Genomic DNA, 71,811 nt, shown 5'->3' with positions numbered 1-71,811 from the left:
TTCCCCATCGAACCAATATCAGACATACCCAGAAGCGCCCGTCTGTTTGAAAGATCTGAAAGATCAGACGTTATTCCCTCCATTTTTATTTGTTTGAGTTTTATTTGAATTCATTTTAATCTTCCTTAACTCCTCTAGTGTAGCTGTTGGGTAGCTGATAGTAAAAGACTGTGGTTTAATGGCATAAAAGAAATAGAGTAAGTGTTTGCCAGTGGATGAAAACAGTGGGTGTGAAAGCTACATACAAAGCTTCTTTACAGGATGTTGAGCATGGTGGGACTGAAAAGCAGAGCACTGGATCAAAGTGCACAAAAGGGAGAATACATACGTGTGTATGTGTGTGTGCTTAGGCAAATGTGCGCGTATTGGGTTGGCTCATATCCTGCTATAAAACCTTGCTGGCTTCATCAGCTAAGTGCTTATATATCTCCTGGATTGCAGCCACTGACAAGACATTTTAGTCACAACCTAAGGACAAGGACACGTCTGCCTCACCCACACACACACACAAGGGAGCACACATTTCACACACACTGATTTGTGTTTAGATATGTAAGGAAAGTAATGGGCAGAGACGGAGAGAGGGAGGATGAAGGAGCTGACATCTCTCTTTCTCTTTCTGTTCTTGACTAGCTCCCTCTCCCTTTCTGTCCGTCCCTCTCGTCTTTCTAATGAGATTCCCAGAGCCTAAGTCATTTAGCTAATGGATTTCCCTACCGCAAAATCCAACTTTCGTCTGAACACACACACACACACACACTAATAGAAACCCTGGTCATTCCTGTGAAGGGTAGTTCAATATGATATAAGAGCTCATGAACAGCAGCCTAAATTGTTGCTGTCTTTTGGCTTCAAAGTAAGAGCAGAAAATATCAGATTGAAGGAAGAATTGTCAGCATTCAGACTAGATTCATGCTGACACTAAATTAAATAGCAGACTTAACAAACAGCATATTTTTAAGGCTTTGACTCACCTGTGGAGATTGGCATATATTATTGCAGGCAAAGCCACATTTTGGAGTTTCCCTTAAAGCTTAATAAACAAATTAAATGTTTGCATAGTCAACCATCTTGGATATAGGTGTGTATTCTGAGATCAGAAAACCTTTTAATAAAGCAACACCTTTCTTTCTTTCATAAAGGAGTGCAGTTTAAAAACTGGTTTAGTTCATTGATATTGATATTCTTCTATTTGATACCAACAAAATAACTAAATCTCCAGATAGCTGTGCTGTAAAAACAGCGTAATATGTATTCCCACAGCTGGACATGTAGAGACAAGCCACAAAGGTGACTGAGAAACTGTACAGGAACGATCTTAAAAGCATTTGACACTCAGAGAATTTTTTGCTGATCTTAAATTGGCATTAACACTCCAGTTGCTGCAACAGCGGTCCTCAATGGCAGGTTGTGCAGTTTAGTAACAAGATGTTAATGTGCAGATCTGTACAGTACTGTATAGAGGGGGGTGGCAGAAAAACACGCACCCTCAGCCATTCCTCCCTGCACAAATAAATGGCAGCATTCAGAAAGAGCTGCAACTTGTGCCAAGACAGGCCAGCCTTCCCTACTGCTGCACATCCACACACACACGCACACACATACATCGCTTTGTCAAAAAAAGTGTCTATGTGTAACAGGCTACAAATGAGAAAGAGGGAAGAAAATATAAGTCGGGAAGACTGCAATGAATCTATTAACCACCTAATTTGTCAGTTTTTTTATTGTCGTTTTAATGGATAACTCCACCAATAAAAAGTTATATAAAGAAATTATGACATATTGTCCAAACTGTATTGCTTTACTGCAGTGAGACAAAGAGCAATACACCTAAGACTCACCCACAACCCTGTCTCCTGTCTGGACTCCCATCTTCCTCATGGCTGCAGCAAACAGCGCCACATCACGCCTCAGCTCCCCGTACGTCACCTTCACAATCTCGTCATTTGCCTCAGCTGGAAGAAGTAGACAAGAAATAGAAAGTGAGACACATATGCAAAAAAAATATTATTCTCAAAACAGATTATATTTGATTAGTATGGGATTAGTATAATATGTGAATGTTGTTTTTATTTATAGGTGGGTGGGGGGTTGAATGCAAAAGAAGCCCCTGAAATTCAAATTAAAAAAAGAAAGAAAAAGAAAAATATTAAAGCAGAAAGCAAGGAGGGGAAAAAAAGAAAAAGACTGAGATGGAGACATAAATAGAGAGAGATGGGATGGCAGGAAATAGCCAGAGACAGGAGCAGTCCTCTTATCTCTAAGTAATAGTTCACTGACATTCACAGAAGCTACACAGCATTGTGACCAATGGGCTTTCACAAAATTACATTATAGCTCCTGAAGGAGGGTGCATGTGTGTGCACATACACATACACACAGATGGGGCAATAAAGAAGAGCCTATCCATTAGTATGTGGCAGCCCTGAGAGGTAATCTAATAAAGTGACGTATGCAGCCTCACGCTCACCGCTGCATTGATCCTGTACTCAAATGCACCCTTAACTCTTCATGTCTTCCCAACTTTCTTCCTACTTATTTACTTTAAACATGAACATCTTGAAGATGAAATAGAACAGCATATAAATACAATCTGTAAAGTAAGTAAAACCTAATCAAAATGTACAAAAAGAAAGGTCAACTAAGTGAAATACCACTGAAACTCAGCCGGCCTGCTTTCTGAGGGAGAAACAAAAAATGTGCCCTGTGTAGTGTGTGTGTCTAAAAAGAAAAAACTAAATATAAATGGGTATAGACAAACTGTAGTCTTTAATAATCCCTCTGTAAAGCGTATATAACAAGGTATAAACACTGTCTTATTATTATATTTCTTGTAATCAGCATCATATACTGTACGTACTTGCAGCATAGAGGGCCACTTTATCCTGGTGTGGATGTTTGAGCAGGTTCTCTGCGTAGTTGAGCCGAGCCCCTTTAAACCACTCTGGGACATCTGAGATCCGTTTGGATACATCTACTACCTGGTGTACACCCATAAAACACACACACACACACACAGGAGAGAGACAAAGCAAGGCATTGTTCTTAATCAAGTACTCTTGCTGGCAAAGAATAAATACTTAAGTCAACAAACATTTTCATTCCTCTGTATGATATGATTTATGATTTAATATCATAAATCATATCATAAAGTCAGGGGAAAAATACTGTAGAGTAAAATAACATAAAATGAAAAAATAACGTGAAAGAGTTATTTTCTGAGTGGCTATCCTGGAGTTAAACAACTTTAAGTGGCTAGACCATAAATAATATGATGAACACAAACAATTAAGACAATTAAGACACTTTAAAACTCAATGAAGCATTCTTTATTCCTACTTGTTTATGTATATATGTAGCTAACATGAAACAGGGGTCATTTTAGTTTTCATAGCAGATTGTTCATCAACTGGAGATTTTCATTTATTCCAAAATATTTTTTGTTGACTGGAAAGTAGTTGATGAATTAACCAGTGAGCTCTGTGCCTGCTCATTTACAGTGAATCCTATCACATTACTACATTTGCTTTGAGGGTAATGTGTAAAAGGCAGGCTGTTCACCAAGTGGCAATACAACAATAAAGTTACCAAGGACACAACGGCCCTCATTCACACATTTATTGTCTGCACAATGGTGAAGTGCAGAAACTATTGATCTAAAATTAAAAACCAAAACATGGGACAGCCCTGGGGTTAAGGCTCTGACCATTAACATCAACCTCAAGTTTGGCTGTGGTCATTTGTTGCATGCTGTTCCTCATGTCCCTCTCTATCCCCTTTTCTTCTAATTATTCTACCTACTGCTATGTAACGTAAAGGCATAACATTCCCCCCAAAAAAATGTGTTGACTGTCAGGCTGTGAGAGCAGGACAACAGCATATAAAACATTCTTTTAAAAAGTGTGATGTATGGGCATAGTTGATATATACAGGAAAGACTCTCAGCTCTTGAGAACACCTCGTTCCAGACAGCTGTGAGGCATGAAGGACGGGTTTGTACATATGTTGCATGCACATGTCCAATGCTATCTGTGCTGGAAAAGCATGTTAGTCAAGTGTCCCAGGAAGAGTGGCAGAGGTTACGCCACATACCATTATCAAGTATGAATCATGGAAACATGATAAAAAATGTTGAAACTAGTTACTTGGGTATAATATCTTATATCTGGTATTTTAATAACAAGTTATATATTAAATCAGAACTCACAGACGTTAGATTATTTCTCTACAAACTACTTTTTTAGAAATAATAAAACATTAATGAATACCACAGTTTGTTTTGTTTTGTTTACACACATAAACATGATCTATTTTATTCATGAATGAGGCCCAATAATTAAACCGTATGGCCCCAATACATATCATGGTCATTTTACAGTGTCACATAGAGCTGTATGTTTTAATGTGCGACAATGTCCTTTCACACAAAGGAAGTTAATGTTTGACTTTATAAGCAGCAAAGATGAAACTTACCACCATAAAAAAGAAACTACCACAAATCATTCTACCAAACACTTTGAGAACTAAATGTGAGACATTTGATTTTGGGACACCTTACTCATTTCTAAAAGTCTTTTCTTTTTGTATTAGATGTTTTAATAAATATGGCTGTTGAATTCTGGGATGAAAGCAAAACGTTCCTCCTTTAGGCTACGAGGCACCTGAAGAACAATGCACTCACCTCTTCGAATGTTTTGGAGCTGACTACTCCACAGAAGCGCCACACCTCTGCCCAGAACTCTGCATAGCTGTCCACCGACCACTGGTACAGGTCATTGTAGTTAACTAGTGGACATAGAGGAAGAATCAGTGATTACTACAGATTTATAACTCATGTATTAATTTACTGCTGTGACCTAGTTACTACAGTTGGTTAAACTGACAAAACGATAAGGCATTTGTTAATAAAACACTATAATATTGTTCTGTATGCCTGACATTATATTCTCCAAACATAATTTCTTCATTCGACGTCTTGGGGCTTTTATTCTAATTAAATGAATCTCAGTTAAATACAATTAGTCTGTATTTAAATGACATTTTAAGATGATTCCAATATTTTGTTGGATTTACCTCTTCATTAACATCCAGTCACCAACAGATTTTCCTCTTCATAACCTAAACTTTTATGTCTGATTTTACTTCATCACATTTATTCTTAGTTGTTTTATTATTTTATTTTCCTCTTATCTTTTGTATATTTTAATACCCCTCCTAACATTTCTGGTTTTACCCACTTTATTCTATATTGACTTTATTTTATTATTTATTTATTATATTTTATTACATTTTTCATTGCCTTTTATTTTATTTGGGTATTCTTTCATTTTTGTCCTACCTCTGGTGTTTACTCACTGCAGATTCATGAGATCTATGATAATGTTTCCTCAGTTCCAGTTCCTGTTTTTATTGAGTCTTTTTTTTGTCTTGTTGTTTGTTTTTTGACTATGTAAAGCACTTTGTTGTTGTTGTTGTTACATTACAATGTATGAAATGCGCTATACATATAAGTTTGATTAATTGAAGAAAGCACCGTATACTTGCAATCACTCATCAGCTTGCATATACATGTATATATCTCTGAGCTGCGAGCAGATCAACCAAAGACTGATATTCCCCTCTCAGATTGTTTTATTTCAATACTTTCTATAGTTAATTAGTAAGTTATGAGAAAGATGCAGGGTGTGAGAAATGTTTAAAAAACTAATCAGAATTTACAAACCACAGGCCACTGACTTATTTAGCAACAAACCTAACCAACATGTACTGTTGAGAATCAATATGCTGTAATAATGCTGGGTGCGATTTGGGCGGGGGAGGGGGTTTATATATCACGCCCTCCGCTGAGTTATTTTTATCCTCCGGTGGACACAATAAATGTATCCACGTCCTAGTGGACAGGAAAGGGAGAAAAAAATCTAGGTAAAGGGCTGCAACATGAGAACTGACTATAGTGCAAACAACAATGGACTTGACAATTAAACTAGAGATGACACCAGTAAATGGGCCAGGGGTTTTGCATTCTTCACTGCTTGGAGATTTGCAGATTTGGGTAAAAGAGAAGCAACAAACCTCGGATGACCCCTCCACAGGAAAGCAGAGACTGTTGCATAGTCTGGCACATGGGAATATACTGTAGCTTATTTATATTTTAATGACAGCATGTTGTGCTATTGCATATTGTGATTATTTTCTATTCAATATTGAAGTTTTGCTGCACATAAAGCTGAATTAAATAGTGAGAGGAACATTAAGTATTTTGGCACATATGTCGCTGTCCACAGTACTGAAAGCAGCATTGGAGGATTTCATTCTGCATGTTAGATCAGCGTTAACCTTTGTTTCACTGTTTATGATCACATCTCCCATGAGAAAAGGACAAGGCATGAACTTGATCTCACATCACAGGAGTGAAAATGTCGTCGTACTTGATGAATTAAATTTCAAGTCAAGCTCAAGTTTTGTAATTTTTCATTAAAGTTCATAATTATTTTATAAATGTGACTGTAACATCTGCAAGAAATAGCATAATGAATAAAATCATTTCAAAATGATCCTCCTCTTTCACAAATCGTACCCTGGATGAATGTAAATAAAAAAGGGGAGAAAAGAGACAGGATTTTAGTTGAATGAGGACAGTTTGTGTAATACTTTTTCTGCCATTTTTTACATTTCTCATTTCGCACACATCTGTCATAGCTGCCTGCTCCCCATCCCTCCAATCCCTCCAATTACGTATCTCTCTCTCTCTCTCTCTCTCTCTCTCTCTCTCTCTCTCTCTCTCTTTTTTTTTTTTTTTTTTATACAATACCCGGATAATCAAGTTTTTCAGCATTCCTCAAAAACCCTGTAGGTCCAAACTGACACGGTATCTTAGAGACAATAAACAGGGCCCTCTCTTTCATTGCTTTGGCAGCTCTGCATGCAGACACTCTTCACTTATTGGAGCTGAGAGTTAAGCAGACATGGATGCAGAGCAGAGCTGCAGTGCTGCAAACACAGTTTAATTAAAAAGGCATCCTCATTCATTTTTCGTATATACCTACAGATGTGTATTCATGCTGACTCACTGTCTCTATAGTAACAAATGTCTAATGGGTGCACACCAAAGCTCTAGCTTCTGCATGGCAAATCAGCTTTAGACAGTGGTAAATTAGAGATAATAAGCTGTCTGTAAGGTAATTACACAACATACATTAACAGCAGGCTGCTGATTCTTTGCTACTGTTCATCTCGGTTATCAAGCCCAGACAAGCTTTGTAGAGACAATAAAATCCGACTTCTAACTTAACACATCTCCTCTCTCTATCTCTCTATCTCTCTCTTTCTCTGTGTCTGGCTCGCTATCTTGTCTTACTCCCTCCTCTCTACTCACCCAGATTAAGTCCATAGTCCCCGTTGACCTGTATCCTGAATTTATCCATCTGTGTGTTCTTCTTGGAGTCCGGGTACCACAACACCTTGCTCTCCAAATCCATGATTTTCTCGCTCTTCCCTTCCATGTCTTTAGACATCTTTGCTGCGTTTTTTTGTCGGCTGCTAAACTCCGGAGCGCCTCGCTAACACTAGCTGTCCTCTGAGGTGAGAGCTGGTGTTGAATTGTATGACCGGCTAGCTGCTTAGTTTGGGTATTACAGCGTGCGAGAGCTAGCAAAGCCCACTGTCAAAGGCAGGCGTGGGGCTGGTCGGGAAAAAGTGACAACCCACGCCCCGGCGTGACGTCATGACGCAGCCAGAGCGAGTAACATTCAAGAGCGCACTGTTGCAATCTGTTCAACACTGTTGTAGAGAAAACAAACCACCCTGAGGACACAACACTTTACTAAAGGGGCCCCAAGGAGCTCAAAGTCTATGAATATTGTATGACATTGTGTTCATATTCTATTATTCATTTAATTCAGTAGACTGTAAAAAGAAAGAAAAAACGCCTTGTAGGGCTCGACAGATACTGGATTTTTGGGGCCGATACCGATACTAATTTTAAGGATTAAAAAACTTCCAATAACGATATGTCAGCCGATAATTTTACATATAAAGAATATTTATATATATATATATATATAACCATAAATGTTTTGCAGTGGTCTCTTAAATGTACACTTATGTCAAAGATGTGTAATGAGGGCATGAAATGTTATAGCTTGACAATAAACTTTATTGTATAAAATGACATCAGTGCACTGAAACTGAAACTTCACTTGGAATTTTATAATCATAAATAACTAAAACTAACTAAATAACAAAAGAAACACATGTGCATGTATATTTAACTTGAATTAAGAAACAGGATCAACGTCAGACGTGGTTTGTCACTAGAGCTGCTCTCAGTTGGCAGTATATCGATAGACTCCTTGGACTTCCTTCAGGAAAAACACTGAGATCCATAAAAACGTTCTTACCAGAAGCTGTACCCTACTAAATAGCTGATCTTTCCTGTTATCAAACTGGACTTTACATTTCACATCCCTTTTCCCCTCTCTTGTTTAATTATTAATTGATTTATTGTATTGAATGAATAGACTTTTTTCATTGAGTGGCTTGCCGAGCCCCTGAACTTGTTGGAGTATGTGCTAGTTTGTGTGTTGGTGTTACTGTTGCGTTGTCATGTCTTAAATATTGTCTTATGTTGTCAGCTGTGACCTGTCTGACCCGTTTTTCTTTGGTGTTTTTGTCACATGGCCAACCAAAGCACCTTCCTCTTTCGGAATAAAGTTATCCAGTCTAATCTACATATATTTGGAGACTTACTTTCATAAACTATAATGCACTGTTATAGAATAAACTAGTTAAAATCAATTCCACCTCCACCAACTACCACCCCATGCATCCATAACAATGATTTATGACTGTAAAGTGTAATAATACGAAACTGACTACGGATTCCCTTTTATGCTTTATTTAGTATACTTTTCTGATAATACTTCATACATAAAGAGGATTTTGAATGTATACCTTAAATATATTATATATTATATATATAACTTTACTCAATACATTACAGCTATTATGACAAAAGTGTTTGTAATAGTTTAAGTAGCCTAAGTGTGCAAGATATTCCAAAACCCCTTCATCTCTGTTTTTTAAATATGTCAGTTTTTTCAATGGCTGCAGACATAAGAGCATGTAAACCCTAATTGTTATACTGACTAGTAGTTTATTATCATATTTAAAACATACTGGCTGTTAGAAATAAGTATAAATAAGAAATGATTACTCATTTACCAATAGATATGTATTTTTTACTTTGTAAAAAACAAAAAAAATGTGCTTTTAGAGTTATTTAACATCTGTGCACAAAGGCTCAAAGCAATACGTAGAAGTCTTGAACCTCACACACACATGAACGCGCATGAGATTCGTGTAGTCGGGATCTGCGCGCAAACGGTAATCTTGCCTGTCAAGGGGAAGGATTCTGATTGGTCTTTAGGACACTGGCTCCACATCAGCCGACGGATGGGTCTATGTGGGCGTATCAACACTGTTGGACTGGCGTCTCATTTGATCAATTGTAAACTAGCCTTTGGGTCTTCAAAGTGCGCACACTGGCCAATTAGAGAGCAAGAAAATAGGAGCGTTTTAGAGGTGTGCCCAATCAGTGAGCAGGAGGAACGACCCTCCTCACTGAGCGATGGTGTCATCTCAACTTTCATTCAATGATTTGAGGAACCTTTCTACACTAGTTATGTCCTGTTTAGTCTAGTTTGCAGTATTATTTCTACCACAATCCACTGCTTTACAATTTGCAAAACTGTTAGAGATTTACACGACCTAAAAACAAAAGGACTGCCGAAGTAAACCATTTAGTCGCTAATCTACATTAGCTATTACACTACTACAAATTAGAAGTGAAGGGACTAGGGAGGCACAATTTCCTATTACCATTATTCAAATTAACTCTGCACTAAATGAATCATCCATGTCCCCCTTATTATCACAAATGCAACAAGTGAGTGAGTACCCATGCTTTGTGATTATATATTTAGCCTTTTCTATGCTGCTGTGTGGTCTGGCAGCAGCAGAAAGGCCACTATAAAGCAGGGGGGGGAATATAGACCAGGCTAACAGAAATGTTGTAACCTGTCTGATCATGTTTTGTAATGTGGTATCAGTGTTCTTAAAGGTTGCATAGAGACCCAGAGTCCAGATTGCAAAAATGAATGCCCCATATCTCAAAACTAAACTCTTGTACTCTGACACCTAAGCACATATGGGTCTGATATATACGTTGAGATCACATGAGAAACATTAAGTTACCACACTGTGTCTTCTGATTTGCAGAGTTATTAGATTACCCTGTTAACCACACCTTTCGTAATATTTGGACTGATGTCTTTATCAAATGGATTGTGGAAAGACCTTGATAAAGACATTAGCCAAAACATAGTAATCAGTGTAGGTAGAAAATGATAATACCACTACTATTTGTGTGATTAATTCCATGATGAGGTTGTTATCAAAGTTGAAGCTGTTTGCAGGACTGAATATATGTGTGACTAGAAAGTTCTCTCTCAAACCAATATTCATATATTAATACATGAATATGCAGCTTGAAAGTTTGTGAACTTTTAAATTAGCAGAAACATTTTGTTGAAGTTATTGCTGCAAAAGGGGGTCACACCAGTTACCTGAGAGCAGAGGTTCACATACTTATTCCTCACACAAATATATAAGCTGGACAATTTTCCCAAATAAATAAATGAATATATTTAATGTGTTTTCTAATTTCTTTAATTGGGTTTCCTTTATCTACTTTTAGAGCTTGTATACAAATCTGACCTAGCTTTAGGTCACATTGGCAGAAATAGAGTTCATTCAAAAGGGTTCACAAACTTTCAAGCAGCACTGTAGATATACTGTATATGCTCATTACATGCTGGCACAAACACCAATGGAAAATGTATGGGATTTACCAGCGAAGTGAGGCATGATACATCTTTAAATATTTAGGTCAAAAAACCATATTCTGTAACTATTAAGTTACTATTACATATATTCCTATTAAGTGGTTATGTCTGAGTCAAACTCCCATTGTTACAAATATATTATATATGCTTAAACTAGTACCATTAAGCTTTTGTGATCTTCTGAATGCAGTTCCAAGCTCAAGTGTGCATTAAAATATTTATTAAATGCCAAAAAAGTACAGTAATCCATGTAAGTAACTTTACAACAAGCCAATGCTCCACTATAATGGGGGAGAGGCTTTGGAGTCATTAGGTCTTGTTGTTTGAGATGTTTGAAAAGTACTGTCATCATACTAGATAGACAGCCTTAAACCCAAACTATAAATTTAGTAGTTCCAGGGCAGTGGCTTCAATCCCCAACTCCGCCTAGGTACATGACTCAGTGTCCTTGGTAAAGATACTGCACAGCAAATCCTGATGGTTGTGTCAGCACCCTACATGTTAGCATATCAGTGTGTGCGTGCATGTACGTGTGAATAGGTGAATGAGCAACAGAAATGTTGTAAAGTGCTTTGGACAAAAGTGCTATATATATACAGCCATTTGCCATAGTAGAAAATTACAGCACACCTTTTTTTTTTAAGACAAAGGCTATAAATATTCAACTTTATGTATTGTGCACTGCAACAGGCTTTTAATTTTCACTTATTCTCTTTATGTGATGTGTTTCCAAACTGTAATTTGTCTCTATAGTCACATTTTAGATCTGTTTGACATTTGGTTTTTTGTTAGCTTTTCAACAATCCAATAAATAAAACTTTAAACTTTGGGAAATATGATGTTTTCCCCCTCTAATTTATTAATTATTTAGTCCTTTTAAGTCTTGCTTTAAAATAAAAAAAAATCCACTGGATCACACTCTCTCTCCTAAAATATAATTTTACTTTCTCCTTCATCATAACATAATGTGACTTGATAAGTATGCCTGCTTTAAAAAACTGACAAAGCTGACATTGATCATTGTATGAACTGATTCAGACTGGTTCTGAAGTTGACCTGTAATGGCCCCTGACTCGCTCTACAACCAGTGTCTCTTTTATCTGTTTATCCTGGCTCCACATCCACATCAGCTCATGTCTCCTGTGGTCCAGCCAAAATGTTATTTTGTAACAAGCTGTAACTACTTCTAACATTTTCAGTTTCATCACTGTATTCTTTCATAATGACTGCTCTTTGGATCCTGTGATGCAAAATGTGTGATTAGTATGTGCACAGTGCGATTTCTGCCTTACATTTTACATGTAGCTCATAGTCTTATAGAGAACAAACCAACAATCAACCCAACAGGGAATCAAGACAAGCTGTGTTGTCTGACTTAAAGACATGTTTATTTGTTTTCTCTGGATCTCAGATTCACCCACAGTGACTCTGCCACCTCGGTGTCCAGCTGATAGTCTGCCAACTTTGCTTTTAAGATAGCACTATATATATTCTAAGTTTATGGTGATAAATTAAGTATTTAGACCTCAGTGATGTGTTTTTTGATGTTTTTTTTCTGTATCAGCATATGATGCATGTGTTCAAACTGTCAGCTATTAACTCTGCGTGTGTGTGTGTGTGTGTGTGTGTGTGTGTGTGTGTGTGTGTGTGTGTGTGTGTGTGTGTGTGTGTGTGTGTGTGTGTGTGTATGTGTGTGTAACATGGTCTGGCTAATTTACACATTATTTATACATCATTGTCCACAAAAAGGAGGAATTAATTTCCCCCTAAAGTCAAGTCACACTGCTTTATCAAGGTACAAAAGTTAAAACATGTATTACAGTGTCAACATAAAAATCAGACTTATGCATATTGACCACACACTGGTCTTGTTCAGGGTCAAGACAAAATAATTAAGTACAAGCTTCATTCACACATGTAAGAATTTCCATAGACACATCTGACTTCCTCATTACACCTGTACTCAAGTAAACAATATCTCTGATAAATACAAAATATATGAAGGACACATGATCATGTCAGGATAACTGCATCGGCACAGCTGTAAACCAAAGACTTGACATGCCCAGCAAAGATCACTGTTGCAACTCGCAAAGAAAAAAAATGACCGGAATAACACATCATACACACTATGAAGCATAAGAAAACAGAAATGTGGGTTTCATCAAGTAAAGAGCCAAACTCAGATGATGCTTGATTAGTTCAATGAGTTCAATGTTTACTGTCTCTTATGCCCTCTACAGGTCAGTGTAGAACCCTATTTGTATGTTTGTATGTTTGTATGTTTCTGTGTTTAAAAATAGGATCGCATACATGCACATAACTTACAGTTAAATGTCTAATGTAGTGACATTTAGGGGCGTAAATTGCAAAAACTGGTCTGTGTGCAAAGAGTAATGAGTAATATATGAATGGAACAAAAATATAAATTTTGCACAGTGCACAGAGCTGTGATCTAAATAGATCTTTGTCAGCTTGTTTTAGATAAGGCAATTACATATTTTGTCTGTATAACATGAGCACATTTTTTGTTGTGTTTTGCGAAGACTTCACACTGAGACCAACTTGAGGTTTACAGGCAATACTAACTTCCCTTACGTCTGACTACCTATCAGACTTTTCCAGTAGATGGCGTACTAGTACTTTTTATTTAGTGTACAAGGAGAGGTTTATCCTTAGATGAGAGAATATCTTAATAGAAATTTAGATTATAAATTCCACTGTCTTTTAATTTAAAAAAAAAAAAAAAAAAAAACAACAACTGAGGCACACCTGTGATAAGGTTTGATTACACATTATGGACCTGTATGTACTCAGCCTTTAGTCACCCACTTTAAATGCCTTTTTCTTGTCAGCAAGAATTTTGATCTTTCTGATGCATTGAACTTACTGTATTCAAGAAACCCATGAAATCAAATAATCACATTTATTGACTGATGAATTTGGGACTCACATAACAGACACAAAAAACTAAAAGTATTCATTGTACATATCAGGTACATATTATTTTAAACAGTAGTGAAAGAAGTATTCAGAGTATTTACTGAAGTAAAAGTACCAATACAGTAATGTAAAAATACTCCATTGCAAGTCCTGCTGTAATCATTCCCCCTGTCCATACTGACCATTAGAAGATCCCTTCATGGTGCACTCACAATGTAAGTGATGGAGGCAAAAATCCACTGTCCTCTTTCTGTGATAAAAGTATTTAAAAGTTTATCTGAAGTTAATATGAAGCTTCAGCTGTCCAAATAACTCAAATCAAGTGGATATCTTTCAATATTACAGTCTTTTTAGTGGCCGAGTCCTTCCTTTTGCTACTATACATCCACCGCAGCTCAAGAGTGAAACACAATCCGAGGAAACACAAAGAGGGAATTTGATGCTAAAAAGACTGTAAATGTGGCAGATATCCACTTGATTTGACTAAGTCAGACTGCTGAAGCCTCATATAAGCTTCAGATTAACTTTTAAATGACTGTGTGGAAACACTGTGGATTTTGGCCCACATCACTTACTTTGAAAGCACATTTGAAGGAGGTCTTTTGATAGCCTGTATGAACAGAAGGAATGATTACGGGATGAAAACCTCTTTCAATGTTCATATGGACACCTGATTATTGTTGTCCTGAGATGACTAATGGAAGAAGAAAGAAGAAAAAACAAAGCAATCTCAAACAATGGGTTTTCAATTTTTGGGAGTTTTCTCTAAACTTTTTTTGGTGAAATATTGGGTCATTTGAACATTTATTGAAATTAAACCATGTGAGAAGTTTAGAGCGAGAAATACTATTGGAGCTGATACAACTCATAGACATCTGAAATGTGACCCTTATTACACCAGGGTTTTTGAAATTTTCATTAGTTTTTATTCTTATTCAATTTTTCAGTTTGTTTGTTTTTTTCAGTTTAGTTTTAGTTAGTTTAACAAGTGATTAAGAAGGCCTAGTTTTGTTTTTATTTTGAGGAATTGACTAATTTTAGTTTAGTTTTTATTTAGTTTTAGTCTTAGTTTTGGTTTTTCAAGTATTCGGATGAAAGCCTTGATTTGTAGAAGCTGAAAAGGATGAAAGACTGCATGACACCAAATATGGTTTACCAAGTCATCCTTTATTAAAGGTACCATATTATGCAAAGCCATTTTATTGGTTTTTTCTATAACCATTAACGACAATGAAATAAACTGAGATAAACTGGTTTATCTGTAATTCTGTTTCGTTTTGGTTTGTTTTGCATTGTTCATTGTAGTTTTTATTCAGTTATCTTTTATTTTTATTTCAGATTATTGAATTATTTTTTTCATTGCTAGTTTTAGTTTGAGTCTTAGTTTGTGTTAACTATAATAACCCTGGAGTACACACTGCTTTATATTGCCTAAGATAAGATGTGAAAAGCCAAAAAGGCTGGAACACAATGTGTTGTACCTATTTTAAAAGCTTGTCACATTATCCATTGTGTCAAACTCATCTGACAAGTAAGTAAAGCTGTCATATACATGTTGAGGAGTAGAAAAGTACACCATGTCCCTCTGAGGTGTAGTGAAGCGTAGCATAAAATGGAAATATTCAAGTAAAGTACCTCAAAATTGTACTTCAAAGCACTTGCGTAAATGTGTTTATTTACTTCTCACCACTGCGTGTTTAAACATGCAAACTTTCTTTAAACAAAAAACAAAAAAACACAGCTTTTTTTTTTGTTTGGTTTTTTTTTTTTTTTTTTTACATCACATGACATGAATCGTGTCCTGACGTCACCGCCCGTCACGGAAGTCAGTGGCTGGTGATGGTGGCGGCCTCTCGTCAGACTAGCAGCAGCAGCAGGAAGAAGAAGAAGAAGAAGAAGGGATGTTTGCTTCCAGTGAAAGGATAACATCACTTGTGTACGAGCTTTTATAAATTGCAAAAAAAGAGATTAAAACCACCGAAGAATCTTATCTGGCTGCGTCCTCTGGGATTGAGCCGTCTCTGTGTGGAGCTGAAACAGGGGGAGAAGATGTCCCTCTTCCAGTCGGCGCTGGATTTCCTCGCCGGGCCCGGCTTGTCTGGAGCGGCCAGCCGGGACCAGAATGACTTCGTCGGACAACTAGTCGAGCTCGGTGACATGAAGCTAAGGATCAAGAGGGTGATCGCGGAAGGTGAGCGACGCTGCAAGGAGGAGACACTGTTGTTAAACAACTAAAACGCGGCTACACAGTGCTAACTAGCCCTGCTAACATGCTAACATTAGTGACAAGTGCAGCTATTTCCAGTGGTTGTCAATGACAGTAGCTTTAGCAAGTGCAGAGCTATGAGTCACCGAGTAAACACCACTTTATAATTTGATTTCCATGCCTTTAACAAGCAGGTTAATCAATTTCTAGATTATATTGCATGAAGGTGGATTCAACTTTAGTATCATTTATTCCTGGTTAAGCTGGTAAACTTAAACCACAGCAAAACTCACCAAAATACTCAAAGCTGCAATTGACTTCCCCACACAGCCAAATACCTTAAAGCATGTCATCTTCCTTGGCTGTAAGTCCTGTTCAATTTAAAGACTTATCATAATAGAGTAGATAGGAAGATATTAAGTGGCAGAGTTTAAATTGCTTTAAAGGACAGGTATACAGCTTTTAAAGTCTGTCTTGAGAAACCTGTTTTTAATGTTCATTTGGACACCTGGTTGTTGTTTTGAGACAGACTTGGGGAAAAAATGGTGTACTCATGCTTTAACGCTGGTTAAACTGACAGCCAAACCACTCTGTCTTGTAACACCAAGAGGGGAAATAGGTTCAGATCCAGTAGTCCTCCTCTCCTTTTAATGGTTTATTTAGATCATTCTGGCTTGAGCTGCATAAGAAACAAATGAACAATCTAAGATGGGAAGATAATAAAACAAGAGTGAGTCAACATCAAGACATGTAGTGTTTATATACAAAACACACTGAAGTTAAATCATGAAACAAACAAACACAAGAGAAGAACACAAGATCTCTTAAGGATTTTAAATTATGTAAACTAAATCCAATATAAAGTAATCAAACTCATTAAGCATATTTTCCACCCATATCCAATTCTCCAAAGTTCTTAAACCTCTGTTTCAGCAACATTGGTTTCCAGTCATGTGTTTGAATCCAAAAATCACAGCCAATATTTGTTTATACAGTATGCAACGATTCTGGTTACAGTACATGTATAAACCCAGAGATCAGGCCGATTCTCTGTGGCACCGAACAGAAATTCCTGCCCTCTTTGTAAAGTAGCAAGACCATTTTACTGCGCTATCATGTTGTATGTAACAGTAGCTGGTAAAGCGGACATGCTTAATGTAGAACTTTATTTTTATTACAGTCTATTTAAGAGAACCAGATCTTGGAGTTTTCAGCGCGGCCAGACACATAGGTCACAATTGACAACTCACCCATGGTACGGCTTCAGTGTTACAGCACTTTATTACTGTACAAGTCTGATCATTGACAACAACAGTATAACCCAAAAAAATAAATATCAAAAGGCAAAATAAGCTATATCTTATGTAAAACCAGACTGAAACTGAGAGGAGAGAGAAGTCTGCAAGGTTTGTTCATTTTGTCTGCTAGTAATTGTGCGTGCCTTTTGGAAAAAATGCGATCAATCTTTGTCCACCTTACTTGGAAATTGTTGACTATTTCTGCAGATTGTTTCATAACCGTGAATGCAAGGAAACAGATTTTCATATTAAGAGCCCTTTTTTTCTTCTCAGTAATTCACCACTTCCGTGTCCGGTTTATGCAACTCTCTGACTCATCTTGATGTAATCAATCCCATCTGCAATCCCAAAACTATGTTAATAACATTTCAGATGATTGAAAAAAATATTCACTTACACAACTGCAACTTATAATTGTTTTCAGTGTCAACTATAATGTGGATTTTTTTTTATTCTTTTAGTCTGAAAAATGCAGTCATAAGTTCAAGATATCTTTATTGTCCCTGAGGGGGCAATTTGTGGTGCAGCCAGCAGCAAAACAATAGAAATAACAATAGCAATTACAGTTACAGTAAACAATCCACAAAAAGTACAATACAGAATAACAATAAATAGTAAAAACAAAAAAGTTAAAGTGACCACAGTGCGTGCAATCCACCTTAAAATGGCAAGATTTATATTATTATATATAATTCGAAACATCTTACATTTGAGAAGCTGAAAACAGTCATGGTTGTAAAATTTCGCATCAATTGTTTTCCATAATTATTGCCAGTTAATTTTATATCAGTAAAGTATAAGTACAGTAATTAGTTGTTGAGCAATTAAAGGAGACAGAGTAGCAGATGGTTGGCCTTGAGATCATTTTACACTGAAACTTCACCCTTTTCAAACTTCCATCCTGCTTTTTAAAAAGGTCACTTTGTTGCTTCCCTCACCGAGATCTTTGGTAAGGGAGAACAATGGATGGCTGTAACCAGACGGCTAAGAGTAGTTTTTCAGTCTTCTGTGCCAGCCACTTGGGCAGAGAGCCAATCATCATGCAATGTTTGCTCCACTTAAAAAAAAAAATCTATCTGGTTAGTCAGATAGTTGAGTTCATAAAACAACTCTCCTCTGATACAGGTGAAAGGAAAAAGCCTAAACTTTAGTTGAGGTTCAATCACAATACTGTCAAGGTCTGTTTCACATCCACAGACTTGATCCTCTTCAGGTTATTGAGGCCGAGATTTTATCTTCAGGTTTTCAGATATAGTGACACCCTTTTGGCCTTTCTTCTCTTTCTGTTTTCATGTCTCCCTCTGAGGAGGTGAAAGGATAGACAAGATAGCTCTGTCTTTATTCAGAGCTGGAATGGATAAGTTGAGCTTCATTCATTTTATATTCCTGCAGTGAGGCAACACAAGCGCAAAGATTGTACCCTCGCAAATGTTTAATTAGTTTGAGTATAATGAAGAAAGATTTTCAATCCCATCTTCGGTATTTATTTTGGAACGACTCGGTAATTGGAGCAAAGGAAATGGAGACTTTCAGATTTCAGTCCCTCCACATGCCACAGCACAAAACAGAGGAAGACATGTGATCCCTGAAGGGAAGGGCGAGCATTCTCAAATCAAAGCCAGTGATACTGCACGTAGAAGTCGCAGTAATGGACAATAAAAGATGCTTTGGTTTGACAGCTTGCCGTTATGCTTCCCGGGTAAAGTATGCGTTTATTGCAGTGCAAGTATTAAAGCCAGTCTTTCATGTTAAAGATATGAGTGAGTGTGAGGGGGAGATTGTTTTTAACTCCAGAAGTTAGAAAGAAAAAAAAAATCACGACTGGCAAAAGGAGAGGCACTCTGCGGCAGTCTTCTCTGTGTAAATACTGCTTTAAAGATTAGAATCTGGAGTGTGTTCATTCAGGTTTTTACCGACCAAAGAGAAACTGGTAGTTGATTTACACGTCACTATGGTAACCACCTTACCCCAGTCTTGTTTGGACTGCGGCTTGCTGACTCCATCTTGAGAGTCTTTACGCTCACCTGACAAAAAAAAGTTCAGAAACCAGAAGTTCTTCTTCCTTGTCCAGTAGCCAGAGTGACTTTTAAAGTCTCAAAAACAGGAATTGAGCCATTGTAAGAGTAAATGTGATTGAAATTGAACTGAATCTTTTTTACATTTAATTATGTGGCAATGCACGGACTAATGGTTAATTAAACTACTGTTCACTTACTGCTAACTAGTGATAATTTACTCATTATAAGGGACAGGGCTTTATATGCTGTAGCTGTGATTTGTTTCATTCTACACGTCAGTATTATATAACTGAGACCAGTCTGACAAGCTGTATGATTTGCTGATACCAGGCAAAACAGACTCTCCCTGATAACTGGCTGAATATTACACCAGCACCGGCCACATTATCACCAATACAGGTTTCAGCCACACCTTCAGAGAAAAGGCGTACAGTATATTCAGCAAGGGCTTAACAGTGACCTAAAGGCTAGAGGCAGTGGATCTGTGACAGAGAGATTGCTTGTGTCGTGGTGTCCTTGAGCAAGGCACTTAAGCTACAGTGTGGTTGACAGATAAGACTGTGGTTACACTTGGCGGAGTCCAGGTTTGAATGTTAGTGGGTGTTAAGAACAGGGAAGTGGTGAAGGTTTTGGTGCTCTGTGTAATCATTAGTTAAGACTGAATGAGATCAGTATGGTATCCTATGCTGGTGTTGCTTCCTTAAAAAGTGAAAATCTACCTTAAAACACTTAAATATCAGCTGTTAAGGCATACATGCATGGGCGTCGAAGTGGGGGGGGGAAATTGGAATGGTGTACCAGCGCCCCAAGCATGGGGGGGCCCTGGGCTTTTGTTTAAATATATCAGTTATAAAAAACGACGTCATAAATATTAAAATAAAATCAAAGTTGCAATGAAAGTTCAATAATAAGGTTGCTTTAATCAAATTAAGACTGTCTGAGACTACCTGCACCCCCTTGCAAAAATGCAGAATGGTTCATTCCGCCTGGTAGGACTCGCTAACGGTTGTTAACTTGTTATATACAGTCTATAGTTGTTAAGCGACTCATTCCTACACAGTGCTCTATGCAGTAACGTGTCAAAGAGTAAATTAGGCTGCCAGAAGAGGAAGTAGAGAGGAGAAGGAAAGAAGCAAAGACTAGGCAACCAGATGCTTACGTTTTTTTCAAGGAAAGGTTAGTTCAGCCCAAATGTTAAAGCCCATTATGATAGATGAAATACCAGGTTTTAATCAAACCTCCCATGATTGGCGTGAGATCGCATCCCAATCTGCTGAAGGGGGGGAGGGGGCGTGTCAGGTGTGGCGTGAGAGTGTGTGAACTGCTTGAAATGCGTAAGACTGCTTTGAATGCAGACAACACATTAACACATCAAAGCTCACCAAAATCAATAGCCCTCTTAGGCTAAATAGACTTATAACAGTTATTATAAAATGCTATTTGCAACTATTGTAGCAGCCTACTCATTTTAAAACATGCTAAGCAGTTATTATTGATGATATTGATGCTGATAATAATTTAAAAATCTAGTTAATGGCATAAGTAACCTAGCACATAATACAGCAAGTTTAACATCATCACATCACAGCAATGTTAAGCCATGTGTGGCATTATGGAAACCTGTTTACATTTCTTTTGAAAGTAAAATCTGACTGACTGGTGAGTCTTGGTTGTATATTATTGTACAGTAGCCTTAGCAATTTTTTGAAGTAACCTAGGAAGTAAATTATAACAGGTGTGTTATAGTCTACTTTGGGGGTCATTAATAGGCCTTGTGATCTCCAATACTGTGAGCTCAAACTGAAAACAACACAATTCACAAACCACAGTAAAACAACTTTAGGGTAGACTACAGTGTGTGTGTTTGGAAGGCGGCGGGGGTGGGTCTAGGGTGGGGTGGGGGGCCCTTCAGGAGGCTTATGTATGGGGGCCCAGAATTTGGTGCTACACCCCTGCATACATGCCTTATATTTCATTTAATGTGTTTTGCATTTTCATTGAATATCCACCCAGATATTGACTTGTTACTAGATAAGTAATAATAACACCTCTATATTGTACATAATATATCAAGTGTATGTTATTTTATGTCAGTACAAAATGTATAGTTCTTTTTCAGTCTTTACTTTCTGGTACAACAACCATAAAAGAAGAAATCAGTCATAGAAAATTGTAGATTTCTTCATGGGCAGCAGCTACAGTCGACCAGAATGCAACACTGTATATGTAGTGTTTTGTGAATGGGACGCAGGATGGCACTAATTGAATTAAAGCTTTGAGCTAGGAAGGTGACGGTTTGCTGCATGCACCATTAAAGAAAATTACACCACTGTATCACAAAACTCCTGCAATGAACGTCAGATTGTTGATTAAATTAAGCTTATTTATTTTAAGACTACTATACCAGTGAACAGTGTGAATGATGTCTTGGTTGCTCTCTCTTTTCTTCCCAGGTGGGTTTGCCTTTGTGTATGAAGCTCAGGACATGAGCAGCGGTAAAGACTACGCCCTCAAGGTAAGACACAGATGTACCCAGTGAGAACATACACTATTTTACTGCTTGCATGTTAAGCTTTACTGAGGGTAAAGAACAGCAACAAACCAATGGTGTGTGTGTGTGTGTGTGTGTGTGTGTGTGTGTGTGTGTGTGTGTGTGTGTGTGTGTGTGTGTGTGTGTGTGTGTGTGTGTGTGTGTGTGTGTGTGTGTGTGTGTGTGTGTGTGTGTGTGTGTGTGTGTGTGTGTTTGCTTTTGTTTCAGAGGCTGCTGTCCAACGAAGAAGAGAAGAACAAGGAGATCATACAGGAAGTCTGCTTCATGGTATCCTTCATCATCTTAAGACCATGATTCAAGTTTTTTTTTTTTCTTCTTAAGATTATTATAGAACATTTATGTTACAGTACACTGCAGGCGGTGTTAAATGCAAGTTAAACTTTAACACATGACTTCACAAGATTGTGGAAAACCACTCCAGCATAGTCTACTGTCATTACTGGACTATTTGCTGTTTACAGGCAACACCAAATAATACGCAATACATGAACTAATATGTATTTATATTGCTTAACTTTACAATGTTATAGTGGTTTTAAAAGCACTGATTCCTACATTGTACATGCTTCTCTCCTTAAGAGCTAGATGTAGTTTGTGACTGTTTCCAAAAGCACTATAGTCTGTTTTCTTGAGAGAGAATGATAAGCAGGACTGAATACAAATAATTCTGGATGGGTTTCAGTCATGGATTTGTTATTCATGCCGTGGCGAATAAGATCAGTTAAAGAACGCTTTGTGTACATAAAAGGCTAAGCACTGAAGCTTCCATTGTATTTCAATCCTCTTGGGAGATTTTTTTTTTTTTGTGAAACAAAATATTTTTCCACAGAAGAAAAAAAAACTAAAACTAAAACAAATTAGTTGAGTAATCGTACAAACCTTTTGGCAATCAGCTAAAAATGAAGGCACATCTCTTTTACGGTTGGGCAATAGTAGTTTCATGCTGCATAGTGCATTGTGGTGGTACTGTGTTCCTATTGCATCATTTGCAGGCGTAGAGATTATGTATTTGCGTCATGTTTGATTCCTTACATGCTGATGAGGCAGAAATATAAAGACACTTGTATTCATTATTTAAATTGTCCAAAAAAACAATCACCAGTATATTCTTCGTAGATTATGATTAGTATTCATATAGCCATGATCTGTCCCTGCTTTCACTATTTGACCAGCTAGTTTTTTAAAGATCTCCCGCTCCACTGATGCTATGCATGAAAGTGATTATCAGAGAATGTATTGGAGATTGATACTCTGCCACAGTGGATCCTTTAGATTCATTGTTTGTTTAGTGACTTTATTTTTTTAAACTCCAAGTTGCTGCTGGTCATGACATTCCAGCCAGGCTCTAACGCTACACATTGATGAATGGTTTGTGTTTATCACTCTGAACTGACTGACCTGAGGAAACGGTTGACGCCACAGTAGTGTTTGTGTGTTCCTTGACCTCCGGACTCCGCAGAAAAAGCTGTCAGGTCATCCAAATGTGGTTCAGTTCAGCTCTGCTGCCTCCATCAGCAAGGAGGAATCAGACACCGGGCAGGCGGAGTTCCTGATCCTCACTGAGCTGTGCAAAGGTAAATGCACATTTTTCTCTATATTTTGTACTTTTTTGTCTGCTGCCACTGTCTCTTCATCACTGAACTAGCGCTTAGTCATTCAACAAGCTAAAGTGCAGTGAATCTGAATAGTCATCCCCACCTTCCAGTAACTTTAACTAAAAGGCACTGGTCATGAAACTGTTTCCCGTCTGCAGCCTTTTCTACTTCCTTCTCTGCTTCCTTTCTCTTGAGACAGATAGCTCATTTGCAACACACTGTTTTTTCAGCTTTGCAAACAGACAGCTCATTACTCACCTTACTTTACTGTTTGCTGTGAGAAGTGCTTTTTAATATCATTGTATTGTTTGACAAATACTTTTATTTACAGTGACTTATTTTCTCAAAATGTCTCTGATAACTACTAATGAACAGAAAAGGTGACAGTGTAGTGGCATAACTGTGTCTGATTGATCTGAATTGACTTCTACCTCTTCTGCCTCAGGTCAGCTGGTGGACTTCATAAAGCGGGTGGAGCAGAGGGCTCCCCTGTCATGTGACACAGTGCTGAAAGTCTTCTACCAGGCGTGCCGTGCCGTGCAGCACATGCACAAACAGAAGCCCCCAGTCATACACAGAGACCTCAAGGTTTGTCCGCCCTTGGTAGTTGGATGAGTGAACGATGCATCAAAGGGCTGGAGAACGATGTGTCAGAGTCCCAGCCTGAACTGAGTGGAATCATGCATTTTGTATCATGTGAATGAAAAACTGTATTTTAAAGCACAACCTGCTTTTATGACTACTTATTATATATTGAATGTGTATTGATTGACACGTTACTTCACTGTTTACTTCATGTGTTGTCTTGATACGTTGCAGATTGAGAACCTCTTGATTAGTAACCAGGGCACCATCAAGCTGTGTGACTTTGGCAGCTCCACCACAGTGTCACATTACCCCGACTACAGCTGGTCGGCACAGAAGAGGTCCATGGTGGAGGATGAGGTACACACATACACACACACTGAAACATCAGTTTATTGTATTCTCAACAGGGCTCAACTTGTATGCCTATACTATTATATTATATTGATTCTTAAAACTTAAATATTTCTTTATATTTTCTTAAATGTTGATTTCTTTTTTTACATAAAAATATTGATTCAGACAAGAATTTAATGTTTACTCTTCATTCTTGGTATTTTCTTTGTATTTTCATTACAATGAGTCAATTTAAGTCAATTACTTAAATTGAGAGGGAAGAAAAGCACAATGAAGAGCACTACTGGATCAATGGCAGCACTGATGTCATGATGTTGGACAGAAACCAGATACCTTTTGATTGAATCAATGGCAGGAGGTCCAGGAAGCATTGATCAATCAGTTTAATCATATTTATACCATAATCACACAGACACACTTGCACACAGGAGCTTTGCCACATATGACAGTAAGAAGGACCCTAGAGATCCTGGTTTTCTAAATGTATTAACTTAGTCCATCAAGAACCTGTTATCAGCCTAATAGTGCAGAGCAGATGCTTGATGGGAAGGTCTGTTAAAGTCAAAATCTGAATAATATCTAAAAGTGTGCTTGTGTCCTTTCCATGAGGAGAAATACGTTTTCTTGACGTGTTTTCTTAATTTGATCAGTTTTTCCAGGGGATGGGTGACGGCTTGGATCTTAGTCTAGCTGGGCACTTGACTCTTGTTTTACACCGTTCCCCGTCTAACAATTATAGTTTGTGTGTTAAATTAGTTTGTTTTTCTTTTGTTTGTGTTCAGATCACAAGGAACACCACTCCAGCGTACCGAACACCAGAGATGATCGACCTGTACTCCAACTTCCCCATAAATGAGAAACAAGACATCTGGGTCAGACACTTTTTTTCTTTCTGTCCTATGATGTCAGCTACTGTGAAGACATTAGTGTTAAACCAGTTATGTTTGAAACCAGTTGCAACAGCTGAATTAACCCACACTGATAACTGTATGAGACAGAAATTAAGATAATCAAACCTAAATAAAAACTGAAAACTATTTTTTTTACCATCAACAGACTGCGTTCAGTTACCTTTTGTAATGGTCTTTCTTTTAAGGAGACAAAATGTTTTCCTCGTAATGTAGGGAGATATATTTTCAGGCTTTATACATTTTTTTTTCTTTTTTTTTCAGTTTTTTGCTGAAAGTACAAAAATATCAATGATTTTTCATCTAAGACACACACAACAAAAACACAAAGAGGATCTCTGACAGCTGTTGTCATGATTTTCTTTCGTAATATTTTGTCTGTTTTTGAACATGGTTCCCTTGTATATAAAAAAAACGTTTTTGAACGAGCATTGTCTTCATTGTTTTCCGTTGTCCCACGCAGGCCCTCGGATGCATCCTCTACCTGTTGTGTTTCAAGCAGCACCCATTTGAGGAGGGTGCAAAGCTGCAAATCGTTAATGGGAAATACTCCATCCCTCAGAACGATGTCAAGTACACTGTGTATCACGAACTCATACGTACGTACTGCCTGTCTTTGCTTTTTTTTCCTGACAGTCCAAATACTCATTCCACACTTCTGTCCACTACTCTTCTTGCCCATAAGTCAAATGTACCTGTCACACTTATCAGCCAGCAAAATGTAAATGTAGTGTTGATAGAGAAATGGTAGAGAGCAGTACAATTTCTGAACTAGGTTAATCAGGTTACACAGCGCCATCTGGTGGATATTTTAAAACACTGTTTCCGGCAGAGTGACAAATAAAAACATACATTGATACAGTTTTTATCTATCATTGTGTGTGCTTACCTTGACTGCTATGCATGGGATTAAAAAATAATACATCTTTGTTTTCCATTTTCACATATGAAGTAAAAAAATTCATGAATCTTTTTTTAAATGTTCTACCTTCCTCCAATGCACCCCCCTCCTGCCGTCCAGGTTCCATGTTAAAGGTGAATCCAGAAGAGCGTCTGTCCATCACAGAGTTGGTCAACCAGCTCCAGGAGATAGCAGCAGCACGCAACGTCAACCCCAAGTCTCCCATTACAGAGGTGAGTGTTTGCATGACTATTTACAGTGCTGTTGTTGAAAATTAATACTATGATACCAGATTTGAGAAGTGATACCACAGTAAAACTTCTCTAAATCATCTTCACTATCAAGTAGTTGTGCTATCTTTAGCATGTTAACCCTGACTGTGCAGCTGTTTTCTGTTGCTGTATCTTAGAGTGAAAGTTATTGTTTTCTTATGTACTGCTTCATTCATAAAAGGAAGTACTCGCGTATTGATTTAGGACAAGTGGAGGACATTTCTCTTTGATAATGTTGAAGGCAAAGGCTTTGTTGTCAGTGAAATGAAACTTTATTTTCTGATTGTTTCACTACGGTTATTTTCTAAAGCACAAATAAGCAACCATCAAACACTCGGCTTATGATTTACACAGGCGCGCTTAGTTTCAGTTTCATTTTCCTCCTCTTCATTTCTCCTTTTCATCTCATCCAACTAATACTGCAGTAAATATAAAAAACAGGACAAGTCTGTGTTGTTTTTTTCCTCATGTGAGAATGCTGTGTTTCAAGCACAGCCGTAACTTTTAAGCTGAGAAAGGAACCGAGAGGGAGAAGGAGATAGCGCAAAGGTGGTCCAGCAAGAAGAGAAGCTGTGGTAGAGAGAAATCAGTCAGTCAATCTGTCAGTCAATGATCTGCAGTGTTTTCATGTCATCTTTTATTATGAGTTCAGCTCATTCTGCCTAATGGAAAAGCAAAACAGATGATTAGTGTCAAGATGAATTGAGCCGGTACCATGTTGTAGAAAAGTGGCTTAACTGTCTAAAGTATCTTCAGCTTTGGGTGTCTGTTTTGATACTGTCACAAAGTGTATTTTGGAGTAAACAAGTTGACTGGCTCAGACACAGAGGCACATCCCCCAGCTTGTGAAGAGACTATTGACAGGCCGATCTCACGGCTTCTTCCGCTGTGTGCGTAAACGCTCCCAAATTGCTGGTGTGGTTATACTCGCTCAGCCTCACATCCACCAAATACACACACGCACACTGCAGTAGGCACAAAGGAGTCTATTCTCTTTCCCAGGCTCTTCTCCTCCCAGCTGGCATGGTCCTAATAGGTTCAAAGAGACAGAGACACAGAGGTGGAAAAGGGGTGAAACAGAAATTAAAAACAAACAAAAAGAAATAAACCGGTATTTGTTTTGGCTAACAGGTGCAACTTTTTTCCCAATTTGCCCCCCACGGTGGTTAATACATCCCATTTTTAAGCACAGGCAGATTTAAAGATTTTGGACTCAAGGGTTTTGAATTGAAAAGCATTTTACCCTCTGTGGTTTCTGGCCATGACAACTTAGCAGCCTCAGCTTCTTATGATTCTAACCACAAATCCTACCCATTAAATCCTCCGCCAAAGTTGTGATTTATATAAAGCTGATTTCAATGTCAAAAATCTCCAGGTTTATAATGATTGGTTTTTCCTTTCATGTTTTTGTGGTGTGAAATGTATGTCTGATTGATTGATTTATGGGTTAGTCAATTTATGTATCCTGAACTAAATTTCTTTTACAGTTTTAAGTGTGAATATTATACACTGTAGAAAAAGACTTATTTCCTGTGCATTAGTACTACAGAGTGCTGATTTGTCTGTCTTATACTAAGATTATGTCACTGCTTGAAACAAATTAGTAAATTGAGCTACCCAACCAATTTCTTACCAAACTGAATCCTGATAAGGCCGGTAAATGTGTGTAGCATGAAGGCAGATTTGGCGCACACTGATCTGATTAGGGTTAAGAAGGGGTTTCCCTGCTGGACATAAGGAGATTATAGTTCCCCCTACTTCTACTCCTTCTCCTCCTCTCTGCTGCCTCTTGCACAGACATACGGAGAAGCAGACTGTGAGACAGAGCAGAGAGGAGTGTGAGGAGAAAACTTGCGAAGGAAGGGAAGAGAAATGGAAGTGAAATACTGAGAGAGATGCGGTAGACCTCCCAGAGAGGAAGCGAGACGGAGGTCTTCTGGGTGCTGTAACACAGACCCAGACACTCCAGTCCTCATCGGGAAAATCATATTTTTATTCTCAAAATGTTATGATGTAGGTGTAGCTACGTTTTTTTGGTTTTTTTTCTTTTTCTAAATGCCTTTTGACGGAGAAAAGACCTACTGTTTAACACTCAAGATTGCTCTTCTGCTCCTCAATTTGTGGTTCTCTGACCATTGTTGTCTACGAGTACTACTTTTACTCTTTGCAGGGATGTAATTTTGTATTTTTATTTATTTTTTTTATTTGTAAGGAGGATATTTGTTTTTCTGATGACATCTTCTCTGTCTGTTAACCTCTTTTCCGTTGGTCCTCGCCGCAGTATATATTTTTTTTTTTTTTTTTAAGTATTTTGTCAGCTTGGCTTTCTTTTGCTTGACCTACCTGTTACAATGTTGAGTACGTACTACTGTTGGCGTCCAGAGTATGATGGCTATGAATGTCTGCAGCTGCTGGAGCAGAACGGAGGTTTTGGCAACAACGGAGCCCAGCCGCCCACCCAGATCCACAACGTTCAAAACAATGCAGGTAAGAGTTTGGTTGGATGATGATGTTTTGACCTGTGTGGATTTGGGACAACGTCTGTTAGGGAGGTTGCAGGTTTGTGTTTGGTTCTTATAGAGTTTCTTTGTTTCAAGTGTTGACAGTGTTGATTGTGAGGATAAAAATGAAACTTTTCTGTACGTACTTAATTTCACATTACTGCTCTTTTTTTAAAAACTCCTAATTTCTAATCAGCCACGAATATATCTGCACACACACATCCACACACACACACCCAGACACCACCCATATTACAGAAATCCTGTTGCGGGTGGTCCTCTACCACCACCCGACTGCTTTCAAACAAAATACACGCACACGCAAAACGGTGTTCAACCAAGAGAGGGGTCATGACCAACAGTCAATAGGTCAATGTTGTTTAAACCCAGTCAGGCTTTTTGTGTTGATATATACACTCAGGAAAGAATTTTGTCACAATTGTCCTCAAAATTATCAGCTTGGTTATATAATTCAATTTGTAATCAAAGATCTTAATGGGCTAACAGTGAGTATATATCTGTGGGCAAGGAGCGCTCACCTGTCACTTGTAATATTAAATACTGAGTTTATGAGTTGTATAGCACGAGCATAATCTGCTGTAGAATATCAAATACCATCAAATGATCTTCCAAAGTGGCTGATAGAGAAAACAAACTTAACAGCCTCAGACCACATACTTAGCAGTTTGCAGATGACCAGTAGTGATTTCCCAATTCCCACCCCACAGTGCTAAAGCAGACTGAAATATAATCCTTGTACTCAAGCTCAAGAACGAGCCCCTGCTGCAGATTAGGAGACTAATGGGATCAGCTGAAGCTACTTGATGAGAATATTGCTCTCATATAAAAACTCTACTTTTCATTAGAAGATAATAAACGATCTGCTGCCCATTCATACTATCAAACCTGAGCAATGACTAATGCTGAGTCTATTTTAGTCCCAAATAATCTTAGACTGTATCTCAACATCAGGCAGCTACACCTCAGCTGAATACAAATAACCCAGAACCTGTTTTTCATTTAAGTTAGAAAGTGATGTCTTAGACATTAGCAGTTGCATTTATTAGTTTACCATAGTAAAAATCCCCTTTGACCCTATTTAATGACTTCTTAATTACACAAATAACGCTGAAGTTTTGATATTGTAAAATACGAAGCAATAAGAACACTGATAAGAAAAGATTTTTCTTGGCGCTTCCTTGGACCCAGTCAAATGTCTTAAGATCCACTCATCAGATAAAAATAGAAATGTAACCAGTCTTGCAACTGTTACTGCGTGAGGATTCACTCTGTTGTAAGGACATTGTTTGTTGTCGAAAGTTGCTTCAAAGGGCTTTACAATGAGTACCACAGCACTGTTTATCCTCATACCCTCAGTGCATTAAACAAACTGTTCATTTATTGGTTTTCTCACCATACCTGTAGGCATGTATGATCCTGATCAGTCCGGCAGCGGCATCCTGGATATCTTAAGAGGAGGAACAGAGCGCTTCCTGACAAACATAAAGGACACTTCCTCTAAGGTCATCCAGTCAGTAGCCAGGTGAGGTGCTGCAGCTTTGTTACCACGATTCTCCTCGTTGCATTGATTCCATTTTCAGTCGTATACTTTTCCGTTAATCTTATTTTTCATTACAGACCAGCACTGTTTGTTTTATTTTGTCTTTGCCCTATTTGCTGTAACATGGACTTGTTTTGGTTTCACACTTCCCATTATGTTTGTTTGTTAACCATTGGAAAGTTGGCTGAACATTCAGCTTAACTTGCTACATTTTGCGCTACTGTAACTTTACATAAGCTTACTTAAGTTAACTATAGTTGTGGTCCATTGATATATCTCGTTTTGAACCCTGTCAGCCATCATGTTTCATTACAGTTGCATTAAGATAAACTAAATATAGCTGATTTTACACCTGCAAGTTGTCTATGTTCCCATGCATATTCCTGCCTATGCTGCCCTCAGATTTACCTTTTAAGGGAACATTTAGCTGCATCTGAAATGTGATTCTTCACTCTAATGGCAGACTTTACAGTTGTGACTGTCCAGTGTTAGATAAATCGTAATTCAGCTAATCAATACTTTTCAGAATGAATCAATGCATGGTGTGATTAATATATACTGCTACACCTGGCTGCAGCATTCAGCGATAATATAGAAATTAGTGACACTAAATGTGGATTTCACAGATGGGTGGTGGCCTCTGTGACTGATATGTATAAATGGGTTGAGAATTGGCAAAGTGTTCCTTTAATAGCCATTTTATCCATTAAAGTTAGATGTTTCATTTTGTTAATCATCGGTTTGTTCCATTTGTTTGGTCATTTCGTTTATTTTTTTTGTTGTTTCTTTTCTCTGTCCCAATCCCTCATGGTCCCACTATGTGTCCATCACCTAGCAACCCAAGGTAAATATGGGTCGGTGAAGCGCACTACTCATGCACCACTCTGTGTGTTCCTGTAGTTTGTGTGTCATTTAGAGGAAAAAATAAAACCCTACTAAGCCTTTTTACTGTGCTGCGTTGCTCATCACAGCTTGCTGACCTTAACATCACTCATTCAATATGTACATGAATGTCATGAATGGAGTCAGAAGAAAGGTCAAATGATTGGAAAATGACACCAGTGAACGATGACAAGTTGGCCTTTCAGTGTAGCTCCAACAATCTTATAACGTCAAATACAAAAATACCATGAATGAATGGTAGATAAATTGTTTTTTTTATCATAGCTCCACTGCATACTAAACCATAATTCCAACTACTCCTGTGTCTTAACCAACATTATGTGTGTCCTAACCACCATAGAGCGTCACCTGCATAGATAGATCAATGTCTTTGCTTGCCCTGCAGTTTGTTTGTGTGTACTAAATTTTAATATACAATGGGAATCGTGTGTTGTATTTGCTGTTGTCATTGTTCCAACGTGTCCACCCATTTGTCACATGTAAGACAATAACAGAGAGGAGTTATTGTTGGTAATGTTTCTCCTGGGTGACAACAAACATATGCCATGCACATTTCACGAGTGCCAAGAATGACTCGTCATCTGTGGGCTTCCTTGCTTAGAACTATATTTGGTGGGAATATGTTTTGTTGTTGTTGGTTTTTTTTGATAACCTAACGTAGAATCCCATTCAGGATTCGTTCATTATAGCTCATTAAACTGCATTACCATAAACATTTTCTGAGTGATATAAACCAGTGTCATACTGTCTCTGAACCAGCTTATTTTTTTTAGTGAATGCATTTGTGCAGGCTCCTAGACCTTAGTCACCCATCTTTAAAATTTTTGTTGTAATGTTTATTTTGTCCCACCGCTGCATTTTTTAAATATACTGCTTTTACAAATATATTTGTAATTTCTCTTATAGCTATGCCAAAGGGGACCTCGATATTTCATATATCACCTCCAGAATAGCAGGTAGGCATAATACCCTCCTATGTGCTCAGTTCTATATATATTTTTGAAACCTTACTGCATTATTTAAAATTTTTAAGGCACTTTGCAATGTTAATGTTAAAGAATGGTTTATAAATATAGGTTATTATTATTAAATGTTATATAATGAAAGTGAATGATGTCCCATGCAGACTACTAGCATCTGCTTAAGTGATGGTGATGGTACATGATTTCATGGTTGGTGTTTCAAGGAGACAAACAGTTGCTTCAGTAGTTAAACGTGTGCTTGTGTGCGTGTGTGTGCGTGCGTGCGTGTGTGTGTAGTCATGTCTTTCCCAGCAGAGGGGGTTGAGTCTGCGATAAAGAACAACATTGAGGATGTCCGACTGTTCTTGGATTCACGTCATGCTGGCCACTATGCTGTCTACAACCTCTCCAAACGATCATACAGGCCTTCTCGATTTCACAACAGGGTATGAAGAATGTGTGTTGGCGGGAGTCTGTGCCTTTATTTTGACAAGTAGATGTGTATCACAGTGGAACATTACCAAAAACCATCATCTCACTGCAAGAAAATGATGGCTGTGAATCGGTAGTTTGTTGACTCTGAACAATCCCAATGTCAATACTGTTTTTTCTTTATTTTTTAAAGAAAATCATCCATTTATTGCCAAAATATTTCATATTGTTAAAGCGGAGTTGTTTTTTTTAAATTGTTGTATTCATGTGCGTGTCTTTATGTATAGGTTTCAGAGTGTAAATGGCAAGTTCGCCGTGCCCCCAACCTCCGCAGTCTCTACAGTGTATGTAAGAACATGCATCTATGGCTCAAACAGGACCAGAGGAACATCTGTATAGTACACTGTCTGGTATGTAACCTCTTCTATGTGAAAGTCGAGGTTGAAATACATAAGTGTTACCTTTTTATTTACCTTTACTGTTTACTTCTGTAGGACGGCAGGGCAGCATCAGCGGTGGCAGTGTGCTCCTTCCTGTGTTTCTGTCGTCTTTTCACCACAGCTGAGGCTGCTGTATACATGTTCTCCATGAAACGATGCCCACCTGGCATAGCCCCCTCACACAAGAGGTACACAAAAACATACACAGATAGATAGATTTGATTGAAGAGTTCTGAAGTTGATCTTGAATTGACACAAAACACATTTATTTTCCCTACTCAGTCTTTTTAATTAATATTTAAAGCAAAAAATATTCATCAATTTACAAAAACTATGATGTAAACATTACATGATCATCTTCTTACTTTTGATTGTCAGGTATATAGAGTATATGTGTGACATGATGGCAGAAGAGCCCATCATCCCCCACAGCAAGCCCATAGTTATTCGCTCCATCGTCATGACACCCGTGCCGCTGTTCAACAAGCAGCGTAATGGGTGCAGGCCATTCTGCGAAGTCTATGTTGGAGACGAGAGGGTCCTCACCACATCACAGGAGTACGACAGGATGAAGTAAGGTTTAGGCAAACAAAGATGCCTGTCAGATGATTAAAAACATACAAATGTTACTATTAATTTTTTTCTATCTTTCGCAATCTTTTGCTCTTTCAGGGATTTTAAGATGGAGGATGGGAAAGCGGAGATTCCCCTGAATGTGACAGTCCAAGGAGATGTACTAGTGGTGATCTATCACGCAAGATCTACACTGGGAGGACGTCTACAGGCCAAGGTACACACACACACACACACACACACACACACACACACACACACAAACAAGAGACATACACTGTTAGGACATTTTGTGCCTGAGTGAATAGCTTACGGAAATAAAACACTGAAGAATATCAACAAAACGTGCATTTTAATTTATTTGCTGTTCTTTTTCAGATGGCATCAATGAAGATGTTTCAGATCCAGTTCCACACAGGCTTTGTCCCCAGAAATGCGACCACTGTAAAGTTTGCCAAGTACGTAATCTAATTATCAAAACCTAATCTTCTTCTTCTGAATAAACAAGATCTTTGTCATTCAAAGCTGCAAACTTAATATTTCCTGCGCAATAACATCAAGTACAACAGATTTCTTATTCTTTGATAACCTCTTGAAACACTGACTTTCTCTCCCCATCTCTTTGTTCTCCTGTCAGGTATGACCTGGATGCCTGTGACATTCAGGAGAAGTACCCAGACTTGTTCCAGGTCAACTTGGACATCGAGGTGGAACCCAGGGATAGACCCAGCACCAAGTCTCCTCCATGGGAGGGCTTCCAAACCAAGGGCCTCAACCCCAAAATCCTTTTCTCCTCTCGTGAAGAACAGCAGGAGATCCTCAGCAAATTTGGTAGGTGGCATGCATAACAAAATTCACATTTTATATACTTAGTCATTTTTGGCAACTATGGCTGGATGGATTTGCAGCTTGTATTACCTAGCTAAGCCAGAGCAGAATGTCTGATTCAGTGCAGATGAACTAAACTCTAAATCTTTATAATGCAGGTAAACCCGAACTGCCTCGTCAACCAGGCTCCTCAGCATTTTATGACTCAGAAATGCCCCAGCCAGCACAGACCCCAGAAAGCTCCAACGCAACAGATCCAGAGTCTCCTGAGAGCACTGATACCAACGCCAACAACTTCTTCCAGACACTGGATTGGGAAGGTATTGTCTCGTTATAAATAAAACTCAGTGCAGCCATAGTATTCTGTTATAATCCTTTATGACAGGGAGAGTGCACTTCTCATTTTGTTACCTGTCTTAATTTAAAACATTCTCCAACCACTTAATTCATCACGGCCCCCTCATCGACTGATTGCAAAGTAACATCAAGTGCCCAAAGGCTTCCACTGATTAGCCTTCTCTTGTATTTGAAGATGTGGGCAGCCCTCAGGATGCAACAGACAGTCAAGGGGGAGGATCCCTGAATGACCAAGAAGACCTGAGTGATCAGTCAGAAGGAGAATCATACTCTTATTCTGCTCCCAGTGGGGAGGTTCTGTCACGAGACCCCAGCGAACCACTGTTTGACGCAGATTTCCAGGTAGGAACAAACTAAACGCTGATCAGTACAGGCATGAAGACTGTAAGACTTCATATGTATTTATCTTGCATCTTGACAGGATTGTGAAACAGAGCCGAAATGCTTAATTGTTTTAATCGTCTATCTATTTGTTCATACTTGAGTCATCATTTTGTGTCCATCTTTCCTCCCAGACCTCCACTCCCGCAGCCCAGGACTCTCCTGCCAATGACACAGCTGACCTCTTGGGGTTGAACGCTGACTCTGAACATCCTCCAGTGTCCTCATCATCTTCCTCTTCTGCTCCTCATCAAGGAGCCCAGGGAGGTCTGAAAGCCTCCTCCAGTAACAGTGACCTCCTCAATGACCTGTTTGCACCCCCTGCTGGGCAGACAGCAGCGGTGCAGGAAGACTTGTTCTTCAGCGGGGCAACCAGCCAGGCCACACCGGACTCAAAACGTGAGGCTCTGATGCTTTATACACGCTGACTGCAATAAAATGAAAAATTATCTTGAATATGACTTTTCACCTTCACTGTGTCTGTGCTGCAGCCATGGGCGACCTGTTTGATCCGTTTGGGATGGGGTCCAGCTCTGGTGTTGGCTCCAGCGTGGGTTCATCTCGTCAAGCATCCGGACCGGACATATTTGGAGACCTGTTGGGTTCTGATAGTTCTGCTACCAGTGGGTTTAGTTCAGCTCATGGTAACCCCACCCCTGCCTCCAACACCAGCCTCTTCAACCTCAGTAAGTAAATCAGTTTAGGGAACTACTGTGACTTCTCTAATGGATGGGTCACACACATCGTCTTTCAGAAACAAAGGTTTTACAGTATCTTTGCTAGAGAAACCATCCTCTTATTTGGAGGCACTAAAATGGGAGTCACATTCCTCCCTCCCCCAACATTTGCTGCAGATGGTGGCTGTTGGATACCAATCCTAACTGTGGATGGTTTGGTTGTTTGTGTCTCAACAGATAAGATAGTGAATGATGTTCCTAAGATGACCTCATCTGCCAGTCAACCAGACCTGCTGGGTGGCTGGGACAGCTGGGCAGCTGGCACATCTACTGGAATGAACTCCACCGCCAGCAAACCCACCTTCACCAACACAGGTAGGTGGAGGAACATTATGTTGTGGTTTATAACTAAACGCTTAAAATGTACTGTATGAATTGTCAAGATTTTTATTTTTATTATAATGTATTTTGTGCACCCAGAGTCAACAAGGTAGTCTCGTAAATTTGCAGAGACATAAAAGAAAATGAATCTGTTCGATTTCTAAATCACTTTACTTATTTGTGTGTTTGTAGCTTCTGGTGCATCATCTATGTCGAAGGCCAAGTCTCAGACCTTTGATCCTTTTGCCGATTTGGGAAACCTGGCCTCAAATCTGCCAGGTAAGAGGACTGGTGAGATATCTGTCATCTGTAATGGTGCCGACTGTAATCTGTCATCCAATAAGATAAAATACCTCCAATGCCACTTGTTGAATGGATTGCTAATTGATCATTCTTCCATGTTTCTTCCAGGTTCCTCCAGCAGTAATTTCTCCAAGGCTTCTTCAAAGGCTCCTTCCTCCTCCTCCTCTTCTGCCTCTGCTAAGGTTCCAGGTCAGCCCTGGCAGTCTGGAAGACCTGTCTCGGCCCACAACAAACCCTGGATGTCTGGATCCGGGTCTGCACCCAAACCAACAGTAACATCAACACCCCAGCCTGCAGCTGCACAGACCAGCAAACCGAACTACAACCTCAACTTCGCCAGTGTCATTGGAGGAAGGGAGGAGAGGGGAGTTCGTGGGCCTGGATTTGGTAAGAGAAACTGAGAAGAAGGGAAGGATTTATTATCCTAGAGAGCAATATTTATGTATTCACAAGCTTCTAAAATCTTAAAGTTACCAAGAACTTGTAATAATTCCATATAAAAGGTGTCACATTATCTTTATAGTGTTCTTGGGAAACGGGGCCAAATTTTTTCTGTGCTGTGTTGTAACGCAGGGCCCAAGCCGAAGGTAAAGGAGGATGATTTTGGGGACCTGCTGTCAACTCAGGGTTTTTCCTCCAAGCATGATAAAAAAGGGCCAAGAACCATTGCTGAAATGAGGAGACAGGAGATCACCAAAGACATGGATCCACTTAAACTGCAGGTAACCAACCCAATGCATCTGTGAACAGATACCTAATACACCAAAACATGCACACTCCCCATTCTTGAGCTGATGAATATTGATCACACTAAAGCAAATACAGTATATTAATTGTAAAAGTCTCTGTTAGTGAGACCTTTTTCCAGTTAGGTGGAGTTTGCTTTCCCTTAATGCTCATGAAGGTTTCGCTGGAATTAATTGGGACTTCTGGACCATTTCTGAGAAGTTTCTTGTATACCAGCTTACCAGCTTTTGATTGGTGGTATTTTGAGGCATACCTTAAAGGGAGTGACCAGCTGTCTTTTTCTTTTTCAAGTAATAAAGGTCTGTTTTCTTGAGCTGTAGATTTTGGATTGGATTGAAGGAAAGGAGCGAAACATACGAGCGCTGATGTCAACTCTGCACACGGTGCTGTGGGAGGGTGAAACCCGCTGGAAGCCTGTTGGCATGGCTGATTTGGTCACACCCGACCAAGTGAAGAAGTACTACAGGAAAGCTGTACTGGTCGTCCATCCAGATAAGGTACAGTATAACATGCCACCTGAACTCTAACTCCACATCAATACATCAATACAAAACCATCCTCTTCTAAGATACTGACATGCATTTAGTCATAAAACTGGTAACACAGGTCTTAATTTTATACTTATTTCCTTGAAATTATTAGTAATGCAGAGTAATTTAATTTGTAGGACTCTTTGCAAAACATTTTGGTACAAATGATAACATTTAAAAAAAAGTTTATATGTGGATTCAATGTTGTTAGCAAAAGTTCATAGTAAATTTGATTCTTAACAATTCTTTAACAGACAAAAAAAATCGTACTTTTCAGTGCATAAAGTGTATAACAACATAGTGTTTCAAACAACATGTTAGCTTATTAGGTTGTTTCTTAAAAACGCTATAATGAGTGAGTGTCTATGAACAATTTCGGGAACACGTTATTTTACGGATCTCTTACTTTTTTACTAATATCAAGGACTTTTTTTTAAATTTCCTAAAAGCAGCTTCTGTGTAACTTCTCAATGGTTCATTTGGTAGTATAGGAGAAATGAGCTCAATATAGAGTTTTTATGAAATAATCTAAAAATACTAATGTATAGTTTGACCCACAAAACTACATAATAAAGACTGAGTATTTTCAGTGTTCAGTTAAAAGTCAATCTTTGCATTTTAACAACTTCATATGAATACATATACTTAATGGTGGGCACTTACCATCAAAAGCACTTTTTGGCTTGACTACAACAGCGTGTCCAGCCCTTCAAACGCCAATATCTGTCCCTGGCTGACTGAGTGATGAAGTTACACCATTGGCCAGCCAAATGCTGACAATTTTGCATTATTAGCATAATTGATTGATGCTAATGTATTGAATGATGTTTGCTTGTCTTGACTCTTCTTTCTTCTTTATTTATACACATATTTATGTGTCTCTATCTGCAGGCAACAGGTCAGCCTTATGAACATTACGCTAAGATGATCTTTATGGAACTTAATGACGCCTGGTCAGAGTTCGAAAACCAGGGATCCAAAGCACTCTTCTGAAACCCCTGGTCTGGATCCCAGCTAGACCAGACCAGACCAGACTGGACTGGATTTGGCCTAATCAGACAAGAGTTAGCCTGGGCCAGATTGGACAGGACTGAGCCCACATTGGGCCTTTGGGGGTGCAGAGCCTCTGAGAGGTGTCCTCTCTACCATTCCCTTCACTCCCTTCTTCCTTCTTTACTTTCTTCTGTTCCTATAGTCAAGGAAAAGACATTTTGCCTCATACCTGGCTGTAGTGAAAATTTCCTCACTGGCTCATAAACAGCCAGTTAAAAACATTGTGATCGTTCTTAAACTCACTGCCTACCTGTACGACTGCCTGAAAGGTGCTGCATTCATCAGGAGGGAGGAATGGGTGACAATCACATGAAGAAGACAAAATGGGAAGAAGATCAGATGATACAAAGACTTTAAAAATAACCAAGCTAATTATCATGACAGTGATATACAGATGAAAAGATTTAATGACCCTCAGTAACAAAATGCTGATAGTTTTGGCTATGGCTGGTAAGTTTGTTATTTGTGCCTGCCACTATTGCAAACCAAAGGTCATTTGCTGACTGGTAAAAAAAAAAAAAAAAAAAAGAGGCTGAAATGGCTCTACATTTTTCAGCATGCCAGCCAACATGAGTCTGCAAAACACAATGTGAAGGCTAAATTTCTAAGCTATGTTGCTTTAAAAATAGGGGAAATTGGACAGTGAATCGTACCTCAGCAATTGACTTTTGAGAAATCAACTTGTTGAGGAAACACCTGGTTGGGTTTGAAAAACAAACAGGCCCACTCGTAGGCCAGTTGCCTGCTGAACACTACTTGTGCTGCTTCTACCATTACAGTTATTGCTACACACACACACACACACACACTCTCTCTCTCTCTCTCCTCAGACTGATGTTAAAACCTGCATCTTAAACAGCCAACTTCTGATAAAGGAGCTTCACTTGTTTGAAAGCCCAATATAATCCCAAGAGGGCCGTCTGTTGTTTTTGAAGTGCTCTTTTTAGCCTAAATGTTGACAATTCCACCCAATCAGGCTACAATATGTAGCTAACTGCATGCTCTCCCACACCAAGCCTCCAGACAACAGGGGGAGGTGTGTTTGATTTCAAACCAGGGTAGTCCAAACGGGTGGTAGCTCTTTCATTGAAGTGCTCTTTCCTTGTAGCAGAAACGGAGAAGAGTCAACCTGCTTCATTTCACTAGGTGGCAGACTACATACCATCCCAGCACTCACACTGCTCATTGCTTTTACTGACAGCCATCTTGAGCACCTCAGACATCACTGTCATCACTAATTAGCCCCTCTCTTTGTTTCTGTTGACCCTGCCCACCTCCAGCACCTTGTTCTGTGGACATTTTTCGTCAGTGCATAGGAGGAGATTAAAAAAGTGAAGGAACGAAAAGAGAATATGATGATTTAATCTGGTTGCTATTGGTTTTAGCTTTTCTTGTATTTTTGGGGGGGTTCATTCTGTGTTTGTATTGAGCTTTTTGTCATGTTAATCATCACTTCATTGTAAATATGAAAATATTATCATCCATCAAGTGGCTTTGTTAAGATTATAGCCTGGGCAGTTGGGCATGAATGGTGTGTCTTTTTTGTGCGTGCATGTGAGTATGCAAGTGTGTGGGTGTGTGTTTCTTTCCAGAGGTGAATAATGAAACCTTGTTAGACATCATGCTTTATCATTATTATTATTTCACACTTTTCTTTCTTAATTTAGTGTTTTCCTAGATGTTTGTTTGTCTTATCAGAAACCTTTCCAATATGCTTTTTTTTCTCCTTTTATTTTTATTTCACATTTTACCTCATGGACCAATCAAATCACCCGTTTTCTTATTTATTATGTTTTTGGGATGGTCAGGGGTTAAAATGACATGTATTCGTGCATATTAATGGCACAAGTTAAAATTGCAGATAATATATAAGTAGAATGTTCTGAGTGCAAGTGGGACAGTTGTTGGTTGATCACCATGAGCCTCTTTGTTGCTGTTTTCATTCCAAAGCATCTATTATTAATACGAATGTGCTTTTACAAATATATATCCTCTCGTTGTTATGCGGTATGTGTTTATTTGTCTGTTCTGTCTGTCTTTTCTTTTTTTTTTACCTTTTTGGTTTCTTTTCTTCTCTGGCAGAACTAAAGCTGTTGCTGAGAACACCGCTTCTGTTTTGCATTTTGACATTTTGTTGAAATTCCAACACGAGGGGCCAGTAAATTTAAGTCAGAAAAAAAAATAAAAAATAAAACTGATGCTTGAAATTCAGTTGAAACTCACTTTGACAGTATGATCATAGTATAAAGAGGGACAATTGCAAAACCACATATCGGCAGTGTTTACTGTACCCAAATTACGTCATACTAATATGAATGTAGATTTCAATGCAAAAAGAAATAATTAAAAAAACCTTTTGATCTGAGGCAACTATTCTGGTGTTCTGTTGTCTTTATTTGAAGTTATAAAATTAAAATGAGAGCTTCATGATGGCAATATGATATTCACTCATTAGGGTAACTTTAAATAACATTGATGTGTTTTGATATTGATACAGACTTTTGTCTGATCTCATAAAAGGGGTCATTTTCCTCTGCATCTATCATTGACACAACAGCTGGATGCAGCAGAAACAATGCCCTTATTGTGCTTTGCTGTTGAATGTCATGTTTTTATTATACTTTCACTTTTTTTTTTTTTAGCTCAGAGTTAAACTTCATGTAACATTGTTTTCTGACCAGTAAAGAAAACAGTGAATCTGCTGTTACACAATCACAAAAAAGTTCCCTGTTTAAAAGCTACTAAAAGACTATTTTAGGTTTGTCTCCCGTTCCGTGATGTATTTGTGTGTTTTACGTGTGTGTAATAGTGTATAGAAAGTAAAACACATACTCCAGCGTCACGATGAGTTACAGCTTTATTTCAAAGGTGATCAAGTCAGCCTACTAAAGGTCCCCCCGCCCCGCCCTTCAAATCACATTTCCCTTCCAGAGCTCAGACTTTGAACACAAAACTGTAGCACATCATACGGTCTATACAAAATGAATTAGAAAAGGAGGAGAAAAAAAAAAATACAGAAAATGACCTCTAAGCTCGTCCCCTCAAAATCTGTCGTCCTCAAGGCTCCAGTGGCCATAAATCCTTTTAACCATAGTCATAGGATGTGTTTTAGCATCGGAATAATGGAAGCATTAGCACTTTAGTTGAGGCAGCGAGGAGAACTGGAGAACAGATAAGAGGACAGAAACGGAGGCACGGGTAAAGACTGTGCCTCTTTGAGAAACGAGAGCCTAACGAGCAAAATCTGTGATTCTGAAACGAGAAAAAAACAGAAAAATATTCCCTCCCATCCTTATGAACATAGGCCCAGGTAGAAACTATAGCCACATTCATCAATGCTACGGTATTCACATGCATTGAGTGTATGCGGTGTGGAAGCAGATGTTCTGAGAGATGGGAATGTGTAAGAAATAACCAGGCACTGCCATTTATCTTGTTTGAGGAATCTCCAACTCTCAATCACTTCTGCTTCCACTGCTGATGCAAATTCACTGTACATGCTTTTGGGGAGAAATACAGATTAAAAAGGCGCCACAATATGTTTCCATGTCTGCACAGTTATGAGTACAGTCTGATCTGATGCTTTGAATGCAGCAGTTTTGGCATGTTGACATCTGGTTTGGTTTTGTGACAGGAACCAGGGCAGGAAAGGCACTTCAAAGTGTGGATGTCCCTTCAATTTCCCGGCGATCCTGTTGTAAGCCCTAAATAATAAAAAAAGGTCAGCCGGTTGACTCCCAGTAAAGCTTTGAGTCTTCCAAATGACAGAGGGGAATCTGAAAGAGACAAAGGAGATGTCAGAGGCTTGGTTTGCAGCTGGTGGTGAGTCTTTTATAAGGTTAACAACATAATAAGGAGAATTAAAATGTATGCAATGATTTATGTATCCATATTTTTAATTATCTAGACTTACAAAGACAAGAAAGGTCTTTCAAGCTGTGTGAAGTGAGTCTAGCCCTCAATGGAGACCTCTGGAACAATGTGTCCATTCAGCGCTGTCTCCACCGCCATCTCCTGAAAAGCAAGCAAGACATAAGATCAGATGAATATGCAGTAAAATCCCCAGAATTAATAAAAACATGATTCACTTAGGAGGTTCATGTATTTTGGATATCACATTAAATTCCTTTACCACTGAATTGAGCTGCACAGACTCCACAACGAGTTGCTGCATTTGACATGGCATGTCACAGATTTCTGACTTTGGCTCTTCTGATGGCACATCCACACATTTCTGCTCAGCAGTGGCATCCTGAAAAAAGAAAGGAGAGAGGCAGTTAGGAGACATGGAGTAGCTGGTCAATGGGGCCACAGAGAAGAAAGTAAAGGGAGGAAAGTAACAAAGGTACACTAATATTAATAAGGTGGTTTAAAACAGCTAACATGTTCTCATTTACTGTTTATAATATGCAAAGATGCACAAAAACATGTGTCAAGCTATAGTTATACACATTTGCACAATATAATGAACCAGTCAGTAAAAAATGATGACAGCCTGAAAGTAGCTCACAATGGTCATTTCCTCTGCAGGGGGAGCAGGAGCGGGAGTGGGCTCAGGTTGGGGCTCAGGCTCAGCGGGGGTCACATCTACAGATTCTGTTTCAGCGATGACAGGCTCGCTCATGGCCACAGTTTCCTATATGCAGCAGAGGGAGGAGAAAGTTAGAAAACACTGGGTGAGTATGATACATACAAATAGACTGCTTGAAATAAACATGGCTTGAAATGCAGAAAATACAATCCTCCTGATCTTTAAATGACATTTCAAAACATACACTTGAACCAGATTTGATCCATTTCATCACAATAAAATTAAAACTATGAAACAGTAGATTACTTTAACAAGGACTGCATTGCACATTTTTATTACAACTTGCAGTCTGGGGCCGTAAACAACCACTCATTATTGGAAATATTTTGAATTACGGAGGCAAGAATTCTCATTTAGTGTAAGTTTATGTGTAGTATCTCACCTGCTCGACAGCAGCAGACTCAGCAATGGCAATCTCCACTGCTGCGACAGATTCTGTGACAACAAAGTCATCAACCAGCGTATCAGCAACGTCCTGGAGGGAGAGGCACACAGGGGGTAAACAAAAGATTTCTACAGATTACCATACATTTGTTGAGAAACTATAACTGATTACAAAATGTAGATAAACACTGTTAAAGATTTTATTTTGTACCTCTTTGACTTCAGTTACAGGGGCTTCCACCTCTTCTACTGGAGCCTCGGGGACGATGTCTGGCACCTGGTGAGACGATAGATACTGTCACGTAAATAATTTGCCTGACACAAGCAGAGGTAGCCAAATGTACAAAATACATAAAAATTGAAAATGCATTAATATAAATGTGTGTTCTTAGCAGAGGAAAAAATGATTAATGTGGCACCTCTGTGATTGCAACTGGCTCAGCAGCGACCTCAGGTGTTACTTCTTCAGCCAACACCTCTACTTCAGCTTCATCCTCCTCATCTGGGGGACAAACGACCGCTTCAACCACCTGTTCTGGCTCAGGCAGATCTGTGACAACCTCCTCCACCAATTGCATTGCTGCTTCTGCAACCGCCTCTACTGCAACAGGCTCTGCTGCGGCAGAAACTTCGGTTTCTGTAACCGCTTCTACTGCAACAGCCTCTGCTGGGGCAGAAACTTCGGTTTCTGTAACCGCCTCTACTGCAACAGCCTCTGCTGGGGCAGAAACTTCGGTTTCTGTAACTACCTCTACTGCAGCAGGCTCTACTGCGGCACAAACTTGGTCACTAGTAAGTACTTCCACCTCTGGTTCTTCAGTGGCTTCAATTATGGGTTCTGACACAGCAACATCTTCTGTGATGGCCACCTCCACCTCAGCCTCAGTGAATGCAACTTCCTCTGGCAAGGCCTCGGCCTCCACTTTGGTTTCTGGCTCACTGACATCATGTGTCTGCACATACAAAATCAACATATTATAAAACAGGCAAACTCTTTATTATCTTATTGAATGGATGCATAGATAAAACTATTAGTATGTAGGTGGATAGATTAATGGATATACACATAATTAGAACAATAAACAAACAATGGATGTTTAATGGTTAAACTTAACTGCCAATATTTTTGCTGCAATTTTCTGCACTGAATAAAGCAGCATATAGATATCTTATAGCTATCAAACAGACTGATTGCTTAATTGTAGCTAATTATATAACAAAAACTATGAATTGCATTTTTAGTTGTTTTTTTCGTTCCTTTTTAGTCTCTACTGAACATCGGTACATTTTATGTGTACTGATTTGTTTGGTTTTAATCATTTAAGAATTTAGATCTCATCATGTGCCTCTGTTTGTTTGTTTGCTTGTTTGTTTGTTTGTTTCTTCCCTGAAAGCATTTGGCATAGGTGAGGAGTGGAGGTGGGGGTTGGGTGTGTGTGTGTGTGGGGGGGGGGGGGGGGGGGGGGGGGGGGGATTGAGCATATGAGTGTGTGTGCACTGAGAAATTGATGAAATGCAGGTTTGTTTTACCTCAATCTCAGCAGGAGCCACCACCAGAGCCTCAGCTGGGGGTGTGATCTATTACGGAAAAAGAGAGTTTATGCATGAGTCAGCGAAATAAGACGCAAACATACACATGTATATAATCTAATAAAAACAGAGTATAGTTGGCAGAAAATCCTTGTTGTTAAAAAGGGGCATTTGGGAATATATTAAAAAGCATTTACTAGCAATTAAGACTCATGTAACATTGCCGCAATTCCCCTGTTTTTCTTTTACTGCTTCTAACAGTCAAAGATAAGACTTTGGAAGTGTTGTACACACCCGTACTAAAAATGAGCCCGAGCACAAACGATCTTCTACTCAACAGTTTGTCAGCCAAACTGTATTGTAGCTATGATAGCCTCAAGGCTTTTAGTAGAGAAAGCCCTGTGAGAGACTAAGCTGGTTTACTCTCTCCGAAAAAGGCAATCAGAATGTTTTCAAATCATAAATTCACTCTAGCGGTTCACACACACCAGCACACACATACACACACAAAGCTACTGCACACACTCTCCTTAGAGCATACCTTTGGTGTGTGAGTGCTGCTATGCTTTGGGAGGAGGGGAGGTGCAATTATACATCCTACAGGAATGTTACAACCAATTGCATAATAGAAAACTGGTACGCCCATTTCTCGCCCCCTTTTCTGTAATCCAGCTTAAATTCAGAAAAATGTATTATTCACCTTATTAAACTACCTGCGTCATCAGGTCTGCACTCCAAAAAATCTACTGCATCTCTCATAACATCTTTCATAACATGTCTTTTTCAGAATGATGGTAGCTGGCCTGAAGAGATAAATTGTATGTTCCAGACACCAAAATGTCCAAATAATGGCAGAAGTGACCCATATTTTTCTTTTTGCAGCCATGCCACCAATTTACTAGAGCAGTTGGCTATAGCTTAAGTAGCCACAGGCGCCACCCACTGTGCATCCAAGTGCATTGAACCATAGTGGCAATCACAGGGAGCAGCCCATAAATATTGTACATCTTCGTAGTCTGACAATAAATTATTTAACCTGATTTGTAGCAGTCTGTCTTCAATGTAGGACAAGTCTGGTGCATGGAAGCTGCCACTTAGTCACGAACAGACCAATCATCCATTGGTCAAAATCATGTAAGCTCTCAAAAAAGAAAGTTTGAAGTTACACTTTAGTTATTTTAACATCTCAACCTCTTTTTCCTAGTCCTGCTACTGGGAATCCACCCTTCTAAGATGTGAACAACTTTTTAACAAAAGTCAAATGGACAAACATGCACATACAGTTGAGAAGGTAAATATATACTGCAGCTGTAGCCTTAAAGGAATGGTATAGGGGGAGAGAAAGGAGGGAGGAAGGAAGACGGAGGGTTGGGGGTGGGTAGACTTACTATAGACCTTCCTTTGCTTGACAGTATAACGCACACACACGTAGATGCACACACATGTGCTCCCTATACATACAAACCCCCTCCAGTCTTCCCCCATTGCAGAACACTTTGTACCAAACTCATCTGTGCACAGCTCCTGCCTTACTAACCCAACTGAGAGACCAATTCAGAACAGGCCAAAGCTGATCTAAGAACAGCCACCTTTTACAAATTTTAACTCTTAGACAAGAACATAATGTACCTAGTGTTGTGTACTCTGTGTTCAAACGTTCTGGATTCTCCAGGATTTCTGACAACCAATTAAAAGTTTAGAGGAACAATTTTGCCACCTTTTAAGAACTGGTCTTTCTAAGATGTGTGCAAATAAAGTAGAAAAAGTGTAACAGAGGCTTGGTTAAATTATTCACATTGGTAAAGGAGAGTGTTGGTTTGACTTGTCTCAGCTAACAAAGACCCATAGTGTCTCAGAAAACAAACCCATAAAAGATGCCAGGAAATGTGGGGAGGGCTCCATGTGTGTGTGTGTGTGTGTGTGTGTGTGTGCACATGTGTGTAGGGAGGCTGGACATTAGTGGGGGAAGGGTTGGGGGTCCTCACATGCTTTACCACAAGGTGATCATGTTTCCAAAAATGTCTAAAAAAAACCGTAAGAAATACCACTTCGCAAATCTTTGTCTCTTACTATTTTCTCACTCTGGTCATTGCATCAAATGTGGCAAAAGAAAAGATCATTAACCATCATTTGAAAGCCTGATGTAGACAGTATTTTCATTGTGATAAGATCAAACTGAAAGCAAATGTACCCGAAGACATCCCTTCACTAGAAATTTGTCACAGACTTTAAAAAGGTTGTGACAGCTGCCTGTAAGCTCCTCTTCAACACAACAAAATTCCAAAGGCTAAACTACACAACTGTACACACAAAGAAAAATGCCCCCTACCCATGTCCCAACATAGAACTCAATATCCCACCTTCCCCATTCCTGTCTCCACCCAGTGCTCCCAGCAAAGACCCAATGATAAAAGGAGCACACATGGATGAACAAGTGGACATGCTGACTCGACAGGCTAATAAGGCCCTATAGGCCACGATAGGGTAGGAATAGAGAAGAGGGGGGAGAAAGAAGGGGGGAGAAAGAAGGAGGGAGAAAGAAGGAGGGAGAAAGAAGAGACAGGAGAGAGAGAGGAGCAAGTGGGAGGAGGGAAGGAAGGGTGACAAGGGAGAGTGAATTTACAAGGGAAAGAGGGGTGAGGGACAGAAAGGGGGAGTTAACAGGGAGCAAGCTGGTACAAAATGTTCAGCCTCAGCAGGAGCCGCACCCACCCACCATTGCTTCAGGCCAGAGAAAAATGAAATACGCTCAACAGGTCATAAGATTGAATGTTGTGAGTTTATACTCACCTGAGCCTCCGTAGTAACATCCAGAAGCGGTAGGGCCACCTCTCTTTGGCCCCTAAGCCAGCTGAATACGAGCCCCATTTACAACGCCTCTGATTCAATCACCTACTGCCCAACTGATGGAGTGTCGCCTAGTGTAGCCTCACAAGTGGTGTCACAGAATGAGCACTTGCTTGCAAAACTGTGGCATTAAATGTGTATGCCGTTTATGTAAGAAGCAAAGTTTAACAGAGCTCAACAGTCACAAGTACCACTATGTCAAAATTGAGAAATGTTAATAAAACTTATCATTTGCACCACATATCTATCCTCCTGCTGTATGTGTTCGCAGTTACAGCCAGTTCTGGCTACTTTCAATTATGCAAAGTTTTGTCTGAGTGTGTTTGTGAGCGTCTAAGCTGAAACTGGCACATCTGCAAGTAGTGAAGGGGCCGAAAAGAAGCGAGGAAAGAAAGGAGGGAAAAGAGAGATGGGTGGTGTGGTGGGAGGAATGGAGGGACGGACGGAGGGACGGGGGTGGATACTGCCACAGCTTAACAGCTACACAATGATGGGCAGTCCATCTCCTATAGAAATGTCTTTATTGGCCCTGTATAGCTCTGTGGTTAGAGCTTACTTACGGTTTAGAGATTACAATCAAAACCTCAAACCAAATGACATATGTGAACTTGACAGGGGGGCAGAGGATTACTATTAACACCTCCTGTCCCTTTTCACTCTCATCATGGGCAGCATTGTGCACTCAATGTGCACGCAAACACACATGGGAGCACATACACGTGTACCATATGTGGTCATGGCTCAATTATAGGAAGTCCATGAATTTAGTGTGTGCGCACTGAGTTTAGGCACACGGATGTACTGTAAATGTGTGTGCGTCTGCACATAGCCTGCAGTCAACTGGCTGAAACAGAACGTTCTGTTCCCAAATTGTGCGCATGATGGCTACATGAAAGACACTTTACAATAAAGACCATATTAAAAAATGTGTAGATATAGACGTTAAAATTATGTTTAAATTTAGTTGAATGCGACACATTAATATTTTTTATACAAAGCAAAATTGTAATACATATGGGTGATTAATGATAGCAGGAGCTGGTGCAAAAGCTAAAGCAAAAGGCCAAAAACCATGCATAGTTTTAAATACAATAGAGTACAGACTTAATACCAACTGTTAATTACAATGTGCCATAAAGCAGATGAATTTGGACATGGTATTCTTGCATCAGTGATAAAATGAAAAAAATTCAGTCCAACACCATACTGCTAACCAGTAGGACTGTATTTCAGAGACCACATTCCCCCTTTATCTTATTCAATAAACCTTCTCAAAAAGAGGTAACACATTTTTAAAAGATATGTGCTTTTTAACACAGGCATACCAGATGCATATGATAATGACTACTGAAAAGGCACTGCTCAGTCCCACTTATGTAGCCAACAATCTCGCTACTTTCCACCTCTTTGCTAAATGGAACACGTTGTTCCCTAGGCCTCCCACCCCCCACCAGTTCCACCTCTTTCCTCCCATAAGGACCCAGCCACAGCACATACTATTCAACCAACCAATGCCTAAATTGGTCGTTCCACAAAACTCCAAATTAGACAAACTATATACAGAAACAGACCACAAAAAACAACAACCATATACATATAAAACTGTACTGAAGCTCATTTCTTCATCAGGACATGTCCACATAACACATGTGACCAATAAGCATCTCCACTGACAAAAAAGATTCTCCCTGGCAACTGCATGCACTTTTAATGAAGGTACATGCTGGACCCAACACAGTTCATTGTGCTAAAACACAAGTGGGTGAGATGTCATAAAAAGTCTCTCATAAACTGCCATTGCAGACCAAATTGCCTTTGAGGAGACTTTGCCAGTCTTACAGACAAAGAACCCATTGGGAGTAATGTTTTCCAATAAGAAAGCATAGAGAGAGAATATAATGTTTCTTACCTCAGCTACTGGTTCTGTTTCGGAAATGATAGGTTCGACCTCCTTTACAATGGCACCATCAACTTCAGAGGGCTCTGCTGGTGGAGTTTCGACGACTGGTGCTTCTTCAGTGACCGGCGCTGGGACTTCAACCTCAACTTCTGCAGGAGTCTGTTCCGGCACCACAGCCTCAGGCTCTGGGGCTTCTACCACAACTGGGACGGGCTCTGCAACAGGTTCTTTCACAACTGGTTCTGGTACTGGTACTACTTTGGGAGTCTCCACAATGGGGACAGGGATGGGTACTGCCACTGGGATCTTTTCTTTTACTTGTACTGGTGCCGGCACTTTAACTGGTTTCTTTGTGGCAGGGGGCACACTCACTGCAATCCCAGGGCTGGCTTTGACTGGTGGGTTGGCTGCATGCTGCTCCTCAAGGGCTCTCCTCTGGGCTTGCTGCAAGGGGGAGAAGAAACAAAAAAAAAAAAAAATCAGGGTTAATGATTGATGTCTTGTCATAACATTGGGAGCCACCATTTAAGTTTAAGATTCTTTTCATGCATTCATCCTGCAGCAAACACGCACTCTGCTGCAGACAATGATATTTTGTATGTTAATTGTACATTTAAAGGTGCAGGATTTAGTGGCAACTAGTGGTGAGGTTGCAGATTGCAACAAACTGAATACCATCCCCCACACTCCGGCATATAGGAGAACTCAGTGGCTGCAAAACTCACAAAAAACATGAAAGGCCCTATAGAGCCAGTGTTTGGTTTGTCTGTTCTGGGCTACTGTAGTAACATGGTGGATAGTGCAACATGGCGGCTCTATGGAAGAGTAATGACTCCCTATGTAATATAAAGGGCTCATTCTAAGGTAATGAAAACACAATTCTTATTCTCTCCCTATTCTCTCTTCTTCTACACTAATCAGAACATACTTATGAATATTATATTCCATTTCTGCTAAGTCCGTTCCACAAGATGCCACTAAATTCTACAAACTACACCTTTAAATTAATTTAGTTTAATTATATTTTCACTTTACTATCTAATCTAATCTATCTAATTTTAAAAACTTAAACGCTGAGGAGTGTGAGACTTCATCTTTCCATGTGACTCTTTAATTTCATCATGGTGTGGTATTAACCATATGAGTCGCTTATTCACTGTGTAAATTGATAAAGTAAATTGATAAAGAATGAAGATGAATTATTACTGATTCAAACAGGAGTGTTACGGGTCTAATTGTTGCTGAGCACCTCAACTTGCTCAGATACTGACGTTGTCAGTTTGTTGTTCATTCTAGTGCATTTCTATCTACAGGAATACCAGGGATGCCATCCCAGCCAGGTTCAACTTGTTTTTCAGCCTCAGACAAAACCCCCTCAGGCTTTAATGGGGGTTTTAGAAGCGCCGACAACTGGAGGGAGGGGCCGGGTAACTGGGAGTGGACCCAGCAAAGCTAGTTAGATAATAGGGGCTAATTAGTTGAATCAGAATGGTCCTGACATGTTTGGTGAAGCGGGAATGGAAACCGTGCGAGTCAGCAGCACTGATGGGTGCCCCGGGGGCCAGACAGTGGGCCTAATCACATCATAATCAGGTTATAATCAGGCTACAATCACTCCCTGAAAATGCTTTTGTTAGGCCGACAGCCAGTAAGGCATTCACAGTGCTGGACCAATGCTGTAAGCCAACAGAGCATGTGTATGTGTGTATATGTGTGTGTGTATATGTGTGTATATGTGTGTGTATGTGTGCGTTCGTGTGTGTGTATATGTGTGTGTGTTTGCATATGCCTGTCCAGCTATCTGCCGTCAAAACAACCCCTCCCTTACATCATCCCACAAATAGCTCACTGCCTAGAAATGCAAACTTCACTACCACAAAATGATAGCTAAATTAAACTAATCCAAATTGTAATTTCTTTTTCCTCAAGCAGTGTGAAATTCTCAGCAGGCCCAGCCACTGTTTACCAAGGTGGGGGTGGTTACCTACAAAGGCATGTGCTGAAAAGGAGCACTCAGGTTGAAGACTTTAAGTGTCCAGTAGTTCCTTCCCTTCCTGCCCTTCTAATATCTCTGATTGGTGATAACACTGAGCTGTAAGTGACTTCTGAGCCCACTTTTATCTGAGTGTTAGTGTCAGCCTCTGAGAGAATCAGAGAGACTGTGCAGACTCCATCCAGTCTCGTAAACTAATACAAGACATTCCTCCAGTCAACACACTGCCGTAGGCTTAGAAGAAGGGGGTGGGGGTGCAGAAGGACTGAGCTTCAAGGGAGCTTGAAGGGGGGTCAAACTGAGCTTTGCAGCTTTCAATAGTGAAGCAAGTGATCATTTTGAGGAGAAATTAGAAATTGAAGGCACAGTTAGAAACAATCACTTATTATGTTTGAAAATGAAATTATAGAACATATTGTTCAGTGATGAAATAACCTTTGCCCTCGGGGTAATTGGAGCCTCAGTTCTACTTTCTCACTCATTAAATACCCCTCCCCCCTCCTTGCCACACCCGTTAAGTCTATTTGGGCACTGAATGTTCAGAACTAGAATTTCTCCCAGTTACCTAAGAGCAGTGGGTAGGGGGCAGGAGTCAGATTGGTCATTTATCATGGCATTGTTGCTTCATTGTATTGATTTGGTGTGCTAATAAATACAGCAGCATGTCATATAAGTAAAGACGGTGTGCGTGCATTGTGTGTGTGTGTGTGTGTGTGAGGTGGGGGCCTATGTACTTATATGTTGTTGTTGTTGTTTTTAACTGGCACTTTTCACAATCGTGGAATCTCCATCAAATCTGAGTATGTGAAGCTTTGTCGATTAAAAACATCCTAAAGAATCTAAAAGCAAGCTCGGTCGCCCTTTACTTAGCCCCTCTGAACAGTCTTTTATCATTTGAAGCAGACGCGCTGGGAGCACATGGCGCACGGAGTCAAATAAAGCAGGGAATAATTGTGTTTTTCTCTAGCACATAATAGAAGGTGCCACGTGTTTTAAGTGTCGCGAATCTGCATGTATAATTTCGATATAATCTAATATCTACGTATCTATGGCACTGTCTTCTATCTTTGCGCTATTTTACGCACGGAGCTTGGAGCGCTCCTCAGGAGTTTCCTTTCCAGACATGTTTGTTGCGTTTATATTGGCATTTTGTTATAAGCTCATGTTAAAAAGCTTTCATTTTAATTTAAAGTGCATAACATGAATTTTACAACATATATTATGAACAGTATGTTTTTTTTATTAATCTGCCAAAGATTATTATAAATAAAATGCACAATTACAACGTTTTGTTATCTGGGAAAAGAACAGTGAAAAGGTAACCACTACCACCACAAACTGTTAAACGGTCCTTTTAAGGGGGGGAAATTGGACAGTTACGGGTTTTTCACAAACTGCACCAAATCTACTCGATCTACTGTTATCCAAGAGATTTTAGATACGATCGTGTTGAGAATAAATAAAGAGTGCGCCTGGGACAACTTACCACCCTCCTCATGCGACGCTTGTTCTTCTTCCTCTTGCTGGGCATTTTGATGTTGTGTGCTGATGGAAACAAAAAGGACTGAAGAAATAAAAAGAAGCAGCGAGACAGAGGGAACCAAAGGGGTCTTTATAAAGCCCCCGGTTTTTCTGTTACCTTTGCACCGAACCTATAAGAGGACTGGGATGAAATATTGGGGGCGTGGAGAGAGAGAGAGAGAAACACATACACACCCTCAACCTAACACACGTGCACGTGATCGACAGTTCAGTGAGTTGATTGTATCAGAGTTGGGCTACTGACTGGATGGTGGGTTATGTTATGTAACCTCTCCATCGGAGCAAAGAGTGAGAGAGTGAGTGGCCCCTGGGCTTACAGAGTGCCACACCCCCCTTTGGATAGAAATACTTCTTTAGTGAAGCACATGGCATCAGAAGCACATGCTCTGAAATATTTTTTCTCCCTTTTCTTCTTTTAGAATTTATCATAGTCAATTTGAATGCACTGAACATAAATTATGCCATTGTCAAAATTACATTTTTTCTCTGTGAGAAACCAACAAGAGGAATAAGGCACAAAAAGCCACGCTTGCTTATGAAACAGTGTTGGCCTCTGTCAGCTACTGTATTTTGCATTAAAACATGAAGCCAGACAAAAGTTTTCATTATGTGTGTGTCTCTCTCCGCAGAATAAAGAGAAAGAAAGCTTGTACATGTGTGTACGCCCACTGCCCCCCTGCACTGCTTAAGTTGTGAGCACCCATTGTTTCCAGCTACTCGCATACAGTCAGCTGTACTCATGCATCATCACAGAAAAAATGAATATATGTTTAAATTGATCATGTAAAGTCTTACTCACATGGAGCAAACATACAACTGCCATTAACATATTTTTACACTTCACACATGTTGCACAGTGATGACAAGGTGTCAGTTCAGCTTTCATTTTTTGGGAGGGATTTGTCAAACAAACTTAGTTGACATTATACAACGTGGCAGTCTTCCAGTTTGATTTACTCCTTAACACTGTGTCAGTGCAGATGGATTACATGCTTGCAGTGCTTCTACGTGTCACTAGTATATCTCTGTTGAACTGGTGATCTTTCACTGTAGTCACTGTAGCTCAAGAAAAACTTCAGCAGAAAGTACAGCTGCTGGAGGAACTGAACGAGTGACCTTTCTGTTTAAGGACTAAGACACAGGGCAGAACATTTCAGAATAGCTTTAAAATTGTGCAACATAAAGTCTTCCAAATACTAAGATGATATATAGTGGAATGTAAACTAATGTAGTGAGTATATATCTGTAAGTTAAGGTACATTGCTCCTAAGTCAATAGATAACATGCAGGAGGAGTTCAGAGATGTTGTTGTACAGTTGGTCTAGCAGGCCAGACATTTTTTTTTCAAAGGGTAAAAACACATCTCATAGATATTTCTGAAGCTCTTTGCACCGACAAAGTTGGTTTTTAGCTGCCTAAACCCCACACATATAAATACACTGTAGAAGCTATAACCAGTATAGACAGTGGTATACGTGTGATATAAAAATGAATAAAGATGAATACACTATATGGGGGGTATAACCGGTACAAATATGAATAAGCAGTGTAGAGCAATATAGCAAAATTGCAATAGCAATAGTAACAGTAAATATTGGCAAATAGTAGATAGTAGGTGGTTCAATCTATGTGGGGGTTGAGGGTGATCAATTCAGTCTTCAGACGAAGTAGTTGCTATTCTATAAGTAGCAAATGTGAAAAAGTTCAGTCACTGAAGTAAGTAGTTTGTGTTGGGGATGAGGGAGCTATCATCGTGAGGTAGAGTTCGGCAAGGTGACAGCTGAGAGGAATAAGCTGTTCCTGGATCTGCTGATCCTGAAACAGAGATTCCTGTAGCGACTCCTAGAGGGGCGGAGGGCAAAAGTTTGCGGCTGGGGTGAAAGGTGTTCCTTGCAGACTGCTTGTGGACTACCTCAATGGCATGGAGTCGGGCAGTTTTCACCACCCTCTGCGGTGCCTTCCAGTCTGAGGCAGCATAGTTGGCTTACCAAACTGTGATAGAGTTAGTGAGGATGCGCTCAGTGGTGCAGCTGTAGAAGTTCACCAGAATCTGAGGAGACAGATGGGCTTTTCTCAGTCTCTTTAGGAAAAAGAGGTGACAGAGAGCTTCAGTGACCATGGTCTAGGTGTTAAGGGCCCAAAAGAGGTCCTCGGAAATGTGGACACCCAGAAACTTGAAGCTTCAGTGGGTGTTAGGCAGGAGTTGAGGAGCCAGGACCAGCCTCTCAAACTACAGGTCCTCCAAATTAAACGACCACGTGGATCGTTTGTGCCATGCACTCCAGAATCACCCATTTCAGTGTTTTCAGAATGAACTGAAGGGTAATATTCCAGTTTTTAAAACTGTTGAAAATCACTGTTAAAAAATGAGTATTTTATGGTGTGACATCACTGTGATGAGTTTGGGCACAAAACCACTTGGTCAGGGTTGGGATAGATGATGGTTTGGGTTAAAATGACAACTTGAAATGTGGTTAGTGATTTCTTAGAGTTAGGCAACTTTCGTTGTCAGTAAACACTGCGTTAAGTTTTTTAAAATGTGTCCTGACTTGAAAAGTTGAAAACATGACACTCACAGTTGGAAATGGGAAGTGAACAGTGGTCTCCTGAAGCTAAGTTCCCTTTTTGCCATGTAAATGCCAAGTAAATTTTGACCTGTTAGAAAAGTCAGGGGACATCGTCATCATAATTTATCCTCAGAAAATTATACATTATCGTTCATACCAATTTCATGGCAATCCACCATGAATCCACCACCCTAACCAGACCTTAACCACAGTGTTGTCACTTCTATAAAACATAATTATTTTTTAAGTGATTTCTAACGGTTTTGGAAAGCACATACAAACATGGCATTCTAAAAACCATTCTGTGGGTCATTGTGGAGTGCATGGATCTATGTGGTTGTTTATTTATGAGGAAGTGTTGGGTAATCAAGTAGCACCCAGAAACAGCCCCCTGCTGTTTCAACCCTTGATTTGATCATTCCATTCGTCATTGTCAGATGAGTGCCAGACCCTGGTGTTGAAATACAAAACTGCCTTACCCACTGATTACAACTGTATTTGCATACTGGTTTTTGTTACCTTTTGGCCCAGTGTGCTACTCTGCCATTGCTCTTGGCTGGCTTACTTTCAGCAACACTCATTGATTTTGTGTGTGTCACAAAATAATCCCTCTGTGTTTGAGGGGGATTCAGTTACAGAAGATTAGTCAGAGCGTATCACTCACATAGTGTCAGATGCCAAATATTTGTAATGTCTCTTTCCATTTTTAGTCTTGTCCTGAAGCCCATGTCCTCTTGCTCACCTGTTTTTATTCTCTAATCATCCCCATCTGCTCCTATCTCTCTCCCTAATTATTCAGTGTACCCGCTCGCTTACCACTGACTACAGTCAGATCATCACTGTTGCTGCATGACCCATTCTCCTCTAATCCTGTTTGGACTCTGTGCCTTTTCCGTAAACCTCAGTATCATTATTTTACCATTAATATAGCCAATCTGTTGCTGTCTGAGCCTTGTTGTCTTGCACTTCCTGTGATAAGTCTTAGCTTAAAGTCTAAAGTTTTGCTTCACTCTATATTTTACATAACAACCTTCACCACATACTTGCTAAACAGCTGCTGAAGTGTGGTTCCACCCAGGGACGATTGTTTGAGGGGCAAAATGGTTCATTTACCAAGAACAGCTGGTATATTGTGATGTAAAACGCTTGTTAGATTTTGTTGTACCCAAAATAGCCTCAGCAGGTAACCTGTGAGAACTCTGGCACCTTGACAAGATTATTTACATCCCTGTCTTTCTTTGATAGGACTTGCTTTGTACTTTTTCTTCCTTTTACGTGATGATTGTATGTTTAGTGATCAATAATTAATCACATTTTGTTTAAGTTGGATGCATTTTAACAGAGGAAACAGAGCAAAGTTGTTGTTTCAGTACGTTATTTCTCTAACTCCAAAACATCATCCTTTTTAAGAAAAGAGAAGCCATCTTGTTTTTAGTCGATCACTGTGTATTTTAAGGATTAAAAGTTTCAGCTAAAAGCTAAAAGATGTGCATGAATGAAGAACATCTGTGCCATATTAAGTTTGAACTTAATGACTTGGTTTATCAATTCATCAATCTATGTAAACATTGAGCATGTGTGTGCTTGTTTCACATAATCTGCAGGTAAAGCAGGTTTTGTCAGGTCATATAGCTTTAGGGGGAATATTGCTGCTGTTAAAGAATGATGATCAGTAAGAGAGAAAGAGTTCACTACATCAAAGTCAATTGTGACCATATCTCTGCATGCAAAGCAAAGTCATGGCACCTTAAAAGTGAGCTAATTGAATTTAGATACAGGTGGTGCCAGAATTAAATAATGTTAACAATCATGTCCTGAAGAAAGGATTTGAGTAACAAATGGAATTTGTTTGCAGCCAAAACAGATGTTAGAGACATAGCTGGTTGATATGTAATTCTGCTCAATACATTTGCTTGTGAGGAAGAAAGATGCACTCAGACATGAATTATTAAAACTTTAGAGCTGTAGCTGCAGAAGTATTTAATAAAGAATTTGATAAAACTGCGGGGGAAAGTGGAAGGTCTGTGTGTGTGTGTGTGTGTGTGTGTGTGTGTGTGTGTGTGTGTGTGTGTGTGTGTGTGTGTGTGTGTGTGTGTGTGTGTGTGTGTGTGTGTGTGTGTGTACTAGGTATTCCTAATGTTGTGGGGACTTAAATCTGTTCACACAGTTATGTTATGGGGACTCGCCTGTCTTGTGGGGACAAAAAGCAAGTCCCCTTAAGGTAAATGATTTATTTTAGGGTGAAGACTTGATTTAAAGTTAATATAAGTTTAAGGTTATGTTAAGTTTAGGATAAGGGTTAAGATTAGGCATGTAGTGGTTATGGTTACAGTTAGGATAAGTGTCCAGTAAATGAATGTAAGTCAATGTAATGTCCCCTAAAGTGATGGAAACATGGTGTGTGTGTGTGTGTGTGTGTGTGTGTGTGTGTGTGTGTGTGTGTGTGTGTGTGTGTGTGTGTGTGTGTGTGTGTGTGTGTGTGTGTGTGTGTGTGTGTGTGTGTGTGTGTGTGTGTGTGTGTGTGTGTGTGTGTGTGTGCGTGCACGCACCAGTGTATAGCATCTAGGCACAATGATACTAAGACCTCTCAGATTTATCTTGAAGATTTCAGGCAACACAGAGGGTGCTGAAAAGAGTTTGGCTATAAGTAAGTCTGAGGAGAATCAGTCTTTAAATAGGCTCATGATGTTTACCTGTGCTGAACTGGGTTAACCACACGCACGCACACACACACACACACACACACACACACACACACACACACACACACACACACACACACACTGTAGGCACACTGGAATGTTGATTGTCAACAAACACCCCTCCCGAGGTCAGCTCCATGGTTACGATCCATGTACCATTGACTCAAACACACACACACACACACGCACACACACACACACACACACACACACACACAAACACACACACACACACACACACACACACACACACACACACACACACACACACACAGACACACACACACACACACACACACACACAGGTTTTAGGTTTCCCTTAGTGAAAAAAGTGCACTGTCAGATACATTGTTTGCTAAAATGCAGATTCAATTAACTTTAATTTTGTTCAAATGGCAGTGAACAACATTTAAAAAGAAATGATTAACTATTACACACTATTATCTAATGTTACTTTGAGATTAGACCATAGATGACGACCAGAAGGTGAGTAGATAACATTTGCAAGCAAGTAAGCTTAATTTACATAGAATCGTTGAGAACAGGACTCACAAAGTACCCACTTCAAACCCAAGTACTATAAATTATCACTACTTCCCTGCAGAATTTCAGTATGCCAGTAATCTGAAGTCATGCTTTAAGCATTTCAAATGTTTTGCTCTCCTGGCCAACAATGAGAAGAAACCTTATATGAGCAATGCCATTAAATCTCTAAAGCAGGAGTTTATCTTATGAAGCAAGATTTCTAAAACTAGAGTTCACTTGGTAAAGTTATTCAGCAAACTTAAGACTTAGAAAGAAATATGATATCCCCTGACCTTTGACCCACTTGCAGGAGCCATCAATTCCCCTGTTTTCTTGGGACCACTGACATTCCTGAAACCCACCAACAGCAGACCACACACTTACACACAAACATGATGTATAAACAGGAGGATATCCTGAAAGGTACAACTCTTTGTGTTTGCATCAGTCTAAAATCCAAAACCTGGCACTTTTTTCGTCTTGCTCATCAGAAAAAATTATAACCTTGAAAGTCAAGAACATCTTTAAAAATTAAGCGTAATAAGTGTCAATGCATCTACAGATCATTTTGTATAGGTTTTTTAAATGTTCATAACGAAACCATATAATCTATTTATAAAGGACTTCAATTGGTGGTTAGGGTTGGTATAGTATGTTGTTCATTTGAACAATATGTTTATTAAGAATAAATACATGTATAAACACAAGTTTTATAATCATTTATTGTCTGAATCTGACATTTTAGCGCTTTAGCAGTAAACCAGGCAATTCTGTCTTTTAATTCATCATGAATTCTTGAGATTTGACTACCATACTTTTACTGCCTTCAGAAAGGCTCCTTTTGATCCACCAGCAGAAGTAAGGTTCACCAAGGTCTACCATTTCTATCATGACTGGATCAGCATAATACCACCTCTACCAGCCTGGTCCAGTTCAACCAGTTTAGCCACACCAGTTGACAAGCTCAAACCAAAGTAAAACCAGCTTGGCCAGCACATATACCAGCCAGAATGATACCAATTGTATTCCTTATTATTCATGCTAACATTGGAGCATGGATTAGGTTTTTAGTTATCTGGTTATTTGGTGGAGGATAAAGCCTTTAATGAAGACAGAAATCTAGCAAAAAATAGCTTGAGTTAGCCTGGATGGCTAATTTACTTCTGTTTGCCCAAATGAGATAATTAAAGCAAAAAAAAATGTAATATTCTAGTTGACTTGTTTGCTGTAAAAGACTGGTGAAACTGTTGGTTGAGAGAGTATAAAGTCAAATATCACAGCACAGCTGAACTGAATTACTAATTACTGTTAATTAAAGCCAAAAAAGGATGCTTTTGGTAAACATTTTAGTATGAAAAGCTATCCTCACTTTGGATAGTGACAATTGCCTCTTATCATGCAACATTTTTATGCTAATTAAGTATAAGCATGTGCTAGTTTGAAAAATATTCCAGTGTCACATTTGCGATTTTGCCAAATTAAAGACAGATACAAACTGACGAACCATACACACACAAGCACTTTAGAGAGTGTCAAGAAAGAGTCACAGCCCTGTGACAAAGATAGCAGCACAAGGAAAGACTGACAACGTCATTTGACAGCGTTAGGGCCAGGGGCTCTCCAGTGTGTATTCATATCACAGAGCAGCAGGAGAGAAGGATAAAGAGAATGGGAGGAGGGGAAGGAGAGAGATAGGTCATCCTGGTAATAAAGGCATCTGTGCTCAGCCATCTTTCAATAAAGAATAGACTTACACACACAAACACTGTCGGACAAACACTCTCGGGCTGACACACTTTTCTTTGACTGACATGCTCACATGTACAGACATAAACTCATCCCATCCATTCCTTTTCATATTAACTGTGCTTCTCTCTGTCTGAAAGGCCCTCGGGGGGTTTCTTCCTCTAATGCAAATCTATTCCAGGTTCCCACATGTCTCCTCCAGACCAGCAGTGTTCAAAGTCAGTGAGCACTCAACATTGAAGACTCGAACAATTCTTTATCTAGTCAGCTATATGTAAAACTAACTTTTCATCCTGTCCTTGAGCCCAGTTTAACCGGTCTTTCTCGGTTTCTAGGTCTGTTGGTTTGTTTGTCAGTCTACCAGCAGTATTTCTTAAACACTATGAAAATAATTCTTTGTAGTTTGGTGAACAGACTGACCTCTTAAACTGCCCACTTGTGGGTCATTAACACAAAGGCAAGTTGAAACACCAAGCATTATTGAAACCCGAACAATGTTTTACATTGTAGGCCAGATCACAAAGATTATGAACATTCAAAAAATCCTGCATAGTGACAGGGAAAAGTGCAAAGAATTATGACTGGGTTTTTTCCTTTGATGAAACAGTGCATGTAATCGTAATCTATTTCGTTTGAGTGGTTAACTTAATATGAGAATGCATCAGAATTCAGAGAAGTGTCCCTGGTTCAAATAAAGAATGGTGACATTTTTGAGGGGACAATTTGGCATACTAGCAGTTTTAGAAAAACATTTTGGCTGAGAGAGTCAGAGAGTGAATCTAAATATACTAAAAAGTACAGAATGTTCAGGATGTCATACTTTCAATAACTGGGAATTATTTTTTTCATCCCGGCACACAGTGAGCAAAACACAACCTAAAGAAAACACTGTTTCACCTGTGTGGAGAGGGAAAATCCTTTTTTAAGGGTCAGCATGTATCAAAATCAAAAATACATCTATAAATATGTGGAAAAACCTACATAGAAACACACTAACAGTACACTGTACACACACATTGAGATACATGCACAATAAAACTAATCATGAGATATCTTTGTGTGGATTTTTCAGTTTTTAAGGATTGTACTTCCCAGGTGCCTTCTCACTGAACATTGTTTACCAAAAGTTAGTAATTTTAAAACCAATTAAACCATGAAATCATCCACTCAAAGCTATAGTGGTGTCTTATGTTACCAAGAATTAGTAAGTGAGTTCAAAGTCAGGTAAACTGAGTGAAGAACTATAGCAAGGCAAACATTCAACAGGTCGGAAGATCATTACAAGGTAAAGACAAAATTTACTGCTTTCTGCTGCTTCAGGGTCTGCAGGAGGGCCCAAAGGGGGACTGGGGGAGGAGAAGGTGTGTGAACATATGGGGGAGGGGAAGAAGAGAATGAGAAATGTGTAAACACGAGCTTGAAAGAGAGATAGAGATGCAGGAAGAAAAAGAGAGAGAACAAATTGAGGAGTCTAAGAAAAGTATGGACAGAGAAAGACAGAGAAGGGGAGGAGAGAGTGAAGCAAATGTGAGACAGAGGACATGTTGTATCTGTGAACGTGTAGCATGAGTTTTTGATTTTAGAGGTTGCTGGAATGAATACTCTCTGGTGTGAAAGCTGCCATGTGGAAACTTCAAGGTGTCGCCTGCCATCAATTTATTCTGCTGTTAAGACTGCTGATACAGAGCACATTTTTGGTGTACAGGGACAACTGAAAGATTACATTTCAGAACACAAAAATGTGCATTTAGAAGACACGAGGCAGCTTCCACACAATAAGAACATTTCTGGAACATAATCGTACTCTCTTTCAGGTGTATGTTTTCATGAAAATGACCATAAAGACAGAAAAAATGGATTTTCATTACATGAAGCTGCTCTCATTTGTGTTTGTACATTAACTTTGGATCAAATGACTCCACATAATGTGAAAAAGGATTGCTTGTCATGATAAACCAACACTAAAATGTCACTTGAGTCTCCAATTCCTCTCAGTTTTGTGGACTATTTTGCCTCTTTCAGCTCATTGTTTTTCAGTCAGCAACTTGACTGTTTCAGTTCACTCACTGTTTTCATCAACTTGTGCTACCAGCAGGCAGTTTTCTAGCAAAAAATCTCTGATAAACCACAATACAGACAAGGTTAGCAAGTAGCTGGCAAACACAGTGCAAGTGCAACATTTAGTAGCTAAGGAGCCAGATATTTCCTTAAGGAATTGGTGTAGACAAAAACAGAGCAAAAAGGTTAGTGAATATTGGATGTATATTCTCCACAAACACAGCTCCAAATAAATGCTAATGCCTTCTTTTGTATTTTAAGCAGGGAACAAAACTGATTATGGCGAAGAAAACTCTCAGCTTTGGATTATGTAATGTGCAAAACAAAACTACAATCCTCTACAGAGCTCCAATTTATTAAAACAAAAAATGTCGGCAATGATTCAACAAAAAATAAAGGGGTAGGATAATTAGGAGACGAGCCAATTCACATGAACCATGAACCTCTGCCTCTCTGTTCATCCCTCACCTCATTAACTGTCTGAATCATACATTCCCACTGATAACTACGGACATATTTCCAAAGCCAATATCGTTTTTTGTTGCCGAGCCAAACAGGGACTAGTTGGGGTTGTGTACAGGTGCCAGATCCCCAAGCTATTAAATGACTCATAGTCTTATGAAAGGTGAAAGCTAATTATTTCCGTAATATATTTTTAACTTCAACACGAATGATGGCATGTCAAATTAGTTTGACAGCTCGGAATTTGAAGTTTGGGAAAATGTGTGTTTATTCTCTCAAAATCTACTGCCAAGCTGCCCTTGAGCAAGGCACTTACCCACCACCAGCAAAATCATAAAATAAAGCCAAAGAATATGTGTAGAAGAAAGTGTAAGAAATTATCAATGAAAGATTGTGCATAACAAAATGGACATAGGGATTTTAAATGATTATCAACATGTGTTAAAAGGCATCATTCATCTGGACACATTTGCATTGCCCTCTAGTGTTGAAGAGCAATGAGTGTGTGTGTTTGTGTGTGTGTGTGAGAGAGAGAGAGAGAGAGAGAGAGAGAGAGAGAGAGAGAGAGAGAGAGAGAGAGAGAGAGAGAGCAGGAAAAACAAAAATACAGAGGACCCAGTTAAGCAGTGAACCACAGCACAGTTTTCCATTTATGGGTTATTGATTCCCGCAGTGGGTGCTGCCAAGAGAGTCACATTGTCTTCCCTTGACTGTTTTTGTTTTTTTTGTTATTGTTGTTGGCATTTAGTTGCTCTCTCATTTATTTGCAGAAAATATTACAGTAGTATAGTATAGTAGTAATGTTTAGAGCCATGAATCATACCATAAAATTACACAAGTATAATAAGATACCCTGAAATTTAAACTAATGCCCACATCCATACAGACACATGTGCTCTTGCACATGCACACCCCCTGTGCTGTGTAAGTGATCGCATGGCGCAATTTGTGTAAGAGGAAAGGATTTTCCCTTACAGAGGCTGGCAGATGACACCAAATCCAGCTGCCTTAAAGCATAGAGAAGTGACATGTGCAAGACCTTTTGACATATATAGGGTTACAGATCACGTCTGAGAGCCTGGGAAACATGTTGGACCATATGTAGCTGTCAGTATGTCTATACATTGATAGTCATTGTAGACATCCTACTATACATTTTTCACTGTCCGCTGCTTCACTTTGTCAACAAGTGGAAAATGACAAAATGGATTTCCAGAGTGAAATCATTTTCAAATTGTAGTCATAATATTGAAACTACAGTATCTTAATTAACAGTTAATCCCTACTCCTACCTGCGAGTTTGCAATTTATTAACATTTCAGTGACATTTAAAGGTGCATGTAGATGCAGTAGTAAGTCAAGTAAGAAAAACTGTTTGTTCCAATATCATTCAAATGTATGTCCACCATGCTTAGGAGTCTGTTCTGGCTGGTACTGTTCTGACAAATATGCACACTATACAAAATAGGAGCTTGTGTATTCCGGTTTGACAAAACATTTGGCAGTAAAAGGTATTGTTTGAAGAAGTGCCTGGTTAAAATGTTCTGCTTTGGCATGAGAGTGGAACCCACTAAACATGGACTGATGGATCCTTCTGTGTAAAATCAACAGTTCTGACATTTGCAAAAAAAATCATTACTAATTATTCCTAATGCCCAAATACTGAACAGCAAAGTCTGGTCTATCTCACATGATATATGGTTTGATGTCATCAGTGTGATCAGATATAAAACTGCAACATATGTTATGTCCCTTTTCTGTAGTTCTAACAGTTGGTTTGCCTCCACAGAGCAATCAGTACTGCAACATTTGTGTTATTATTATTATTTTTTAAGTTCAACTTATTTTCCTATTATGGTTATTTAGGTAGATGTCACCAAACTGTATTGTTGTCCTCAGGCTGTGCCAATATATGTACCAATGAAGATTTATTCCATAGTTCAATAATAGGAAAATGATATAAAATGATATAAAATAAGACATACAGACATAGATATTTAAACATTTAGCCAAACTTTCTAATTTTATTAGTCTTAACAGCAAATTTTTGGAGTGACAAAAAATGTTTTTTCTTTCTATTCAGAAATCAGTTGGTAGACCAGCTACTATAAAGATTATTCACATTTTGTCCAGAGATTTAAACAATAGTGTGCTATTTGCTTATTTACACATTCCCCTTACTGTGTGGCTGTTGTTGCATTAAAATATCTCTCTAAAACAACTCTCCAGACATCTTACAAAAAGCAGCTATTTTCAGAGTGGTTGGTTTTAACAGCAATGCCTCAACCAGTAATTAATGCATTCAAGTCATTTGGGAAAGACAGTAGATATACAGCAAACCTCTGACATCAAAATACTGTTTACATAAACTTTCAGGTGTTAAGTGATGCTTGGGAGCCTAATATTTACCAGTGGGTTTGTCACTATAAAGAAAACAAGGACAACACAGAAAGAAAATAGAAAAGAAAAAGATTGATTAATACAGCTGTGAAACTTACTTTAGATCACCAAATGTTACTGAAAGTGGTTTCTGCTTAATTTAAATTTTAAAACATCATTCATTCATTTGAAACGACAGCTACGTGTAAAATCAGATGCTTTTCACACATTCTTTGTGTCTCTGCTTTTCTCTCAAGGCTGTTGCTGCTGCTTCCTGGTGAGTATTGAACAATGAAGCTTGAAACTTTGAAGTTAATTTAATTATAAAGATAAAAACTTTCAATCTGCATTGGTATCATAATCTGCAATAAAGTAAATTATATTGAATCCTATTTGTATTAGGGTAATACTAAAAGGATAAAGTGCACAATCCCCTCTAAACATATTTGAGGATCTCTATAAAAATCCTCAGCTTTGAATGATAGGTTTTGTCTGACATAACATGTTTTGTTTGACATGTGAGACAATTCCTTAATATGGCATATTCTCCTTATGTGGAGTCTTTCAAAGTTGTATACTGGCCCTAGATTAGCTGCAAACTAGTTGCTACTTGGTGTAAAGGTAAAGGTGATTTAAGATGAGCACAGATGAACTTTCCCCTTTCAGCAGAGTAATGTGAAAACAGCCTTCTAGTGTCAAACTACATTATACATCATTCTGTACAAACATGCAACTGAAGAAGAAACAAGAAAAACACATTTTTGACCAGTGGGATCAGACTCCTAACTATTGAGTTATGGCTATTTAATTGATGTATATTGTTGTTGCGCCACCTACAGGAAAAATAAATTTGTAGCAATTGCACAATGTTCAACTTGTGATTCAGGAGTTATGAGCGGGGTGAAAAAGTGCTCTGTAAATGGCCACATGGGGGGGCCATTGGGTTGAGGTCTCCACCTGAATTTGCATCAAACTTGTTTGAGGCATCCTACTAACTAACACAGAGACAAGCCAACAAATGGGACCAGAACATAACCTTATAACAACAGCATGTGTTCAAATGATGCTCACAGTTCAGGTGTGACAATCCTTCCTGTCTGTGTAAAATCTGTTATGGATCTTAAAAGGTTTAGCACATTGAAGAATATGCTGTTTATTTATGGTATTGTGACTTTAAACCTGGTTCCATCCCTTGAGCCTCCATCCTATGTCTGTTCATCAACATGTTCATCGCCACAATAAAAACAAACAAACAAACAAACAAAGACAAACATTAAACAGACTTAGAATAAAAATAACCTTTAAAACCTTCTTAACTCCAGCTACCCGCTCACTCCAGTCCACAAGGCAGTGCAATAATACAACTGTCCATAATCCCATCACAGGTACACTGCGATGGTGCTGCATTATGGTTGTGTCTGTGTTTGTGTTTGTGGTTGTACCATCTCTGTGTGAGGTGGGGGTGTGGTGGGATACACAGGGACACTATATTCTGTATACACAGGGGGAAGATCCTCAGGCTTGAATGCAAGCTGAAACACACAGAAAAAACAAAGACCAAGTCAAACACAAGAAAATGCACAATGAGGTAGATGATATGTCTTGTGTTTTTTGCAGGGGAATTTGGTTTTATGGCAAGTCACCAACATTGGTTGGGAGAGCAAAAGTATCAGATTTCTATCCAAATCCATTCTATTCTAGCACTTTTAGTGACATAACTTGTTGGTGAAATATTTTAAATGTGTTCTGGAGAACACCATTTTGAGAAAAGAAAGACGAACCAAGAAAGTGCAAATTTACAGTCAAATTTTTGTTATTTTTTCTTCAATGAATTCCACATCGCACATGTGGTCCCATGACAAAATATAACCTATTTACACAGAATAATGACCCAAAAAATCTGGCAATCATAAATAATACACAATATAAAAAATAGTGTTTTCAACATATTTCTTCTTCCCCTAGTGACCCCTGACCTAAGACACTTTTTTTTTTTGGAAAGATGGGAGGAAGAATTCAGTGTTCAGAGAAAATTATTTTCAGTTACACTTTTTGAGGATGCACTACAAGTGACACAATTTTGTAATTTTTGAGATCTTTCAATATTTCTTATCATGGCAGAAATAGAAGGGAGTTCAATCATCTCCTTATGAATGCCATGCAAATACTCTCAGGTCAATCATCTTTCTACTTCAAGAAAACTTTTTAAACACACATGATGTGTCACCGGATGGACAGGAAATGGCAAAACATGCATTGTCAGAATTAGATCTCTTGTCTTCAAAGATGTCTTCAAAGTCTCAGCTTCACCTGAGTTAGTCCACATGAATTATCAAAATAATATAGTAGCAGCCAAAATGGCAACACTGCCTCTTTATGATAAGAAGTGCTGGGTGCAAAATAAATTGTGACACCATCTGACGCAATCCCAGTTTTGGGGCCCATCACTGATTGCTTTGCTTTAGAATCACCTCACTATACGCAGGTGGGGGCCCAGAGAAGACTTCAGTGCTGTATCGTGGCGGTGTGAATTCATGGCTGTATCGAGGCACCCCGACTTGATCTTCACCGTCCTGCTGTGACCTGCCACCAGGGAAGGGTATAAAATAAATCGAAGGTGGCCATCCTTCCATCTCGTTGCGCCTTAATGCCTCCCTCTCAATCTGCTCCTCCCTTAGGCGGCTGCACGCCCTGCAGAAGGTGGTGCAGAACATGATGAAAAGGCCGAAACCCAGGAAGCCAACGAAGATCCTTGGAGAGGAGGAGGAGGAGGAGGAGGAGGAGGAGGAGGAGGAGGAGGAGGACGAGGAGGAGGAGGGGAAGACAGAGAGAGTTGATGGACAGGGCAGATAAGTTATTTGTCTTTCTTTTTTATTATTTTTGCTCATCAAGTGAGCAAAAGTATTTGAATCATAACAATTTGAATATGATTAAATTTTATTAACTTAGATGTAAAAAAGAATGTGTCTTACTCTACAATGGGGATATAGCCCAAGGGCATCCTTAAAGCTGTGCAGATCAATTCAAAACGGATCAAAATGAATAAAGGTGGAGTCAAAAACCTGAATCACAGTGACGACCTGGAGGTGAAATAGGCAAAACATTGCATATTGAATTGATTAAACACTTTATTGATAGGCTATTAAAAACAAAGCAAATCTAATCTCTGTACTTTTATTAAGTTAATATACTTCATAGATGCATGCTTTTTTGCTTTGGGCCCATGTTGAGGAAGTTACTGCACTTTTTTTCCTTCAGTTAACAGGAAAACATACTTTGAACTCATAAATGCTTTGTCATAGTTACCATGATCTCAGAGATAAAAGTCATACAGATATAGGCTGTTCATAAGAGTACAACCCAGTTGTCTGTCCTGCAGTAACCTCATATGGTTTACAGTCATTCTTCAGCACAGTCTACTGGCACTTGGTGTTATAACACAGTGATCTGGAGAACACGTATTATGCCATATGCTTGTAAACTTATCAGTTGATCACCTTAATTTTACCTGTATCATGTGTCATTGTGAAGCACACTGATAAACTGGAATGATGATTTCAATAATTGCCTTGTCCTATTTCTTAAGCTTCATGTACCCATCTGATTACCTAAAAAATGATGATAATAATAATAATAATGATAATAATATTTGTATAGCACTTTTCAATACAAGTTACAAAGTGCTTCAAAGTATACAATATAAACAGCGGTCAATAAAAACAATCAGATACACAAGTTAAAATTAGGAAGTAAAAAAGCTTTCCTATAAAAATGTGTCTTGAGAAGTGAGATAAAATTGGGAACTGACTCTGCAAGTCTGATCTCCACAGGCAAGTTGTTCCACAGAAAAAGGGGCCTTGATAGCAATGGCCCTGTCGCCTTTAGTTTTCAGCCTAGATCCTGGAATAGCTAGCAGGGCCTTGCCAGCAGATCTTAGACTACGTGCTGGCTCGGATAAAAGATCTATAAGGTCAGCCTATGCCTGGCTTTTAAAGCAAATAAAATAATTTTTAAAATCAATCCTAAAATGAACAGGTAACCAGTGCAAAGATGCTAAAAAAGGGGTGATGTGGTCACATACTTTATACTGTGTTAAAAGCCGAGCTGCTGCGTTTTGAGCTAACTGTAACTGTAGAGTCATTTCTGGCTGAGACAAGTACATAGAAGTTACTGTTGATATTTTTTGTTACATGGTTTTCACAGGACAGCAATGAAATTATACTGACTGAGGTTGACAATGGCATACAGTATATTCCTCTCTTGACTGACAGGGTTTTGTTATATGCTACTAGTCCACAGGTAGGTTATAGCACATAGGAACGCCTCTGAATCACAACATGATGACAGTAAATCACTAGTTACGTAATTTACTGGATATCACAGGTTTCAACAGGGTTAAAACACCAGAAAAGTGTTTCAGTTACTTTGCAAATCTGGAGACTACATCTGAGCCACAAACTCCCTATAAAAGTTACTGCTGGTACATTTTGGCTTAATTTCCTCTCATGTCAGGTGGAAAATATAAGGAACTGTGTGGCTCTGTTCATCACAGGCTTTCATCAAAGTTATACCACAATTTAACATATGCGAATATCAGCTCAGAAAACAAACCACAAGAGAATTATCATAAAACTGACTGAACTTTCACCTGCCACCTGGACTGTTAATGTGAACCAGGTCCTCCACATGATGTTGCATCTGTATATGTAGGAAAATAAAAACTATATATACTATGTGGTCTAACCTGATCACTCTTTTAGATTAATGAACAAAAGGAAGCAAACAAAATCACAAGAGAAGTAGGTGAGGTCAAAATTCACCACTTGGCTGATCAGTGGGCCGCGAGGCAAACAGCGGTCAGTAGGGATAGGGTTCAGGTCTAAAGAGCTCCTTGATGTGTTTACTTTGATATATTTCATAACAAGTTTACTCTATCAGTTGTCTATGAGTTTCATTAAGATGAATATAAAGATTAACAGAAGCAGACAAATCAATCTCAGGTCCTTACCTTCAGTCCAGAGACAGCTCTCCTCAGGTGTAGCGCTGGGAAGGAAAATCTCACGAGAGCAGAGTACAGTTTCTATTGTGGGTGTGTTGCTGAGGGGGTGGCGAGTGTGTGTGTGTGTGTTTGTGAATGAGTGTGTGTGTGCAGAAGTGGGTACAAAGCCAAGTATGTATATGAACCCCTGAACACCTTAAAATATTGAATTGTTAACTAAATGCTTGGCCTATAGTAAAGAGCTATTTGTATGCATTTATGCTCACATATATAAATGCATGTGTGTGTTTTATCAGCTGGACAGTGTGTTTTATTAGTTTGTTCTAAAGGTCCATCAGAAGAATTTATGGCAGCATTAGAAGTTTTAAAGTAACAGCTACCTTTCTCCAAGAGCCCTCAGCTGAAACACAAGACCATGA

The 71,811-nt window shown here is 39.1% G+C and overlaps 4 protein-coding genes and 1 long non-coding RNA gene across 5 annotated transcripts in view; 1 reads left to right on the top strand and 4 right to left on the bottom strand.

The window, feature by feature from the left end:
* aacs (acetoacetyl-CoA synthetase) overlaps positions 1 to 7,652 on the bottom strand; it is a 33,744-nt gene extending 26,092 nt beyond the window's left edge. Inside the window, 4 exon segments of the mRNA XM_062417904.1 lie at positions 1,846 to 1,955; positions 2,861 to 2,981; positions 4,682 to 4,785; positions 7,376 to 7,652. Of these exon segments, the coding sequence (XP_062273888.1) occupies positions 1,846 to 1,955; positions 2,861 to 2,981; positions 4,682 to 4,785; positions 7,376 to 7,514 (474 nt within the window). The 5' untranslated portion in view covers positions 7,515 to 7,652.
* Positions 7,653 to 15,695: 8,043 nt separating this feature from the next.
* Positions 15,696 to 41,541, top strand: gak (cyclin G associated kinase). Its single transcript, XM_062418150.1, has 29 exons — positions 15,696 to 16,038; positions 21,823 to 21,884; positions 22,128 to 22,187; positions 23,380 to 23,494; positions 23,961 to 24,103; positions 24,335 to 24,460; positions 25,240 to 25,329; positions 25,829 to 25,964; positions 26,387 to 26,499; positions 28,947 to 29,025; positions 30,465 to 30,582; positions 32,410 to 32,459; positions 32,763 to 32,911; positions 33,185 to 33,307; positions 33,392 to 33,525; positions 33,716 to 33,910; positions 34,010 to 34,127; positions 34,289 to 34,368; positions 34,548 to 34,741; positions 34,897 to 35,058; positions 35,271 to 35,437; positions 35,611 to 35,875; positions 35,968 to 36,162; positions 36,391 to 36,528; positions 36,727 to 36,813; positions 36,946 to 37,224; positions 37,411 to 37,559; positions 37,905 to 38,081; positions 39,006 to 41,541. The coding sequence occupies exons 1-29, from the start codon at positions 15,897 to 15,899 to the stop codon at positions 39,105 to 39,107; spliced, it is 3,948 nt and encodes a 1,315-aa protein (XP_062274134.1). The 5' UTR covers positions 15,696 to 15,896; the 3' UTR covers positions 39,108 to 41,541.
* A 567-nt stretch (positions 41,542 to 42,108) lies between these two features.
* Positions 42,109 to 44,809, bottom strand: LOC133979601 (fibrous sheath CABYR-binding protein-like). The gene is made up of 7 exons (XM_062418151.1): positions 44,562 to 44,809; positions 44,354 to 44,419; positions 44,141 to 44,233; positions 43,678 to 43,803; positions 43,300 to 43,419; positions 43,081 to 43,181; positions 42,109 to 42,943 (listed from the first exon to the last, which is right to left on the bottom strand). The coding sequence occupies exons 1-6, from the start codon at positions 44,718 to 44,720 to the stop codon at positions 43,119 to 43,121; spliced, it is 627 nt and encodes a 208-aa protein (XP_062274135.1). The 5' UTR covers positions 44,721 to 44,809; the 3' UTR covers positions 42,109 to 42,943; positions 43,081 to 43,118.
* Positions 44,810 to 44,856: 47 nt separating this feature from the next.
* On the bottom strand, positions 44,857 to 50,537 carry LOC133979604 (uncharacterized). Its single transcript, XR_009925061.1, has 3 exons — positions 50,429 to 50,537; positions 45,673 to 45,720; positions 44,857 to 45,095 (listed from the first exon to the last, which is right to left on the bottom strand). It is a non-coding gene; the product is annotated as an uncharacterized LOC133979604 (long non-coding RNA).
* Positions 50,538 to 66,010: 15,473 nt separating this feature from the next.
* Positions 66,011 to 71,482, bottom strand: si:dkey-283b1.6 (uncharacterized). Its single transcript, XM_062418152.1, has 4 exons — positions 71,402 to 71,482; positions 69,366 to 69,473; positions 68,865 to 69,144; positions 66,011 to 67,925 (listed from the first exon to the last, which is right to left on the bottom strand). The coding sequence occupies exons 2-4, from the start codon at positions 69,392 to 69,394 to the stop codon at positions 67,800 to 67,802; spliced, it is 435 nt and encodes a 144-aa protein (XP_062274136.1). The 5' UTR covers positions 69,395 to 69,473; positions 71,402 to 71,482; the 3' UTR covers positions 66,011 to 67,799.
* Between the last annotated feature and the right edge of the window lie 329 nt (positions 71,483 to 71,811).

The sequence above is a fragment of the Scomber scombrus genome, chromosome 4 (assembly GCF_963691925.1).
Source record: "Scomber scombrus chromosome 4, fScoSco1.1, whole genome shotgun sequence".
Taxonomy (NCBI): Eukaryota; Metazoa; Chordata; class Actinopteri; order Scombriformes; family Scombridae; genus Scomber; species Scomber scombrus.
This window is presented reverse-complemented; position numbering and strand designations above follow the sequence as displayed.

What these genes read in the sequence shown, in the direction of transcription:
- gak (XM_062418150.1), top strand. Translation starts at nt 15,897, where the DNA reads ATGTCCCTCTTCCAGTCGGCGCTGGATTTCCTCGCCGGGCCCGGCTTG. An exon ending in CAGGAGTACGACAGGATGAA is followed by an intron (nt 33,911 to 34,009) that starts GTAAGGTTTAGG and finishes TTGCTCTTTCAG; the next exon opens with GGATTTTAAGATGGAGGATG. An exon ending in AGTTCGTGGGCCTGGATTTG is followed by an intron (nt 37,225 to 37,410) that starts GTAAGAGAAACT and finishes GTTGTAACGCAG; the next exon opens with GGCCCAAGCCGAAGGTAAAG.
- LOC133979601 (XM_062418151.1), bottom strand. Translation starts at nt 44,720, where the DNA reads ATGCAATTGGTGGAGGAGGTTGTCACAGATCTGCCTGAGCCAGAACAG. An exon ending in AGCCAGTTGCAATCACAGAG is followed by an intron (nt 44,420 to 44,561) that starts GTGCCACATTAA and finishes TCGTCTCACCAG; the next exon opens with GTGCCAGACATCGTCCCCGA. An exon ending in CTGCAGAGGAAATGACCATT is followed by an intron (nt 43,420 to 43,677) that starts GTGAGCTACTTT and finishes TTCTTTTTTCAG; the next exon opens with GATGCCACTGCTGAGCAGAA.
- si:dkey-283b1.6 (XM_062418152.1), bottom strand. Translation starts at nt 69,394, where the DNA reads ATGCCCTTGGGCTATATCCCCATTGTAGA. An exon ending in GGCTATATCCCCATTGTAGA is followed by an intron (nt 69,145 to 69,365) that starts GTAAGACACATT and finishes CTCCTCTCCAAG; the next exon opens with GATCTTCGTTGGCTTCCTGG. An exon ending in CCCCACCTGCGTATAGTGAG is followed by an intron (nt 67,926 to 68,864) that starts GTGATTCTAAAG and finishes TGTGTGTTTCAG; the next exon opens with CTTGCATTCAAGCCTGAGGA.